A 72,089-nucleotide genomic window follows, 5' to 3' on the forward strand; every position below is an offset into this window, starting at 1 on the left:
GTTCCGAACACGAGGAGGAGCACGTTGTACCTCCGTGGTACAGGAAACGCTTATCCTCAACTATGTTTATAAAAACTTAACTAAGGAATGCGAGCGATTACAAGAAGCGGGCGATAGTTGCACGCACCGCGACTTCGAATTATGAATAGGGGAGTAAAAATTTATCTGATGACCACGAAATCAAACACGATAATTAAATAATCGTTAAATTAAATGACAGGCATTAGATGATTTATTGCTCTCCTTTCCGCGCTCTTCATCCCCGAACGCCCTCGGCGTGTATTCAGGTACTGAAGAATCACAGCTACGAGTTTGGTAGTATATAAAGTTTTATTAATGCAAATTCTTCGACAATAGAGTATATAAACCGCGATTTTCGGGCAAAATTGAGATTTTGCCTCCTTGTCTCGCGCCGAAAGGACGTATTCCTTAGCGTTTCGTGGACTTAGAATATTTTCGACTTTTCTCGCATACGGACTTAGAATATTTTCATACTTTCACATTCGAACTTAGAATATTTTCATTAATTTCTCGTTCGGACTCAGAATATCTTGCGATACTCGAAGAGACTAGAGGTGGCAACTTCTCCCTTGCATTACTAATCGTACATAATTTTATGTATGAGTTTTTAATCGTCAGTGGCAATTGATTCTCGCAGCGCGAGAATTCTCTGCATTTTACGCACGGCAGGATCACGTGACTGGAGCGTGCATTCAGGTACTGGAGAATCACAGCTACGAGTTTGGTAGTATATAAAGTTTTATTAACGCAAATTCTTCGACAATAGTTCCGATGTGAGTAATTGTACTCTCGGTTAGACCACTTCTCTATTCAAACAGTTCGACGTTTAGAGAATTGCAACTGAAGCCTACGGAACTCGCTAGCACGACGGGAGGATCACTCCGCGCGGTTTCAAACTATGAGACGTCTGGGATTACCAGAGAACTTTTACAAAAACTTGGCTCACTCACGTGATTAGCGATTCATCGCGTAAGTTAATAAATAGCGACTTTTAGCTTTCGAGTCGTAACAGTTTCCCATCGAGAAACAGGTGCTCGTTCTCGTGGTCGACAATGTTCTGTTCTTCTTTTGAACCCCCACTCCCGTTCTTACCGCACGCCACGGGTTTCTGTTCTCCCCATCTTAGCAAAGATAGCAGCGTAGTTTATCAAACCGAACCCCGATGTGTATATAATACTTAACGAATCGCTATCTTTTTTTTATAGAACAAAAGTGCGACACTAGCGAGCGTGCGTGCGCGTGTGATTTAGCGACTCGAGCGAATACAATTTGTGAAGGTGCGAGTTCTCTCCATTCATTTTTTTTTTCTTTTATTCTTAAAGTTATTAAAAACCAGTGATACTAAATTCAAGGTTCTCTTTTCTTTTTACTTCTTTTCCCTTTTCTTTTCTTCGCGTTGCGGAAGTGCGTTTGCGAGTTAATCGGTGGTGCTTCGCCCTTTCTCTTGTGTCATTCCTTCAGACAGTGAGAGTGGTGAACCACGGCTCAGAGCTGCAGTTCCTTAGGGAGCGTAGCGGCCCCCGTCACTCGCTGAGGGAGCGCGTTTCAGCGTTTGCTCGCGGCACGCGGGAGCATTGTGCTCCTCGCTTCTCTTTCTCTCTCTGTCGCAATCTCCAATTTTGAGAACGACTAGCCAACGGTGCGGGAAGGTGCGCGTTGAAAAGCGTACATCCTTTCCCGTCAACCGCCCCTACGAAGTCGCAAGACTTTAGCGTAGGCGCGGGGTTACCGGCGCGCTATATGCGTCCCGACATTTCTGACAGCACCGGAGCGGACACCAAAAATGGTGCCGCTACTCAACCAGGCGCGTCCACCCAGATCTATGGTGTGAGGTATACGTCTCTCGATTCCTTTCTATCCACGCCTTCGGGCGATCCAGCGTCCATCGTACAACAACGAAAATCATCACGCGATTAACCAAACGCGCCGCCCGACTATTAAAAATATTAATTTCCCACCTTGCATATTATTAATTATAAATTATCTGTTAAAATTATGAGAACTACAAAAGATATGGCATTCCCCGTCACAGGGCGGGAAGAGCAATTAAATAAAAATATGTGTAATTTAAATTCATATAACCGTGCTGTACCTGCAACTCTCTCTCTGTTTCCGCTCGGCAGAGAGAAGCCTAAATTACTATAAAAATTCTGAAAAATAATAAAACTCGCGATCCTAACCCCGCCGGACGTAACAATACAAATAAAATATACTTATTTATTTTTATAATTATAAAATCATTAACTTTTTAATTACAATTTAAAATATTCGATTTATCGATACTTTTTGTAAATAATCGATTATGTAACATCGATGTATTCAAACATCGATTAATTTACGATCGATTTTTTTCGTACATCGCCCATCCCTACGGTGAGGCGACCAAGGGTGCGGATCAACGGTCACCAGCAACGTCCACGACTATTGTAAGGCCACTACTTCGTCCACGCGATAAGGACGGAGGCGACACGATCACCCCGCGATTCGCGAAATAGCAAAAGAGTTGGTAAGCGCCGTAAGAAAATACCGCGGCGAGTAAATTTAGTCGTACCGAGCATATCCGGGGCCCGTGTCGAACTCCGTCTTATAATTTAAGTGCCTTTTTCTTGTAATTCTCCCCCTCGAGAGCCGCCGAACCGACAGTCGAGTTGTAAGCGTAAATTGCGATTTGCGGGACGACGCGAGATAGTGAGACTTCCGAGATTCGTGTCCCGGGATTATGAATCGAGGGCCCCGAGTGGCGGGCATTGCACCGAAACGAGATCTCAAAGAGTCCGCCTCCCAGACGAGGATACCGAGCACTCGGGGACAATGCCATTGTATCGAGGTGTCGTAACCGCCTCGCGGAGATTTCAGTCAGGCCCGCGACGGGCGGGGCTGCACCTGCGCGTATATGTTTGGACTTTCTGCGTAATGTGTGGAATCGCATGCAGAATTTCGAGGAGAATGCGTATGTGTCCCGAGCGTCGATGAGAATCGCGTTAGTTGTTCGCGTAATACCGGGCTATTCTTTCTTATGGTCGTAACGGTACCATTGTCGTGTAGAGCAAGTATACTTCGGAATTGTTACACATTTTCTATAATATACGGTTTACCATTTTATGTAGAAGTGGGCTAATTAGCCATCGTGATTAACTAATCTTGGAATTTTGTAGGGCGCGAAGTGTCGCGCCTGGCGCCCAGAGATTGAGAGAAATAAAGTAGTGTGAATTGAAATCACGACGAAGTTGCTGACGAACCGTGAAATTATCGTCGCAACGTATAAAATAACTATTATAGACCCTTGCCATTACAGAAAAGAATAATAATGTGCTTTCAAAAATGAGCTAAAAGCTTTATAAAAAAATAATGTACCTGAATATTTTATATGTATGTGTGATTTGTAAGTGTGGATTCGTAAGAGGCCAATAAGTAGAGTAATATGAAAAAAAAATTTTTTGTTCTCGATATAAAATCAAATTCACAGATTGATATTAAATTGTTCTAGTGTACAGGTTGTGCGATTTGGTAATTCAGTATGTGTTGACAACTAGCAAAAGAAAATGAAAATACTATGCTGTTAAACAAAGCGGATTTCGTAAGATAGTAATCCAATCCCGTAACCTTATTAATTAGGACATTATAAGAAAATCTGTATGTAGAACTAAAAAAAAATATATAGTAAAAATAGAGGTTGCGCAATATCGAGTGCGACAATAAGTATTGTGAACTAATTACACAATCGATAGAGGAATCCAAACGCAGGAGCCTTTGCGAATAGCCGGAATTATAGACCGGCAAGAACAGAGATTGGAAAAGCGGAAATAAAAAGGAGAAGATGGGCAGCAGGCTTTATTGATTCGTAACGCTGTAACGAACCGCGTTTCTAAGCGGCTAACAACGACCGCGAGGCCCGGCCGACCATCCGCCGGGCCAGGAAACGGGCCGAGAAACGGGCAAAAGCGCGCCATAAGCACTCCACGCCATCGAGATGACGAGCATCTCGAAGGCGCTTCGCCTCCCTCCTCTCGAATCAGCATCCCGGAGATGTAACCGAGAGGAGGCCGAGGAATTCCGAAAACTCCCGAGTCGCTGCCGGGGACCATATATAAGGCCGCCCGGCAGCGACAAACTCCACTTCTCGTTATCCCGTCCGACACGTTCCGACGAGAAGACAAGCCCTACGAGCCAGCAAAACGGTGGAGTGTTCTCCGTCATCGCCGAGAGTTCTCGGCCTAGCTCGCCTGACTTCCTTCCTTGCTAAGCAGACAACGGGGGTAGAGCGTGCTCTGTCTCCGCCGAGAGCTCTCGGCAGCTAGCAAGGATCCTTCCCGACCGCATCCTCACGGCCCGGTAAACGACACGGAGTGTTCTCCGTCTCCCCCCGAGAGTACTCGGGGCCGACGCCGTCCCAGAAAACCAAGCCGCCGTTCGAAGAATTGCCGTAGCAATTCATAGAAAAACGTCGGGGCGCGAGACACCCGGTTCCACACCGCGCGCCCGCCGGCCACCAAGCCCGAACGTCGGGCTCACTACACGCGCCGCCCGCCTCACCGCGCACCGCCGACATCCCGCCATACCGGACAGCTGATCGGCCCGCTGTCACGCGCTCCATCCCTGATCACCGGGGAACATCGTTGTAAATAGCCCGACCATTGTACATACTTCACTCGCGTTGTAAATATCCGTCATTGTATTAGAATAGAATAATAAAACTGTATCATCTAAACTATCCATTGCATTTCTGCTGTTTCTGAGCCTTTTTCGCCCTGGCCTTTATCCTTCCGACGAGCTAAGATCTCCGCGCGAAAAACGGCCGTTACAACGCTAACTCCAAAAACGTACCTATAGACAACAGGAGTTGAAGAAAACAATATATTTTATATTTAAATAAAGTAATATTATCTTACAAGACTTGTAAACAAATAAAAATATTTTTAGAATAACGGTATGTTACACACAATACAATGAAAGGGACTCAGAGTTATTATGCAATAATTTCTCTGAATTGTATGGTATGATATGCTTATACAAAAGTAATTTCAACATCTTTGAACTTTATAGAAATAAAAATGGATTGATGGCTGTACAACGACTTAATAAAAAATCATTAATAAGAACGAAAATATAATTAGAAATAGTAAAAAATTTGTTTATTTATTCAATTTTGGTTCTAACCATTGAGAGCAAAAGCTATAAACTACATATATTATGTAAAAAAATTTGCTCTTTCCAATGAAAATATACATTTTAAAATAAGCTTTAGGGAAGATATAAAAAAATAGAATTTTTCTAAAAAATCATCATTTTTAATGCTTTCTTTAACTTTGAGGGAATTGGAAATATTTTTATTGGAAAGAGCAGGAAATTTTACATAAAAATGTACACGTTTGAAAAAAAAACAGAAAAGGAGAAATTGGTGAAAATTTACTTCAAAGCGTTGTCGGAACGCGACATGTCAAAGAAATGACAGCAGCGCCCTCACTAATCCCGTGGGTTTAAAAATCTAAAAAAATTCAGGTTGTTTTAACTTATCTTGACAAATATTTTTCTGCAGTTTAAATAAAATCGGTAACTATGATTTCAAATTTCATATGCGGATTCCGTGAAATAATTCATATATATATGTATATGTCATTTTTCTGAAAATATAACTCGCAGATGTGACTTGTTTTGCTAAAAGTATTAAGTTTAACATCTTTTGCAGCACTATCACACCAATTATTGAACATTTTTTCCTTGTAAGCTGTAAAAGTTGTAAAAGGCTTTCCTTTTTGGAAGCATCTTTTTTCCACCTTTTGTAGTATCCAATACATGATTTAACAATACAAATGCACAGGTAAATAAACAGAGACACAGTCGGACTGATCAAGTAAGGTTAATTATTGCAAATGGCAGCCATAGATAAGAATCCATTTTTTTCAGCGGACATACTCCTAATTAGGAGTCTAAAAATGGGACCACTTTTGTTTCACACTTTGACTATATAAGTATGAACTGCCGTGCCCCACTTTTCCCATTCACTTCTGTACTGAAATCCGTAACCAACATAATCTCCGAGATTTAGGCTCCGCTCCATCGACCAAAGAGCGTTGTTCGTTGAATGTAAGACAAGGATAGAATAATACCCAAGAACACTCGGGTGACGTTTCTGAACGCAGCCTTAACGTTATTTTAGTTCTTCAATTTCTCAATTGGTCAATGGTGGCGCGACACATCTTAGTCTGAAGTTAGCTACTGCCAGTCCATACTTATATAGTCAAAGGTTTCACAGAAATCGTCCTCCTCTTCTCTTACTCCGTGGTAAGTAGCTATGGTTTCTGTTCATCTATCAAGGAATTGCCTTTGATTTTGAAAAAAGAAAACAGAATTCCTCTTAGTACATTATAAATTTACAAAAATTAATAATTATTTATATTTAATTAATTTTTGCGAAAACATACCTTTAATAAAGGCATCGCTGTTTGGTCAGCAAGGACATTTAACAAATGTTTGATGGTATCAATTGATCGATTGACGATTTGCAAACCAAAAAGAGTCGTAGCACATTTGAAAAAGCGTGTTAAAGCATTTTTCGGTACATCCTGAATATAACGACGTTGACAAAATGACTGTACAATTTCATTATAATATGATGTTATAATGATATGTGCGCTTTTTTTTAAGTTTGCTTCAATTGACGCAAGAAATCTGCAACATGTAATTTTTCTTTTACTCTTATTTAGTTTTATTATACATAAAAATAAAAAATAATTTATTTTGTGAAATGTACATAAAGTATATTTCTAACTACGTATTCAAATTATTTTAAGAACAATTAAATTAGATTTTTTGTGAACTTTAGTATAGCATGACAAATGTGTTTAAATATCAATTGTTTTGCTTAGAAAAATTACGCACATAAATAAATGTCTTTAAAAAACGTACATTAGATGTATTTATTATTTAGACGTATTTTATATATTTGTCATAAAAATTTGGAATTTTTAGTAGACATCTATTTACTTTCAATGGATATCTACTGAAAATCCATACTGGAACTCCACAATAATGAATTCCACTGGCGATTATACGGTCACCAAATTGTAGCAGTAATGGACTATGTAAAATAAAATAACAAATGTTGGAATATAAAGTAATGTAGGAACGCGAGCGAGGAAAATATTTACGGAGAGAAAGAAAGTTACAGCCTTGTGACAGAAGAATTAGCAAGAGCGAAAATCGAGTTAGTCAGAGTCAAGCTAGGAAACAGAGCGGACGCGAAACATTGACGAATAAAGATATTATCCGAGACTTAACTTCAGTTTTTATTATATATATGTTATGGTCAAACCCCGTTGCGCGGGCATTTCTAGGATTGACTGGTCAATGCGCGGAATAACCAAGCGTTTTGGTCAAAGCCCGAAATAGTTTTGTATTTCGACCTTTGACTGATATGTTTTTAGTCCATCCTAGGAGTGGCTAACATGGCTGGTAAAAGTTAGAAACTGAAAAAATTACTTCGGACTTTGACTAGTCAATCCTAGGTGTGGCTTAATTCAGACTTTAAAAAATAAAGCCAAGATTTTTTAATAACATTTTTATTGTTAACATAAAGTAGATTTTACTTAAAATAGACAAACCTTTGGTAAATATTTAAAACATAAAATATATTCTCTTTTAAGAACATAAAATGTGTGTGTGTGTGTGTGTGTGTGTGTGTGTGCAAAACATTCACTGCACCACATGGGTTTGCGACTTTTGACACTAAACGAGATGCTCATAAAAATACATGTAGACATTTGAAATTCGCGCATTTTTTGCATGGCTTGTGCTAGACAGCAACGCATTCGTGCCGTGAATCGCTTACGAATAACAGACAGATTAGAACACCTGCAATGTGCATAGCGGGCTTAGATGGCGTTATTGTAATCATACCTAAGATTGACTGGTCAATGCGCAAAACAACCAAGCGTTTTGGTCAAAGTCCGAAGTGATTTTTTCAGTTTTTAGCTGTGACCAGCCATGTTAGTCACTCCTAGGATGGACTAAAAACATATTAGTCAAAGGCCGAAATACAAAACTATTTCGGGTTTTGACCAAAACGCTTGGTTATTCCGCGCATTGACTAGTCAATCCTAGGAACGCCCACGCAACGGGGTTTGACCATAACATATACATTTTTTTCGTCCGCCGAGATACCTCATCCTCCGTTCCGCAACACACACGCTATTCACTAGAGCACAATAGTGAACTCCGCATTAGTGAATATTATCCTTTCCATAGTATGAACTCGGCATATGTGAGTTACGTAAGTAGGAAATAGCAATAGCGTGTAGTAATTATATTTGTTTCGTCTAAATATATAATAAGGTGTGTTTGTACATATTTGATTTGAAAATTGTAATTTGGTCTAATTGGTTTATTAAAGGGATTACTTGATTTGGAGGGTCAAAAAATCATTTTTACATTTTGTTAAAGAACAACTATTCGAGAATATTTTTTTCTGAAAGTGTACATGCGATTCTATAAAAATTGTTGAAATTACGGTGGTTGCAGCAATCCAGATTTCGAGATAAGATTTTGTGCGCTCGAACCCAACTACATAACGTACCTAAACTTGATAGTAAATTATAGTTGGGACTATTAGCAGATGTTATTAAAATGTCTTCAGAATTTTAAATTCCTGACCTTTGTCTCAAAATTGTGGAAATAGTAATATTTTTATAACTATAACAGTAACAGAATGTACATGAAATACTCGAGAAAATGATACATGTAACAACTTTAGATATGAAATAAGTATAAGTAGTGACGGAGAGCGACACAGCTTGAATGGAGAAATGAATGGCCATCCAACGAATTGAATTCTTTAACTCCCTCCGGAGGAGGTTTGGTGAGCGAAATCAAGATTCACAGTGGAACAAAAACTCCAAAACGTGGCCAAAGTATGAAAATTACTTCAATTTACACAAAATTGGTGTACTTGTTTTTGAAGTCACTGATTATGAATTTAAAGTTAGATTTGCAAGAAAAAATAGCGGAAAGAAATTACAAAAAATTATATTACAGGAACTACATAAAAATATTACACGAAATTACACAAAATTACAGGCTGAAGTATTGTAATATTTTGTAATATTTTCGCATTGCACGCTCGGACGTGTATTCCGTGTTACAGGGATTTCACGTACTGTAGTAACAACAGCGTATAATAACTACAGATTACTGTGATCCTTTCTGTGATAACTACACAGAGTCTTGTAATAACTACACAATTGTAATATTTATTGGCTGTAGTTTCTTTCCGTAAGGGTCATTAGCATGTACTGTCATTGTCAGTAGTCGCTCACTTGGACACTGTACAATTGGACACAGTGCAGATGGATACGTTGCAAATGGATACAAAATAATGTACACGGTTCAAATGGACAAAATTTATTTAGACAGGAATTTTGTACACCGTAAAGTTTTACACCGTACATTTCCATACCCTTTTGTTTAGGGCACTCCCCCCGCCATGTGTGTGTGTGTGTGTGTGTGCGCGCGCGCGCGCGCGTGCGCGCGTGCGTGCGTGCGTGAGTAGCCCTTACTTGGACACAGTACAATTGGACACAGTACAAATGAACACAAAATAATATACACGTTTCAAATGGACACGGATCATTTCGACCCAGGAATTTTAGATACAGTAATTTTGTACACAGGAAAAATAAATGCTGGACAAATTACAATTTAAACACGATAAAAATGTACACCGTGCAATTGGACGCGTAAAAATTGTACACCGCAAAGTTGTACACCGCCAAGTTATACACCGTAAAGTTGTATACCGTGAAATTGTACACCGTTCATTTAGACACGTAAAAGTTGTACACCGCAAAGTTGTATACTTTATGTCTTAACTGAAAATCAAATTAAATTTGTTTGGAATGAGGAATGTCAAAAGACTTTTGAGAAACTTAAACGAATATTATCATCATTTCCTGTTCTTGCTTTTCCAAAAGAGGAAGGAGAGTTTATTTTGGATACGAATGCTTCAAATATTGGAATTGGCGCAGTCCTCTCACAAAGACAAGGTTCAATACAGAAAGTTATTGCTTATTATATATAGTCGTGTTTTGAGTAAAACGGAAGAGAATTATTGTGTGATGCGTCGCGAACTTTTAAATATTGTTAAAGCTTTGAGAACATTTCGTCATTATTTTTTACGACGGAAATTCTTAATTCGCACGGATTATGTTTCTCTTAAATGGTTAATGTCCTTTCAACATTTGGAAGGACAATTAGCCCGCTGGTTGGAGAGGCTACAACAATTTGATTTTGTGGTCCCTCATCAAAAGGAGCAACTTCATAAAAACGCGGATGCTTTATCCAGACGTGAATGTGCTTCCGTGGACTGTTTTTATCGTGAGAAAATTGAGAATAAATTTTTAGAAGAATCTTTGAATTTAGTAGCCCGGATTGTTCTTGAAGTAGAAACTTTGAAGGATTGGCAAGCCGATCAAAAAGCGGACTCTGTTCTTTCGATGTTTTTCCGCAAAAGAAATTGGAAGACGTCCATCTCGCTCTGAGTTGCTCCTGAAAATAAATCTGCTTGTTTGTATTGAGTCAACAAATAATAAATTCTGAAGATAGAAATTTAAAAACAAACATGGGATCTAAGCAAAGTTTCACGTTTCCTCACAAAAAATGAGCAATAAAGTATCTAAACATAAGCAAAAAATAAATAACCGTTTCCTCCATCTGCAACACATACCGTAGCACGTCTAATCCGATAGAAAAAAATTATTTATCTCTTAAACCCAAAGGGAAGATAACCTACGCGATAGGTCGGATCCCTTCAATAAAATTGAAAGAATGTGGAAGGAAACAGAGAAACTTTCGACAGATTACTCAACGTATGATTGGGCAAAGAGAAAAAACTATTTCTCCAATAAGAAAACTTAGAATTCACCCACCACACAATCTTGAAAAAGAGTCCTACCAGTTAGAATATTTGAACCACCCACATCTGGATCCTCCCTCTGTAAGACTCTGTATATATAATACCAAATCTTGAAAAGTCAGTCAGTAATAATAGTCAGTTGAGAGTAGTTAGTTGTGAGTTCAGTTACGTTTAGAGTTTGTTTAGAGTTTTTAGTCAGTTCAGTTAATAAGAGAGTTAGTTAGTTAGTAATCATGTAGAATCAATGCGCAAGTAAACTTTAGACCATCCAGTCAAAAATCCCTTTGATTCCAACGGATTTATTCGAGAACCAGTAATGAGTAAGTCCTACAATCACAATTTCTTTCTTTGTTTTTACGTTACTCGTCTACTCCCTTCCGTTTTTATTTTTTAAGACACGTTCCTATTATTTTATAAATAATTTCCCACTTAGTGTTCTTTGACCCTCCTCTCCAACTACCACCTTCGAAGAACAAAGTGCTCCTCGACCGTCCTCTCCAGCTATCACCTTTGAAAAACTTAATGTTCCTCGACTCTCCTCTCCAGCTACCACCTCCAAAGAACTTAGTGCTCCTCGACCTTCCTCTCCTCCTACCCCCTTCGAAGAACTTAGTGTTCCTCGACCTTCCTCTTTGCCTCCAATTACTAAAGAACATGAACACGTTCCTTAGATATTCTCAACATATTCTTTTTCTAGTTCATCTCTTCCTTCTTCAAGTTACTCTCTCATAAGTTCCCCTGAATCCGAAGACATTCCACTCCCACTCTCTCCCGCTATGCTTTATCCTCTTATGACTCCAAGCATCTATGTTTTCCCCATCTAACCATTTAATAAACCCTTCGTCTATTTCTTTGCTCCGCGTTTACCGTTAATACTGTAGAATTAAAAAACAAAAATTTCTTTGTTTCCCTTTCTCCGCCCACTATATACTTATTTAATATTTGTACAACTATATTCATACTCACTATGCGTTTTAAATTTAATTATACCGTTATTACAAAATTGTCAAATCACGACTTCAGCGCTTATTTGTATTTCTTTTTATTTTCATTTTTATTTGTTATTAGAATAAATACTTTTGTTAATTTTATGTGAAACTTTATCATTTATTTTAATTAATAACGACCTCGCCTATCTCAAACAAAGACTGCATCTGATCCGATCCCGAGTTAAAGCGATTCAATTCGTTGACTCGAAACTTGGACCGACGGACGTACGACTCGAAACGGGTTATAGCGGGCCTATCGGCACGTTGACCTATATTTTTGAGTCATAAAAAGTGCGTTCGACCCGAGGCACATACCCTTTTTTAAACTGTGTGCCTACGGGAATTCTACACGTTTTGTTACGTTCTTCGCTGCCTTACCTGTTCTCCCTGAAATATCCTTCCTACCGAATAAAGAGTTAAATGGGGGGACAGCACGGACCGGAGCACCCGACTTGCGTGGATCGGAGCATAAAGCTGGCGCGTGCACGATCGGCGCGATCCGAGACTGCTGAGATGCACAACCAACTGCGGCTCGTCCTTATGATATAAGGCTGAATCAGTCAGTCCGAACGCATCACATTCACGCCGTCGTGAACCGAGAGGATCGAGCATCGGGGAAGTCGAATTTCACGAACCAGAACAGTCCCAACCGCCGTAAAGTACGTTCAATAATATTTAAGCATTAAAGTATAACATCTCGACGATAGTGATCCCCGGAGCTTGAACGATCGCTCTTGACAAGTGACGTCTCTACGGTGCTCGATCCTCTCATCAGGAAACTGCACGTCGAGTGCACGCGTGACGTGATAATATTAAAAAACGATCTCGTCGCGATCGGCTACTCATCGCAAGCGCGGAATCATCGCGAGAGACTTTTGGCGACATGCGACGCGATAGCCCGTCACGCACAGGATCCTCGCGCGCCAAATTGTACACGTCTCGCGGATCGCAAACCAGCGTCACAATTCCGCTCGCTCTGTCACTCCGAGCGCGGCAATTTGGACACGAATTCTAAGCGCAAGACTGTAAATTTTAGTGCAAATAAATACATTATTCTGTAACTCAAAATCCAGTGACGTTAAAGTGTCATTTACCCGTCACGCTCTTTAAGGCTCCGATCGGAGCCGAGTTTCACCCTCTCCCTCTTTTTCGATAAGGGGAAACGAGTTACAGCGACACGTATTCATAAGACGGACCCTCGTTGCGCGAACACCTGTTATGATTTAAAAGCCAACTCGAACCTTTTGGTGGGGGAAAAAATTTGATTGTTTAATCCTCGAAGAAAATCTGGAAAAGCTCCTAAGTTGCAAAGCAATTGGGAAAGATCTTATTTGATTTTAAAGAGGTTAAATGAAGTAGTTTACTGTATTCGAAGATCGACGAAACACAAAAAGAAGATTGTTTATGCGGATAACATCTTTTTTAGAGAAACATTCTTTTAATTAGGGAAACGGAGCCCGTAAAGTTTTTTTTTTAAGAATTACTGTTGCCTGGTTTGTTTTGTTTTACAGATTAATGCTATGAACTTGGTGACGCTTGGGCTGGAAGTTCACGTCTGAGGTAGAAGAAAATAAAGGGGTTAAATTTTCTGAAGAGGAAATTCCTTTTTAGAAGATTGTCTCGCTTACGATTTTTGAACGTGGTTTTTCCCGTGAGACTTTGGGCGAATGCCGAGACGGGGACTCGGGAGTCCTTCAGGACTGAAAGGGGTCCATGTAGACGATCCCCCCCCCCCTGTCCAAAGAGCAAGAAAGAAGGGCGGAAGACACTGAAGTGAGTGAAGCGTCGAAGAGGAGAAAAACGGGCGAAGATCTTCGCTACAGCAAGCCGGGATTCCGTACGTCGCTCAGGAAGCTGGCCACTTCCAGGGGTAGGAGGACGAGAGTTGTGGCTGGCGAAGGGAAGAAAAAAAACGTCGCTCGGTAACCCGAGATTGCGATCCAGAAAGAGCGAGGAACGAAGGAAATTAAGCCCGGGAAGTTTTCCTCGAAGAAATCCTCCCTAAATTGTTGGGACGACAATTCTGAAGAAGGGGAGTAGTATTGCGAACGCGAGTTTCGCGAGCGTGAGCTTCGCGCGCGTTGTGAGCGCGAGCTTAACGTGGAAAAATCAATATATCGATTGCCTCAGTCAGCTGAGTCAAACGGCCGCAGCGTCCCTCAGTTATGGATAAACAAATGATATGACAGAACTTCCCGAGACGTTATGTGCGGACATGTCTGAGATCCTTTTCTGTAAACGAGAGTTTTAATAAAGTTTCTGTTCCTGACAAACCTTATTTCGCACGTGGCCGTAAGTGTTGAGCCTGAGTAAAAGCTTCGGAAGTGTGGAAGCTTCGACGAATGCAACACTTTTAAAGCTTCGGAAGTGTGGAAGCTTCGAGGAGTGCAACAATATGTTAATAAAAAAGAAATCTTTGTTAATCCATTTAATAGTCTGCGCTATCGCCACGCAAAACAGTTGATAACAAATGGGGTCGCCGCAGCTGCGGCTGCGTTCCCGAGATCACGTCAGTGTGCAGATCTTTTAAATGAAATCACGAGTGCATTATATTGTAATATAAGCAGCAATTTATTATCGAGTAGTTATTCACGTAAATAGTTTAGTGACAAACTTAATTTTTACATTTACTTTGACATTGTAAAATTGCATTTCAAACAAAAGTTCTGCACTATTTTCAGTATCAACGATGCTAGTTCAGAAGCTTTCGTCAGCAAGACTCCCTGTACGCAGCGGCCGTGGAAAGGATCCCCACTCTTTGAACTGTGTCGAGCGGTGGGAGCATCTGCTGTCTCCTTTGTTCTTAACTCCGTCTCTTTCTCACTCAAATAGCCATCACGGCTATAACTGTTAAGAACGTGTGAGGCCCGATTGCGCACATAAGCGATTGGACACAGTAGTATTTGCCGATTGGACACGAACCCGATTGAACACGGACTCAATTGGACACAGACCCGATTGGACACAGCCCGATTGCACACGGACCCGATTGCACATCGACCCGATTGCACACGGACCCGATTGCGCACCGACCCGTTTGTACACGAAAGCGATTGCGCACCGACTCGATTGCACACGACCCGTTTACACACGGACCCGATTGCACACGGACCCGATTGCGCACCGACCCGTTTGTACACCGACCCGATTGCACACGACCCGTTTGCACACCGTCCCGATTGGACACGGACCCGATTGCACACGGACCCGATTGCACACGGACCCGATTGCACACCGACCCGATTGCACACGGACCCGATTGCGCACCGACCCGTTTGCACACGGACTCGATTGCGCACCGATCCAATTGCATACGACCCGATTGCACACGACCCGTTTGCACACGGACCCGATTGGACACGGACTCGATTGGACACCGACCCGATTGCATACGGACCCGATTGCGCACCGACCCGTTTGCACACGGACCCGATTGCGCACCGACCCAATTGCATACGACCCGTTTGCACACGATACGATTCCGCATCGCAGAATAATGCAAAAACAACCTGTGTGGATAGCACAGAAAATTTAGAACAATTAATAGAAATTATTATTAACAATATATAAAATATATTTTTAAAATGTACTAAAAAATATTTATGGTATATAAACTCGAAATATTTTTATATTTTTGAATTATAATAGCATAAACATTTATTTTTAATATTTTCATAAATATTTATCATAATTATTTTATACTTGGCAAACTCAGACATAAAAATACGTACAAAATATTTATTATAATATTTTTCTTTCTTATACGTATTTTATAGTCGCAAACCTATGTGGTGCAGAAAATGCTTTGTGCACGCACGCACGCACGCACGCACACACACACACACACACACACACACACACACACGGGGGGGGGGGTGCAAGGGGGGCTTCGCGCCCCTCCCGCACCCACCCCGTCCAACTCGCTAACCCATGTACTATCTAAAATGCGGAATCGTATCGTATGCAATTGGGTCCGTGTGCAAACGGGTCCGTGTGCAAACGGGTCCGTGTGCAATCGGGTCCCTGTCCAATCGGGTCGTGTCCAATCGGGTCTGTGTCTAATCGAGTCCGTGTCTAATCGGGACTGTGTCCGATCGGGACGGTGTGCAATCGAGACTGTGTCCAATCAAGTCCGTGTCCAATCGGGTCTGTGTCCAATCGAGTCTGTGCCCAATCGGGTCCGTGTGCAAACGGGTCGTGTGCAATCGGGTTGGTGCGCAATCGGGTCCGTGTGCAAACGGGTCGGTGCGCAATCGAATCCGTGTGCAATCGGGTCCGTGTGTAAACGGATCGGTGCGCAATCGGCTCCATGTGCAATCATGTGCGTGTGCAAACGGGTCGTGTGTAATCAAGTCGGTGCGCAATCGGGACCGTGTGCAAACGGGTCAGTACGCAATCGGGTCCGTGTGCAATCGGGTTCGTGTGCAATCGGGTCTGTGTCCAATTAAGTCCGTGTCCAATTAAGTCCGTGTCCAATCGGGTCCGTGTCCAATCGGATCCGTGTCCAATCGGGTCCGTGTCCAATCGGATCTGTGTCCAATCGGGAAATACTACTGTGTCCAATCGCTTATGTGCGCAATCGGGACAGTCCCATTAAGAACAACTTGAAATAAAAGAAGACGGTTCGAGTGAGAAAGAGACGTATTTGCAACATTGTTCGTTAAGTCTGGCACCTTGCCTTCAATGACCGCCTTTACGTCCTTGCCACACAATCTACTATTGATGATCAGTGAGTGAGTGAGACTTTTAGTTGAATGAAAATACGCTTTTAAAAGCTATATCTCTTTGTTGCGTTGAGCAAAAAACTTGAACTTTTTACAACACTATGAGGCTGTAGACTTTAGTAAGGAGATTGCGGAGAAAAATAACCGTGGGCCGGATCGCCTCAGCGAACCCGGACTTCTGAGTCCACGACATCCGGCACTCAACCACTGAGCCACGCGTGCCATTCTTGATATTATTATTAAATCTTACAATACGATCTTTATTTCAACTTGATAAAGCCGTGATAAGTAGTTCTCACTTTGATCCTCTATATCTCAGAAACCAGACGTATGCTCCACGTGAAACTTTTTTTAAAATACACGTAATGTCTCATTATAAGCTATCATTTGACATAAAAATCAATTCGAGAGCCAAAAAATCCACTTATTTTGCGGACCCTCTTTATTTCTTATAAATTTTCCTGTTATATGCGTATGTGTAAAATTACTGTAAAATAATTTTATTATAATGGAACCAATATTCTATTATGGAAAGATTATACTTTATTAAAAAATTATGTACACCTATTATATTTTTATTTATAATAATGATATGTGGTATAAACTCAAACTGCAATTTTTCAATTTACTACGATTTTTTTTATCCCTCCCTGGGTGGGAGTCCTGCTTAAAACTACTATTGTTAATTTCTCGTACAACCGCGATGCTAGCGCCATCAAAGTTATACTAAAAAAAATTTGGGGGGGGGGGAAGGATCTTCAGTGCAAAAGGCCAACCCGGTCCGTTTGTTCTACTCCAAACGCCAGCCAGATAAAATTCAAATAGGACGTTTTCGACCCATAGGGAGAGATTACGTAAGTAAAAATGACTTTTTCGAAAAAAAATTTTTTTTGTAAATTAAGTATTTTTGGACACTGCATTCATACATGCATTTTAGAATATAATTATGTATATATTTTAAGTTGAACATCTACAATGGAAATTAGAAATCCAGAATACTTTGAGCAGACCAATAAAATTCAGCATTCGGCAAATATTGGGAAGATTGGATATTAACTAATAAATTTAAAAAAAGAAAAAGATGTTTTTATTGTTTATACAAAAATGATAAAAAGACCAATCAATGTTGTGCTCGATGCAACAAACCCGTTTGCGATTATCATCGTTTAAATTGCTGTCGCGACTGTTTTTAAACTGTTCTTTTTCTATTTTTATAACAAAATTTTGTATTTTTACTATGTATTAAATAATAATTGGTTAAAACTTTAAGCAGAAAAAATAATTGTAGATTTATTGATGTTTCCCTATTTTACAACACTATTCATCATCCTTAAAAAATACCAATTTTTATACGCTGAAATTGGATATCTGCTTTTATTCTACGTTGATCAGACATTTTTTTTGTAAAGAGGAACTTCTTTCCTTCCAAAAACTGATAAAAAAAAATTTTTTTTTTAAATTTTTACCATTTCTATATATATTTTTTTAATTAACTTTTTTATTGATTTTTGTCATTGTTTATTAAAAAATACATATCAAATTTGGGAGAGGGGGATAATATAATGGTAGTTTCTTAAAGAGAAATGTTTAAAGAGTGTATACATGATTTTTTTTCAGATTTTTTAAACCATTATTTATATGGTTATAAAGGCGAGGACGAAAACGACCCATAGGGAGGGATAGAAGGTACCGAAAAACACGAGAGGGATTGAGGGTTAATAATAATAATGATAATATGATTTTACGATTCTCCATTATATCGTACAATCACATTCTTTACAGAATGTTTTATACTTTTTTATCACGTTTTTTTATGAAATTGTATTTTATGTATTTTTCTAATCAAATTTCTAATTATTAAACACACATGACTAGACTTATGGCCTGAACACAATGCCAGGCAACAGGCAATAAAAACAAAAATAACGAAAGAGAGAAAGACAGAAAGGATCTTCTTCTCTCTTTCTTTATTTCTTGTGTATATTGCCTGTTACCTGGCATTGTGTAATGGTCTTTACGCTCAGAATATTTCATATATTTAACAAAGTTGCACCTGATGGCACTTGATACGAACGTAGATGTAGTAGAAGGCTTACTGCTCGTAGGAAAAAATTATGCAAAAATTACCGCACAAAAATTGCATATTTTTGTGCATGAAGTTCTGCAGTTTTTACAGATTTTCGTACAAAATTTTCGCCTTTAGAATTCTTCTGCAGAATATTTTGCAGAATTTTATATGTTCTCTGAAGTTTTTTGCTTTCAAAAAAAATTACATAAAATTCTGCAAAATATTCTGCAGAAAAATTTTGAAGACGAAAACTTTGTACAAAAATCTATAAAAATTGCAGAAATTTATGCACAAAAATATTCAATTTTTTGTGCAGTAATTTTTGCATAATTTTTTCCTACGGGTGTACGTAGTAGAATCATGCTAACAATTTTAAACATTTTTTAATAATTTATTGTGAAGTTGTATAACATGTACTTTTTCCCATAAATCAAATATTATTCTAGAAAATATTTAAGAAACATAATAAAACTCTCTTATATAATTTTTGTTTATTTAAATCGTGAAGAATATTTAAAAATGTACATTTAATTGTTAACTTTATATATATAGATAAGGCAACATCAAACATTGATACAAAAAAGACAAGGAAGTTTTATATATCAGGATGATTTATATTATGGTACACTTGTACAAAAAATAAGAAAATATTTAAAATAAATAACGTTATTTTAGTAATTTACATCTAATTATCAGAATTTGTAAATAAACATTTCCATAATTTAATTTCTTCCTCTATGTCCGCTATTTCTTAAACGTCGTCCCACTATGCGACATCCACGCTTGTACTGTACTACATGGGTTTTCGACTTTCTATGCGTAGCGAGGTCCACCGTCTTTATTAACCTCTTAAATATTTTAATTATTTAAGGTAATTTGAGTAAGTATTAAAATTAACTAATAAAATTCGATGTGTGTTAGATGATTTACATAAAGTTTTTAACATTTAACATTTAACGTCGTTTTTCTCAAGAACTATTGTTTTTATGGCAAAAATCAATTAGACATAAAATATGTGTTTAAATGTAATCTACAACTTTTATCTGAAGAATTTTTTGAAATTCCCATTATTTACGGAAATAAATGGAAAAAACTATGGTTTTTATGGGTTTCCGCCATGAAATTCAAATTTGTGCTAATTTTCACTATAATATTTGTAATTAGCGCGCCAAAATACATAAGAATACGTAGTTTCACAAAGTCGGGGGTCCGACCTATACGGTTTATTCTGAACTTTTATTAATAAAAAAATTTTAAGTAAAAAAATTACTCGCAGGATTTGTGACATCAAAAGATTGGCAAATTGCAATTAAAAATATAACAAAGCTGGCTGAGCGTGCTATGCCAAGAAATTAATAGCAGTAATCAAGCAAGGTTTATGATTTCTGTTATATTTTTATTATTAATCTGCTTAGCCTTTGCTGGGAAATTATAAGTAATATATAAATATTCAATTACTTATTTATACATTTAATGATATACGTTACTATATTATACATATGTGTTAATTACACAGGCACACGAAATAAAAAAGTGGTCTGTCCTTGGAATCCCACCAGTTAATCTCTATGTATTTTGAAATGCTAAATACGAATCCAGTGTCGGAATTGCTCCATCACCTACCTTTTTTTTAAATAAAAAAAATGGCCTAAAAAAACCTTGAAAATCATAATAATTTTGCTGCACGCGGAAAATGTATCACGGACCAGACTATGATATCTTTATGTATTTTAAGCCGCTGAACACAAATTCGGTGTCAAAATTGCCCCATCACTCACCATTTTCAGCATGCACAGCAATTATTGCAATTTTTAAGGTCTTTAGGGTACCTTTTTGATTAAAAAAAAAAATAAATAATAGATAATGGGGCAATTCTGACACCGGATTCGTGTTCAGCACGTCAAAATACATAGAGATTGATTAGTGGTCTGTCTAAGGACTTTTCTTTTTTTGCATGCCTGTGTTATATATGTTATATGTGTACTAAGTATTAATATACTTGTCAAAATCCATAAACTCAAGATTGCGATAATGTCCAAAGTCGCAAAATATTTCTGGTAGAAGAAGATGTGCTTTGAATACAATGTTTTTAATAAGTCGATGTGACAAGTAATATTGTTTGGCGATTGCGCAGCGATTTCTTAAAAAGTTTGTAGCCAACACAGTGCGACTAGAATACTCTCTTTCCCTTTCGTACAATGAAATAGTGGACAAGTTCTCATTACATACATCTTCACATTTAAGAGCTATTATTTGATGTATCGACATATCGTGCATTGTCTCATAATATTGATCCTTTGCGTCTTGCATGTGCTTCTTGAGGATATCCGTATATTTATCATGTCCTTTCGATCGATTTGTCAATTTGTAAATGACATCTTCCCATTCCTGCCGCACATTGTACATATTTAAGCTATTAACAGCTAGTTATTCTGTTTTTTGGTATACAAGGAGTTTGAAAATTTTCGACATAGCGCTTGCATGGAGGTAGAACGGACCAAACTGAGTAGAAAAGTCCTCTACCATTTTGCAATTATCGCAATAGTTAACGAGTTATTAATTAAGAAAGAATAGCCATTTTGCTCGGCCTACCGCCGAATATCGGCAAGCACGCGGCAGCGCGAGACAAGATAAGACCACCTAGCGAGGCGCGTCTGCGGTCACTAGGAAGCTTCTCGTTGGGCTGTCTTATCTTGTCTCGCGCTGCCGCGCACTTGGCGGTATTCGGCGGTGGGCCGGGCAAAATGGCTATTCTTTCTTAATTAATAACTCGTTAACTATTGCAAAAATTGCAAAATAGTAGAGGACTTTTCTACTCACTTTGATTCATTCTATCTCCATGCAAGTGCTATGTCAAAAATTTTCAGCCTTTCTATATGAATATTTTGCAAACTATTATATTTTTACTATTATATTTTAATAATAACACTATATTGTATTTTGATAATAATCTTAGTGAACTTATATCTAGACAAGGTCTTAACTTCATGAAATTTTTTTGTAAAAAGAGACAAGTCGCATTTATTATTTGAAAATAACACTTTTTTCTGTTTAACTTTTAAATTTCAAAACAGCTATAAGTACATTATGTAACAAGAATGTAAAGTTAGTTTTTTGTGTACGAGTGCTTCCATTCCCGCACTCGTGCACAAAAGAATGTTACACCCATGTTGAATACTATGCTTTTCGTTATTTGTCGGTGTGTGATCCCTTGAATGTCTTAGATTCTTGCAAATTGACAGGTTAAGGTTGGTTTGGCGAAAGCGATGAAACGTTAATAAATGTGGATAAGTGTTGGGTAGAGTCTGCGAGAATTATATGCAAGAATTATATAACACGCTTGTGCGTGCTGAAATGTGGCTAAAATGATCAAATATGCTGAAAAAGTTGTATTGAAAGTTTCTTGTCACGATTTACGCCATCTATTGGAGGACAAAAACTGTGCAAGAATGTTAAAGTGCTGAAATCCGCGATTTTACTCACAGAAAAGTGACACGAAAGGAACCACTTTTGACCCACATGTAACAAAAAATTTAAGCGATTACACACCCGCCATACTTATTTGATTTGGATCTGGCTGACTTTTTTATTCCTGAAATTTAAACTTAAACTCTAAAGGGAGATCATTTTAAATTAAAGTTTAAAAAACATATGGCTATTATATATGTTGAAGACGGTTTGATGATTAACTTGTAACTTTACACACATTTTCTAGATACTAAAAAAAATAATAAAACTAATATTTGATATAACACTTTCTTTACGATGCTTCGCTTTTTGTCGCAATAAAAAAACAAGCGAAAATTTATTCTGAAAATCGCTATATTGACTTTAATTAAAAGTTATTTTGAAAATGTAATATTTGAAAAAAATGTCAAGATACGTCTGATTTATGTTTCAATTTTGTAAAACTTGTAATTTTACTTTCTGATAAAGGAGCAGCAGAGGTAAACGCCATCGTAAACGCTGTTTTTAATAATATTTTAAAAATTTACAAAAAATTTAAATGCATATGCACTCAAACAATACTTTTTATTTCTTAATAAAATTTAAATATTAAAAAAAGAAAAATGATTTTTATATTATAATAATTATGACTTTTACATTATAATAATTATAATTTCTCTTTCCATTTTTCTTCAAAAAATTCACAAAATTAGTTCTTATTTTAAGATACCTAAGTATGTAGTTTGAATTTTTTTTTAAAGGATTATTATTAATATAAATTACATAAATACTGTGAATAAATTAAAAACACAAATAAATACTATAAAATTAATTTAAAATTTATTTTCTATTTTAATTATGTAGGTACCTAACAATCAGTTATGTTTTTTTTTTGTAAAAAAATTTTCTATGAATAAATTACAGTAATAATAATTCTGTTACAAAAGAGATTACTCTTTATCATCATTAATATTGTTACTGAAATCATTTATTATAAGAAAAATTATTCACAGAAAGAAAGAAATAGATATTCATTATTATATAATTATTTATAAAGTAGGAAATAAATAAAATTTTAAATTTAAATAGCATTTGCCGCGCACAGACACATAAACACGCACGCGCTTTATAATAAATATAAATTAAAAAAAAATGTTTTACACACGCGCGCGCGCCCGCGTGTGTAAAACATTTTTTTTTAATCTATACTTATGATAAAGAAAATCACTCAAATTTTCCTGAACTTTGTACCTTTATGTGTAAAATCTTTCTTAAGAAGAAAAATCGTCACTAAAGTTTGTTTTTTCTTTTATTTAATTTTCAGTTTTTTATGTCAAAAAATAAAAATATGATGACTTATGGTTATAAAGATATTGCTTCTTAATGTTGCTTCTTATGAAATTTATTAAATAATCTGTTTGATTTTCTACGCATACTTTTTAATAGAATGTTATAAATTAAATATAAAGTATCATTTTCAAACGGTTTAATAATCCTGGGCTTCTTGTTCAAGATGTTGAATTAAATTGTAGCCCAAATTGGATTAAATTGTAGTCCAAATTTATGCATGTATTTACTTTTATATTGTCATCAATTACAAATTAGTCTCTACTATAATTAAAATTATGTAAAAAATTTTTTTTAATAAAAACAATATTTAATAATATAAATTAATGAAATTTAAATCTTCAATCACACAAATTAATATATATCTTGCTATAATTGAAATTATCTAAGAAACAATAAAATGATTATTTATTCGCCAGTGATTACAAAAGAAAAAACAATGTGATTATTACGTTCGACCTGACTGGCCTCAAATATATTCAACAAATAGCGCACAACGTTTCGACCGTTGCCCTAAATCTGCTTGAGTCGAGCCTCAGTTCTCGAAGGAAGCACACACATTAAATTTCAATGTATCCAATCATTTATTATTTTTTATTGCACAAACTTGACCATACTTTTGATTTGTAAACGTTATTATTGATTTGTATGTTTAGGGCAATTCTTCTGTAATTTACTTCGTTTATATTGCCTTTTAAATGATATCTAGGCACATATTATAACTTAAAATGTTTACCACATAATTTTTACGTATCTAAGCACTTGATAAGGACCGAAACGGTCGAAACATTGTGCGCTATTTGTTGAATATATTTGAGGCCAGTCAGGTCAAACGTAATAATTACATTGTTTTATCTAAGAAAATTATTTTTATTTTTAATAAAAACAGAATATTTAATTAGTGTGAATTAATTAGGTTTAAATCTTGAATCACAAACTAATATTCTCTGCTATAATTAAAATTATTTAAGAAAATTATTTTTATTTTTAATTAATTAAAGCAGAGCATATTTGCTTATTCTATGCTTAAATAGTTAAATTATCTAGGAGAATATTTACTATTATGAATTAATAAGGTACACCTTCAATCAGAAATTCAATTCTTTGTTATAATTTTTCTATAATTATAATTTTATCATGTTTCTATTTACCAAAAAATTAAAAAACTTTAAAATTAAATAAAAAAGAAGAGTTTGAACGATAATTTTTTATCTCAGGAAAAATTTCACGCATGAAGATACATAAATTTACAGAGAAAAAGATCGGAAAAAAGAATGTTATGCACGTTTACTCAATATTATAATATAGCAATAGTTATTTGTGTAACAAGTGCAGGGAGTCGGATAATTGCCCGTAAGTTCGGGAAATGAATGCACGAGCGAAAGTGCGTCCACTCGCACGTGGGCAATAGCTGATCTGTACGTGTCGCACACAATATTTTTTGTTATCTGTGTATCGAAATGTTGGTCCTTGAGTGTTAATTGACATGTGAGAAAAATACCACTTTCGGTACACAGGTAGCGAAGATTTTTTCGTTTTTGACTTTTTCTGTAATAATTATGTTTTTCTATAAATGGTAAAAATCATAATTGCAAGAATTATAATTCCTAAAAATTGTTTTAAAATTTTAATATTTTTAAGGTACAATTAAAAACTTTATTCAATAATTAATTAATAATGTAATAATAATTATTATTGAATAAAAAAGTTAGGCATTTATTATTGCAATTCACTAAAATGATTAACATATTAATTTATTATCATTAAGAGATAACAATTCTTTTTAGATTAAACTGTCAAGTTAATATAATATTACGTATGTATTATTAATTGATATTAATTTGAAATGTAATCTTACCGAAAGCAAGCCAATAACGAATGCTTTCTTAGCAGCTTCTTTCATTTTGTTAAAACAAAAATTTTGCGATTCTGCTAATTCACATTTTTTCGAGTAAAAGTCGAAATTTTTATAACGGCACATTTCAGCTTTCGTCGATGCTGCTTCCAATGCATTCTGTATTTCCTTTATGAATAAATTAAAGACAGGACATGTTAAGAATGTGTTAAGAATATAAATTATTATAATATATATATCAATATAAAAAACTGTATAACATAAGGTACATGAAATATAAAATATAATGCATAATATAATGTGCAATTTACTTATAAAATAATTAATAATTACTTAAATTATGAATTATATAAAATTATCTTTCTAAAATTCAGATTTTTTATATCTAAATTACGTTGCCATTAAATGCTGGGCCTACAGGATCATTCAGAATGATTTCTGTAACATCGGGCACAGAAGACCATCGATTCATTATATTAATTATGAGAAATATCACTACTCTTATAAAATATTAACTTTCAATTTGAATAAATTGATGTTGACAATTTTTTTGTTTCCCGTCAATCAATTTATTATAGCCGATTTCATGCATATATTAAAATAAATGCGCGCGCACGCACACACACACACACACACACACACACACAGAGTCAAACATATATTTTGGAACACCCTATTTTTTCAAGTATAAATTGTGTTAAATAAACTCCCTAACTTTGGATAATCACGTTTTTTTTATTTATAAGGAAATATTTCGAATGTTACAGCATTTTTTATACTCAACGTTCAAAGAACATTGCATCTATGTGGATAACTTGTGGAAAAACCTGCGTCCACGTAATCCATGTAAATCACGTGGATTCCACGCGGATGTCACGTAACTATTTTATTGAGGATATTTCTTAAACAAAATTACTTAAAAAAAGGGTAAAAAAGGCGCCAAGTGTGTGTATATGCGCCCTTAAAAAAACTATTATATTAGGTTAATTCTCCTATTGCTTTATTGCCTTATTTTCTTCCCTACAAAAATAATGATATGAAGTAAATGTGCCAACTATAAGAATATTTATATAAAATTTATTTATTTAAACTTTTTATTAAAATATTTAATAATAAACGTGTTTGATGATCAAATGATCGATTGAATGATTAAAATTAAATAATGGGATTATAGTGAAGCAAAAACTTGGCGTGGCTGGTTCGCATTTTCTCTATATTTCTAAAACTTTATGTTATTGATATCAATAAATATATATACGAGAATGCAATTAATGTGGCTTGGGTTTTCTTTTACTATCTATCAGTTTTTGCATCACTATTTGTTATTATCAGTAACATTTCTATTTTTTAAATAATATTTTGATAGATTTTACAGGATTTTTCTAAATCTTTTTTTAAATATAACTAATTATATTGCTCTCGTATCATTTTTGAATGCATTTATGTACTTGACATATATTTTATCTTTGTAAAATTTTTGATAGGTTATTATTTTTGCATTATTTTATTTGTACATATAGTTTCCATGTTGTATAACATTGATGAATCATTGCGTTTTAACAACCCGCGCACGCCAAGTTTTTGCTTTACTATAATTTCGTTAGTTAATTTTAATCATTTAATCATTTGATCATCAAGCCTCTTTATTATTAAAAATATTTAAATAAAAGTTATAATAAATTTTTGTTAAGTACTAAATGTCGTTGTCGAACGGGAGAAATAATTGAGTTAACTATTATGTGAGAACTGAGTAAGTTTTATTTTAAAAGCAATTGGTGTGGCACCATTGACTATATAACTATGGACGAGTATGGACTGCCAGCAGCTTATCTTTCCTTGAAACATGGGGCTAACATCTGCAGTGCTACCAGTACCAAAATACGGTAGTCATATGAACTACGTATTAAATAATGCCATAATGTCGATACTAATTGATTTCTGTTACTCACAATCCAGTACAAAGTTATATCTTTTGATTGCGTTCTGTAAAGTGCACCTATGCGATTTTTAAATAATAAATATTATATATATTGTAAACAAATACGCAATATAAAAATTTTAAAACATATAGTTTATCAATATCTTAAATTTTTTAAAGAAATTATCACAAAGACATGCAAAATTATTTTTAAGAGCTTAAAAAACAATAGTAAATAAAATATTAAATGATAAAAATGATAAAAATGGATGATGAGTTAAACACTGAAACATAAAAATACAGTTTATATTTTTCAAACAAGGAAAAGGAAAATGAAGAAAAAACAGAATAATATAAATTAAAATTATAAATTTATTCACTTGTGGTAATAATTATTTATACAATATGTTATGAGTGACACACTCATAACAATAAGGTGTCAGTAACACGATGACGTAAGTCGGTCAGCTGCAGTCAGCATCGAGCGCATCGCGCGAGGTTTCGCGCAATCCGCTCGACAATTAGCGCAATGCTCCTTAGACAGCACTTGCTGTCTAAGCAATAATTTGGAATACTGACCGATTTACGCCCTCACGCAATCCTCCCCTTCTTTCGATCCAACTACCGAATTATCGGATATATAAACTGGCGAAAGAAGGTGAGGATCGGGTCAATTCGAAGTAGACAAACTAAGACTACACACGACACTCTGCTTTGCGGGGTCGTGTATCGCCGAGATAACTTGTTGTAAACACACAACCACGACGCTCTGCCTTGCGGGGTCGCGATCTACCCATTGTAACTGAATACAAGAATAAAAGTGTTCAAGACAAATAACGGTGTATGTGACGAAATACCTTCCTCGCGAGATCTCTGGCAGCGATCCCAAAATCGTACTCACAACGAGGGGTACAACAAATATAAAATATATTTATAGAATATAAAAAACATAAAAGTAACATTTTTTATAATATATTACTGTCCTTTAAAAAGTATTAACTTCGTAAAGTTGTGTCGAATATACTGTGGTTGTTCACTTATTATTTTTGCTTCATAATTCATAAGAATTTTAATATAATATTCTATAATTAATTTTATTAAATAATAATAATAAGGTTTATTGTTTTCCTGAGTGGAGTTACAATGGCGCTTTTGTACTACGGAGCGTACCCGAACCGTTTACAGATTATAACCCTCTCCCTTTCCGACCCGACCTGGCCTTATGCGACCCTTACATACTAGTACCCCCCACCCCTCCCCGCACGCCCCCCTCTTCCCCCAATCTTTATTTCTTTTCCACTGGTCTTTTTCTCTGCTTCTTCCTCCATCATTCTCCTCTTTCCTTTTCCATCGCCTCTTCTCTCTGGTTTCCTCTTTCCCATCCTCTTTCCGTTCACATCTCACAAGGGAACGGACAGAACTGTCCCTCACCGATTTTAATGAGCTTTGAATATGTTGTAGAACATAAAAAAATATTCGACCCATATTTTTTTTTATCTGCGTATCTCGACGTTTAGGGGTTGAAACCACCCCTCGAAAATGACGCATTTTTTCGTTTTTTGCGAATATCTTTGAAAATACAAGGTTTATGAAAAAATGTTCTATACGAAAGTTTTATGGCATTTTATATTCTTTACAATAGTATATTTATATTTTTTTAAATTTTAAATTTTTTTAATTTATTCCACCCCCACCCCCTTTTTTTCAACATTTAAAAAATTTTGTAAGGACAAAAATTAAATAGCATTAAAAGCTGAATCTACCCATATATAATAACATATGGGTTCCATCATTCTCAATTATTAGCAAAACGAGATAGTAATCTCGCGCTATAGATGCCGCGCTAGAAGTAGTGTTGCGTTATTTCTTTAGTCGCGTCACACTCAATAACTGCCTCTTCTGCGTATATTTTTATATTAAAACATAAAAATGGATTAATCTTAATTATATAATACGCAACGTATTACACGATATAAAGCATAAGTGCATATATATAACAAAAGTAGCATATATACGTATGTGCCTACGTACATTTTCATTGTTACAAATGCGAATATAAATTAATATAAAGCAAAATATTTTTTAACATTTAAAACTGCAAATACAATATAACGAAATATATAATATCAAGAGAAAAATATAAAACATAAACTGCAATAACTATTTGCATAATTATATTATTTACACTATATGCACGTAGCACGCTCTGATAATAAAGATAATATAAGTATATAAGTATATAATTTAATTTAATTTGAAGTTTGAAAATACATTTATACGGATGTATATACATTTTGCATACGACACGGACAAATAACTTTAATATCAGTGTTGATAAAGGGACCGGTTGTTTTCGCGCAAGCGTATCACGTGAGGCTTCAGTAAAATATCCATTAGTAATAGGAAGGAGATATTTGATCCCCATACAATTTTTTGCAAATTTATAAAAACGTAAACACATTTCACATATTAAACACGCATGTATATTTTCTCTTGTAAATATTTTGCTTCATATTAATTTATATTCGCATTTGTAACAATGAAAATGTACGTAGGCACATACGTATATACTTATATTATCTTTATTATCAGAGCGTGCTACGTGCATATAGTGTAAATAATATAATTATGCAAATAGTTATTGCAGTTTATGTTTTATATTTTTCTCTTGATATTATATATTTCATTATATTGTATTTGCAGTTTTAAATGTTAAAAAATATTTTGCTTCATATTAATTTATATTCGCATTTGTAACAATGAAAATGTACGTAGGCACATACGTATATATGCTACTTTTGTTATATATATGCACTTATGCTTTATATCGTGTAATACGTTGCGTATTATATAATTAAGATTAATCCATTTTTATGTTTTAATATAAAAATATACGCAGAAGAGGCAGTTATTGAGTGTGACGCGACTAAAGAAATAACGCAACACTACTTCTAGCGCGGCATCTATAGCGCGAGATTACTATCTCGTTTTGCTAATAATTGAGAATGATGGAACCCATATGTTATTATATATGGGTGGATTCAGCTTTTAATGCTCTTTAATTTTTGTCCTTACAAAATTTTTTAAATGTTGAAAAAAAGGGGTGGGGGTGGAATAAATTAAAAAAATTTAAAATTTTAAAAAATATAAATATACTATTGTAAAGAATATAAAATGCCATAAAACTTTCGTATAGAACATTTTTTCATAAACCTTGTATTTTCAAAGATATTCGCAAAAAACGAAAAAATGCGTCATTTTCGAGAGGTGGTTTCAACCCCTAAACGTCGAGATACGCAGATAAAAAAAAATATGGGTGTAATATTTTTTTATGTTCTACAACATATCCAAAGCTCATTAAAATCGGTGAGGGACAGTTCTGTCCGTTCCCTTGTCAGTGGGCCTCTCTTCTTCTTCTGTTTCTCCTTGTTCCCCTTCGCTCTCTGTCTTACCATCTCCTTCTATCCTAGTCTTCTCTCCTTTCCATGTCTCTCCCCCCACAATCCTCTGTCTCTTCCTAAGAACATAAAACACAAAATATAAAATATACCGCTACTTTCTCTTCTCCTCCTCCTCCCCCTCCATCTCCTCTCCCCTTTAATTCCCTTCCCCCTTTTCTTCTCCCTCGCCTATTTCTCACTTTTTCTTCCCTTTATTCCACACCCATTCCACCCCGTCCACCCACATACTTCTATTCCCTACGTACACTTTTTTTCCCTTATTCCTCTCCTCATTTGCCCTTTCCAGCATCCTCCACCTGATTTTTCTCTCCTCTATTGTCAAGTCCTCATCTAACCTCACCTCCCAGCGACTCTTAATCTTGGCCCTCCTCTCTAACAACCAGTCTCTATCCTCTTCCTTCACCACCTCCCTTTCCACCTTTTTCCATGCTTCTACCTCCATCCCCCCTTTACCGCTGCTATCCCCATTCTCCTCCCGTCCTCCTCCTCTGCTCTCCTTGCGCTCTTCTTCTCCTCCCTGCTAGCTCCTCCTGCCTGTCCTCCCTCCTCTCTCCTACCATCCTGGCTGCTTCCTTCCTTCTCACTTCTCGCCCCCTCGCCTCTCCTCCTCTTCTTTTCTTCTCGTTTCCTGCCACCAGCTCTCCTCGTTTCTGTCCCTCCGCCTCTTCCCTTCCTCTCCTCTCTCTTCTCTTCTCCTCCCGTTCTCGCCATCCCCCATCTTCTCTTCCCTCTTCTTTCCATCCGACTGTTCATCTCCCTTCCCCCTTCGTTCTCCTCTATCGTCCTGTTCGTTCCTCTTCTTCCTCATCTCTCTTTTCTTCGTCATCGTCCTGCTGAATTTCCTCCTTTCCATTGCTTCTTCTTCTTGCTTCCCGCATACTTCTCCTCTCCTCCTTCTTTCCTGCTTCCTCTTCTTCCCGTCTCAGTCCTTCTCCTTCCAGCGCCTCTAACCTCTCTTCCAAGCCTCTTAACCTCTCTCTAACTTCCCTCAGCCCCCTTGTCACTTCCCACCTCAATTTTCTTAACTCTCTTCCCAGCTCTTCCATCCTCACTTCCTCCTTTACTTCTCTCTTTTCACCACTATTCCTCTCCTCTGTACCCGGCACTTTCTCTCCCTTCACACTTTCTCTTTATTTTTCTTACTCTGTAACCGCTCTTTTCTCTCGTATGTTGAATTCACATCTAGCGTCACGTACCATCGATGGACGTGTGCGGAACTCCGCGTTCCCAAACACGCTACCATCCTGTCTTGACACTCTTGCCAACTTTACTCTGCTTCCACACTGCCACTCTCCTCTTTCCACCAGATGACGCTCCTCTTCCTGTTCACGTCTTCGTTACTGCATCACTGCGCCCGCACCGCCATCTGCCTTCCGTCACTCCTCTTTTCCTCTCCATCGATACTCTCCTCTGATTGTATCTCTCTAGCGCCCTCTCTCTGACCTCTTCTTCTCGTTCACTGCCTCCATCTTCCCTGTCTTCTTCTCTCGCTACTCCGATAGATTCCCCGACACTTCCGTCCACATATCTTTTTACCTCCGTCTTCTTTTCACTTCCCTCCAATTACCCGTTCGTTTCTTGATCTTCTCTTCCCGCATTTCCACTTCTTTCTTTCCTCTCTCTCACTTTCCACCTGCCCATCATCTTTCACTCAGAAGCTCTCCGTAATACCTCTACTCTTATCCGCGCCATTTTTCTATCCTCTAATTTTATTAAATAATACTTGTGATTCTCTATAATATCTAACTCTTTAATATAATTATTGAAATTAATAAATAAATTATGAATATCAATATTTCGTATAGTATTTATAATTACATACACACTTGGTGTCTTTTTTAAATAAAAAAAAAAATAAAAGATTATATAACAATAGGTCAACGAGCAAATATATTATTTCATATAAAGTTTGTAAGTTTTATTATACATATATAGGACATTCTCTATCAACCGGACCCCCCCCTCCTTCCATTACAAAAAAAATCTTGAAAATTTCTACTAGTGACCAAAATGTAGCTTATAACTTTAACTTTCCAAAGCACTGTGGCGTTTTGAAAAATCTAATATGGCGGCTTAGTACGGCGGCTAAATCCGCCATTTTGAATTTTACAAAACTGAATGGGAGGTAACACGATATGGTCATTTTCTATCTAAATTCGATATAAGTATACAAAGAAACGTCGAGAATGATATATTATACGCTCTGTACGTGTATTACCACATCATTTTTGAAAAAATCCACTCCCTACCTTTAATTCTCACTTTGAGAAAATTAAAGAACGTATGGATTTTCCAAGAACTAGTTGAAATATGTAATAGAAACTTTTTGTTTCACTGATTAATAACAGAAAATTTGAAAAATCATGAAATCACGCTTTCCATCCTTATTTCCAACATTGGAGATCTATAAAATAAAAAATTGATACCAGATTTTGAAAGAGCACCCTTGAATACCTTTGAAAATGCTTTTCCTGTAGGAGTTCATCATAATTCGAACGATACCATAGTGGAAAAATTTTTCAGAATTTTTTAGATTTTTTTCAGAATTTCTGATAATTTTTCCGATTTTTTTTTAGAATTGGAACGTTTCTCAGAAAAACTTAGATAAAAAATAAAAAATTCTGATTAATTCAGAGAATTTTTGAATATTTTTAAGTATTTCTAAAAAAATTCTGAGAATTAATACATTTCATGTATCATAATGATACATTATAACATAATTATAATTAAAAAAAAATATATAAATTTACGTTGTTTCTCAACAAGCATCGTTATCCCCACTATACCATAGTCAAATCTGTCATTGCCTAACTTTTGCGGTCACCCATCCAACTCTGAACCGCCGTCGATGTTGCTTGACTTCGAAGATCGTACGCAACCTCCTATCACTTTGCGATGACTCATGAACACTTGATGCTCATGAATACATATTTGTTATAGATCAGCCTAACAAATGTCAGAAACATGAAACGTATAGTTAAATAATATTTATAAATAAATATAAATCTACAGTTCTTTTACTGATTTTTACATATGCAAAATAACATGTAGAACGCAAATTGACTTATCTTTGCTACCCAGGATATTTCTCAAAAATTTTCATATACACAGATTTTGAAATATTCTGAGATTTCTTGTTCGGTTATTTCTAAAAAATCTTATTATTATTCAGAAATTTTCATTTGTAAAAATACTACAAATTATGAAAATTCTCTAATTATTTTTGAAAAAATCGAAAAAATTTTTTTAATTTTTCAGAAATTTTCATATATACAGAGATTGAAATAATCTAAAAATTCTCATTCGATCATTTTGTTACGTCCGGCAGACTCCACGATTTCCCTTCGTCAGAGGAACAAATAAAACTAAAGAAATTCCGTTTCAACGGTCTCCGATAATTTTTTACGCGTTTAGGATTAGTCTGTTAGGAACGTAATGACAAACATAGATGGACAAAACGACCAAGTAGATAATTCCGACTCCTTTTGAATATAGAGTCAACAAATAATAAATTCTGAAGATAGAAATTCAAAAACAAACATGGAATCTAAGCAAAGTTTCACGTTTCCTCACAAAAAATGAGCAATAAAGTATCTAAACATAAGCAAAAAATAAATAACCGTTTCCTCCATCTGCAACCTATATCGTAGCACGTCAAGCACGATAGAAAAAATTATTTATCTCTTAAATCCAAAGGGAAGATAACCTACGCGATAGGTCGGATCCCTTCGATAAAATTAAAGGAATGTGGGAGGAAACAGAGAAACTTTCGACAGAGTACTCAACGTATGATTGGTCAAAAGAGAAAATTATTTTTCCAATAAGAAAACGTAGAATTCACCCACCACACAATCCTGAAAAAAAATCCTACCAATTAGAATATTTGAACCATCTACATCTGGATCCTCCCCTTGTAAGACTCTGTATATATATATATATATATATATATATATATATATATATATATATATAATACCAAATCTTGAAGAAAATCAGTCAGTAATAGTTGAGCTGTCAGTAATAATAGTAGTAGCAGTCAGTAGTCAGTTAGTTTATAGTAATAGAAATAATCATGTAGAATCAGTGCGCGAATAAAGTTTAGTGTCGTTCCATCCAGTCAAGAAATCCCTTCGATTCCAACGGATCTATTCGAGAACCAGTAATAATGAGTAAGTCCCACAATCACAATTTCTTTTGTTTTTACGTTACACATCTACTCCCTTCTGTTTTAATTCTTTAAGACACCCTCCTATTATTTATAAATAATTCTCTCTTAGAGTTTTTCGTCCCCCTTCTTTACCCGGTTTGCGGATGCGAGCCCTGCAGCTCGAGAGTCCGACCGGTTGTTCCGGTGCGCGGATTCAGAGACGGTCATTCGAGAGTCCGACCGGGCGTTCTGGTGCGCGGATTCAGAGCCTATTGCTCGAGAGTCCGATTGGCCGTTCCGGTGCGCGGATTCAGAGGCTGTTGCTCGAGAGTCCGACCGGCCGTTCCGGTACGCGAATTCCGCTCTTAATGTTCGAATAAACCCTTCGTCTATTTCTTTGCTCCGAGTTTACCGTTAATACTGTAGAATTAAAAAACAAAAATCTCTTTGTTTCCCTTTCTCCGCCCACTATATACTTATTTAATATTTGTACAACTATATTCATACTCACTATGCATTTTAATTTCGATTATACCGTTATTACAAATTGTCAAACCACGACTTCAGCGTTTATTTGTATTTCTTTTTATTTTCATTTTTATTTATTATTAGAATAAATACTTTTGTTAATTTTATGTAAAACTTTATCATTTATTTCAATTAATAACGACCTCGCCTATCCCGAACAAAGACTGCATCTGGTCCGATCCCGAGTTTAAGCAATTCAATTCGTTGACTCGAAACTTGGACCGACGGACGTACGACTCGAAACGGGTTATAGCGGGCCTATCGGCACGTTGACCTATATTTTTGAGTCATAAAAAGTGCGTTCGAAAAGGCACATACCCTCCTTAAACTGTGTGCCTACGGGAATTCTACACGTTTTGTTACGTTCTTCCCTGCCTTACCTGTTCTCCCGGAAATATCCTTCCTACCGAATAAAGAGTTAAATCCTATAAGGCTGGACGTAACAATTTCTAAAAAAATCTAAAAAATTCTTAGTATTATTCAGAAATTTTTTTCCATAGTATACTGCAATATTTTGAAAATTTTCATTCAATAATTTCTTAAAAAATTTGAAAAATTCTTTATATTTCTCAGAAATTGTCATATATAAAAATATTGAAATATTTTAAGAATTCTCATTTAGTCATTTATGAAAAAATTTGAAAAATTTGTTATATTTCTCAAAAATTGTCATATATAAAGATGTTGAAATATTCTAAGAATTCTCATTCAGTCATTTCTGAAAAAATTTAAACAATTTTTAATATTTTTTTAGAATTTTTCAAAATTTTTCAGAATTTTTCAGAAATATGGAAGATGAAAAATTCTGAAAAAATTTTTGAAAAAATATGAGAAATTTTTCCACCAGGGTAAATTCACATATAAGTGAAATTTTCTGGTGTGTATACAGTTTTCAGCCGCTGTACTAGAGCCGCCATATTGGCTTTTTCAAAACGCCAGTGCTTTCGAAAGTTAAAATTATAAGCTACATTTTGGTCACTAGTAGAAAGTTTTAAGATTTTTTTGTAATGGAAGGAGGGGGGGGTCCGATTGACAGAGAATGCCCCATATATATACAGGGTGTTTGGTAAAGATTTATGCAATTTTTATAAGCAGGTTGAGCGCATTAAGCTGAACAGAAAAGTCCTTATCGTTTTTCCATTTTCGCAATAGTTAACAAGTTAGTGACTTGTAAAATTTTCTGTATTAGCCCGGCCTACCGGCAAATGCAAGCACGCCGAGCGCGCGACCGCGGCGGCCGCCCCTCCCTAGCGCTTGAACCTTGTGATTGCTAGGCGCGCGGGGAGTTGTTACAACAAGCGGCAATGGCTACACACAATGTGTACGTGTACATACATGTGTACAAAAAAATATCAGTTCTAATGCTTAAAGAAGCAATTACTAAATTTATTTTTTTTAATAAATAATGATTATTTTTAATAAAAAATTTTTTTTGGTGATAGTTTTAAATGTCGTAAACTGTCATAAATTTTAAAAGAAACTATTATCATGTGCTCAAAAACAAATTTATCCTTCTTTAAACAACATTAGAAAATTTTATCGATTAGAATGGAAATAACAACCAAATAAAATGTTTGTTTCAACTTTATATTCTTAATTAAAAATTAAATAACGAGGATATTTATATTTTTAATAAAATTAATCCTTGTGATAGACTTATAATACACAGAAAAAACTTTATGGTAAAAATTACTATGGTAAGTAGTAAACGCGTGACAAGGAGGAATTATGAAAATTTTTATTATGTTTTTTATCAAATTACGATAATATTTACACTACTTATATGATATAACTCTCTGAAATTTCTTCTTACAGTTCGTGGTTACTATCATAAATAATAAATCATACAAAATTTTACTATAAAATTTTCTCCGTGTAGATTTACAAATATATGAATTTATTAAATATTTGAAAACTTATAAACAATATTTATTTAATTCAAGAAAATTTTAGTATGTAATGTGTGTGTGTGTGTGTGTGTGTGTGTGTGTGTGTGTACATACACGAAAATGTTAAACATTATTTGTTTTGTGTAAAGTGAGATGTTTATTACACAGGCACACAAAAAAAAAAGTGGTTGGTCCGGCGGACTAGACTAGTCAATCCTCATGTATTTCGACCCGCTGAATCCGAATCTAAGGTCAGAATTGCAAAGTTAGCTCGCATTTTCAAAGCACAAAAAAAATTCTTTTTTAATTACACAGGCACGCAAAAAAAAAGTGGTTGGTCCGGCGGACTAGACTAGTCAATCCTTATGTATTTCGATCCGCTGAATCCGAATCTAAGATCAGAATTGCAAAATTAGCTCGCATTTTCTAACCTCAAAAAAATTTTTTTTTTAAATATTGGTCCGGTGGGCCAGACTAGTCAATTCTTATGTATTTTGACCTGCTGAATCCGAATCCAAGGTCAGAATTGCAAAGTTAGCTCGCATTTCCTAACCTAAAAAAATTTTTTTTTGAGATTAGGAAAAAATGAGCTAATTCAGCAATTCTGACCTTGGATTTGGATTCAGCGGGTCAAAATACATAAGGATAGACTAGTCTGGTCCGCCGGACCAACATTAAAAAAAAATTTTTTTTTGAGGTTAGGAAAAAATGAGCCAATTCAGCAATTCTGATCTTGGATTTGGATTTAGCGGGTCAAAATACATAAGAATAAACTAGTCTGGTTTGCCGGACCAACATTAAAAAAAAATTTTTTTTTTTAGGTTAAGAAATGCGAGCTAACTTTGCAATTCTGACCTTGGATTCGGATTTAGCGGGTCAAAATACATAAGGATTGACTAGTCTGGCCCACCAGACCAATATTTAAAAAAAAAATTTTTTGAGGTTAGAAAATGCGAGCTAACTTTGCAATTCTGACCTTAGATTCGGATTCAGCGGGTCAAAATACATAAGGATTGACTAGTCTAGTCCGCCGGACCAACCACTTTTTTTTTTGTGTGCCTGTGTTATCAATAGAATATTCTTTTCAATCGTTAAAAATAAGATAATTATTAAAAAAAAATAAAATTGAAAATGAATAATTGATTTTCTTAAAACTAGAATCATATTTTTCCACGTGTGCGTGTATTGTATAGTAATCAGCATGAATAATAATAGTGATATAAAATCGCGAACTAAGGAATGATTATTCATTTTCCTGTCACAAAGTGATTATCCTTTTCTCGCGTATGTACGTACATACACCATCACACACACACACACACACACACACACACACACACACACACACACACACACACACACACACACACACACACACACACACACCAAAAACACACACACACATTACACACTAAATTTTCTTAAATTAAATAAATATTGTTTTCAAACATTTAATAAATTCACATATTCGTAAATCTACACGGAGAAAATTTTATAGTAAAATTATGTATGATTTATTGTTTATGATAGTAACCACGAATTGTAAGAAGAAATTTCAGAGAGTTATATCATATAAGTAGTGTAAATATTATCTTGTAGTAATTTGATAAAAAACATAATAAAAATTTTCATAATTCTTCCTTGTCACGCGTTTACTACTTACCATAGTAATTTTTACCATAAAGTTTTTTTCGTGTATTATAAGTCTATCACAAGGATTAATTTTATTAAAAATATAAATATCCTTGTTATTTAATTTTTAATTAAGAATATAAAGTTGAAACAAACATTTTATTTGGTTGTTATTTCCATTCTAATCGATAAAATTTTCTAATGTTGTTTAAAGAAGGATAAATTTGTTTTTAAGCACATGATAATAGCTTCTTTTAAAATTTATGACAGTTTACAACATTTAAGACTATCAACAAAAAAAATTTTTTATTAAAAATAATCATTATTTATTAAAAAAAATAAATTTAGTAATTGCTTCTTTAAGCATTAGAACTGATATTTTTTGTACACATATATGTACACATACACATTGTGCGTAGCCATTGCCACTTGTTGTAACAACTCCCTCCGCGCGCCTAGCAATCTCAAGGTTCAAGCGCTAGGGAGGGGCGGCCGCCGCGGTCGGGCGCTCGGCGTGCTTGCATTTGCCAGTAGGCCGGGCTAATACAGAAAATTTTACAAGTCTATAACTCGTTAACTATTGCGAAAATGGAAAAACGATAAGGACTTTTCTGTTCAGCTTAATGCGCTCTACCTGCTTATAAAAATTGCATAAATCTTTACCAAACAGCCTGTATATATGTATATGTATATATATTTATTTATGTGTGTGTAATGTTTTTTGTTTGCAATATAGGTTTTAGATGGTCTTGTGAAGCAATTTTGCTGTTGTTGGAGGAATACAGACAGCGAGAACAAAATATGTCCTCAGGAAAAATTAGCCACAAAAGTGCATGGGAACAAATTGCTCAAACATTGCAAAGTAAGGGATACATGGTTACAGCAAGACAATGCAACACGAGAGTTAATACTATGAAAAGAATGTATAAAACAATAAAAGATCACAATAAAAAATCAGGAAATGATAAGCGATCGTGGCATTATTATGATGTAAGTGTGGTGTATACATGACTGAAATGATAAAATCGTGATTAATTTTTTTATTTAGACACAAGTTCATAATATTTTTTTAATTGTTTAAGTGATGGAGAATTTTCTCGGAGAGAAGCCGTATATGGTACCTTTGTTGACCATTTCTTCCACTAGTGAAGTAACAGAAAAACCAGCAAGTATTGACTCTGCATTTACTAAATCAAGTATTGCCACTGTGCTTGGAAAGTCAACATGTAATTAGTTTATTGTGATTTAAATTAGAACTTTTGATAGTACTTGAATCCAAGTTCTAGCAAAAGATACAAAATTTTTTAAATAAAAAGAGGTGAAAAAAATGTGTGTATATTTACAAGTAAACGTAAGCACGCAGAAAATGAAGAGAGAGAGAGAAAGAAAGAGAAAGAAGACACAGAGAAAAAATAGAGATAAAAAAAAATTATTAGAAAAATTGGACAAAATAATTGAAAAACTGTAAAACAATCTGCAATGCACTCACGCGAAGGTCCAAACTTTTACTTTTTTTAAAAACTATTTTTTGTTTACTCACGAAAACGTAAACTTTTACTTTTTTATAAACTATATTTCTTGTTTACTCGCGAAGGCGTAAACTTACTTTTTATAAAACTACGTTTTTTGTTTACTCATAAAAGCATAAACTGTTTTACATTTTTTGTTTGTTATGTGTTACGTCCGGCCGAGATTTCGAGCCGGCCGTCACGATCCAGGCGAGAATCGCGCCTTGCAACGACGCGTTGCCACGACAACGTACGCCGACGAATTCACGCGCTCACGGTGCCGGGCCCGAGCGATCACGCGCTGCGAACGTGCGGGCCACTCTACCGGCACGCACGCGCTAATTAAAAGCGATAATTCTTAGCGAACCACACTAGATATCGCGAAAACACAAAAAGGGGAGTAATCCTCCCCCTAGCCGGCTTCCCCCTGAGGCGCCTCAAAACCGGGGATTTAATAGCAAGCGCGTAAATCATCCAATTAACAGGACGAATTAATTACTCTTCGAGAAAGAAACGGGCGAACGCTCCCGCTAGCGTCGACGCAGCCACGCTCGCGTGGGACCGTTTGGAGTAGGATATTAGGTGCCCAACGCCCTTAATTAATCGATAACGAGCTAAATGAAATTGAACACGCGGAGAAGCACGCTGCGCCTCCGTGTTCCAGAATTTCACTATTTTAAACTCTATTCATAAAAACCCGAATAAGGAATGCAAGCGATTGCAAGGAGCGTGCGATAGTCGCACGCCCCGCGACCCAAAATTACAAATGGGAAAGCGGAATTTCATCTGGTGACCATAGAATCGGACACGCTAATTCATTAATTGCCGAATTACGTGACAGGCACTGAATGATTTACTGCTCTCCTTTCCACTGCTTCCTTTCTCTTTACCCCCGAACTCCCTCGGTTGGGAGTATAAAAGCCGCGAATTTCGTGCGAAAGGAGAGATTTTGCCTCCTCGTCTCACGCCGAAAGGTCGTTTGACATATTTCGCATTGTCGTGTAAAGACTTAGAATATTTTCGCATCGTCAAGTAAAGACTTAGAATTCTCCCTCACACTACTAATTCATTTTATTATTTTATAGTTAACAATTTCCGATCTCCGTGATCGTGCGTGCGTGCGAGTGCGACTGTAATAGTGCAATCAACGAATTGTAAAGGTGCGAGTTCTCTCTTCTTTTTTTTATTTTATTAAAATCGCTACAGTTATAGCAAGCAAGTTCTTTTCTTTTTTCGTGCGTTCCGTTCTCGAGTCGTGGAGTGTCGTGCGACAACGGTGGTGCTTCGATCATTTGTGAAATACAACTTCCTCTCATAGACAGTGAACTTGGCGCTGAGCTGTAGTTCCGTAAGCAAATCAGTGGCCCCCGTCACTCGCAGAGTGAGCGCGTTCGCGTTCTCTCGTGGCACGCGGGAGGATCGTCTGCCTCGTTCAACTATCTCTCTCTGTCGCCCTCCTATCCATTCGAGGACGAACGTTGCGGGAAAGTGCGCGCTGGAAAGTGTACGCCCTTCCCCGTCAACCGGCCCTGCGAAAGTCGAAAGACTCTAGCGTGGGCGCGGGATAGGCGGCGCGCGTTCGCGTTCCGACAAAACCGACAGCACCGGAGCGGACGCCAAATACGGTGCCGCTACCTAACCAGGCGCCTCCACCCGAACTCATGGTGTGAGGTATATGTCCCTCGATCCTCTTTCTATCCACGCCTCCGGGTGATCCAGCGTCCTCAGGACCTACGAAGATAAAATCAGAATTATAAATTAAAACTCCGCGAAATTAATCGTCAATTATACAATATAAAATAAAATCGTGAGAACTGAGATATGGCAGTCTCCCCTGCAGATGGGAAAATCCCGCAGGTGTGGACGACGGGCGCGATTGAGGCGGCTCGTTGAATTATTGAAGGGGGACACGAAGGGCAGCGGGCAGTCTTCCCGAGAGCCCGCGGCAGGGTCGTCGCTCGAGTCACCCGCGCCCCCGGATGTATCAGGGGCCTGCAAACTGATTCCGCGCGCCGGCAGCCCCGAACAGTCGCAGTCAGAGGAGCCATTCGACTTCTCCAGACCGGTCGTAGTGCGCCTGGAGGCATTAGCCCCTAGGACTCGCCTCCCCAGCAAATTGACCTTAATAGGGCCAAAATAAAATAAAATAAAAGAAACTCAGTCATAAAAACCGCTATAATTTTTTTACGCACACTCCACTTTCATAATCCGCTGCTTCTATTCGCGCTCTCTCTCTCCGTTTCCGCTCGGCGGAGTAGAGCAAATACTAAAAATTAATAAAGGAAATAAACGATGCGATTCTTGGCCCCGCCGTAACATATGTATAAACAATTTTATTTTAAAATGGCAATTATTTTTAAGAACAAGTGTGATATTATGTATAAGATTTTTATTTGTAATACTTGTGATATTACATTTAATATTAACTTGTGATACATAAAATACAAAATATATTGATATAAATATAATTCTTTACATTTTTATAATAAAAGTATTTTCCACATATTTATCACTTTCGACATTTTTTTATGCAACCTCCAGTATATTTTCAACGACTAGCAACAAATAGTTCTATTAATTTAATGATAAATGGATATTTGAAAAAATATTAATACTAAAAAACATTAAAATAGAGATTAAGTTTAAAATAAAATAATTCTAGATTTCAAAAAAATAAAATTACGCTTTAATGTTTTTAGTTGTTCATTAAATGTATAGTTAAATTTCAAATAAAATAGATATTGCAAACATAATTCTAAATATTTTTCTGAATAAATGTTTCATATAAAAATACCCAAATAGCACAGGACGTCCTCAGGATCATCCTGAGTATGTCCCGGGATGTCCTGGGATCTTGTCAGGATATAGTTGTATTATTATAAATATTGTATATAAATATTTTATGTATAAAATTGACTTTTAAAATAAGTTTACAATGTTAAGTTCTGTAATAGTATCAATTATAAGTTAAAATTCTACTCATATCTTGAGGACATTCTTGGGATGTCCTGAGGATGTATTCTAGCTGAAAACGATATTCTTAAAATATTATGTAAAGAGTTTTATTAGCTACAAAATGTCTGAAGATGAACTTAAATATGATGACTATATAGTCATTTTAGATAGCATAGAATGTTCTGAGAATATAATATCTTAAAGTCCTATGGATATCCTAAGACAATCCTCAGGATCGTACGAAAATCCTTAGGACATCCTACGAAAGTCCTCGGGACATCCTACAAAAGTCCCCAAGACATCCTAAGGCCGATATTCATAGTCAAATCTTATTTCAAGATTGTCTCAAGCAATATCTTAAGATGCTAATATGGCTCTGTAATTGATTGATGGCATCTTAAGACAGTACTTAAGATAATCTTAAATATAAGGGCCTTCGCACAGACTTTTGCATAACGCATAATGCAAGACACATAAGAAAATTAATCAATCAGAGTCGTTTATTAATTCTCTTATGCATTATGCATTTCGTGTTATGCAGAAGTCTGTGCGGGGATCCTGAGGGCCGTTGCACAGACTTTTGCATAATGCATAACATAAATGCATAAGAATTTCGATTGGTTGAAATTCTTATGCACTTTGCTTATGGATTAATCAAATTGCTTATGTATGTACATACGTTATACGTTATGCAAAAGTGTGTGCGGGGTCCTTAAGACTTGACTAATCGCAAGCAACCAGTTCAGTCGGCAGAAGGATCCAATTGGTTAATGGAAAAAAGATGGTAGAAGGTTAACTAATCGGATCACTGCATCTCTTTTCCGTCAGCCAATCGTCGCAGTGTAGATTCCGCATAGGAACTTAGCGCGGAAATAGCAGATCTTTTCCGGTTCGGCTGCTAACGCCAATCTGTGTTTATCGAGAAAAATGCAGGTATGTTTTATCCAAGGTATTTCTTATCTTATTTAAACAATCAGCTCATATATTTAAGTGACATATTTATGCATAAAATAAAATAAAATATTTCTTATATATTTTGCTTATATTCTTGTGATATCTGTTACGTGTGAGATGCACGTAATGTGAGAGATAGATCGCACTGGTATTTTAAAGTATTTTATTCTAACGTTTTACAGACTTTCGTCTAACTTCTAGTGGTTTAGTACAGAGACTGACTCTAATCATCGAGAGGGATCCTTATATTAAAGTCGGAATAAGTTAGCATCGTCCAATCATAGGAAGTGCTCGTAAGGCGGAAATAGCTATTGGTTGATTTCTTAAAAAGGAGAGAATTTGATAATTGATATCTATGTCATAAAGAATAGTTTAGGTGGGATGCAGGATGTTTACAGGACGAGGAAACAGACAAATATTAAGTTTAAAAAGACCGTAGATAGAAAAGGTTATCAATAAGTAAGGATCTGGTATGACACATCGGGATAGTTTTAAGACATAGTTTGTACAGAGTGATTAGATAGAAATATTTTAAAGAAGAGAATTTTTATCGTGTCTAGGCACGTAACACCTTCCCCCTTAAATTAAAGATCCTTCTTGATTTGACAAATTCTTATAATCTAGCGAATTACGATTACGGTGACATGATAACTTAATCTATTAATGTTCATACATAATACAGTTACACCATTTCAGATTGATACATAAATGAAATTAAAATTGAAACCTTAAGACTAATATATGGTCTTACATACTAAAATCGCACGCAATAAAATTACATTAAATTTGTAAGTCGGCTATTACGGAACGAGATCGACGCCTTCCACTATTCTTTTCACATTTTTCAGTTTCGTCGTTCTGAAAAAGTTCATCTGCCGTAGGTACTGCGGTGAAAGTCACTACGTGTCGCGGGTCATTATGACGAGTTGTAACATTATTGTTGAAACATTTATAAAAATACTGAACGCATCCTTCTTTTGGTACGCAACATAGTTTAAAAATGTCGATACATTTTGTTATTAATGAACATTTTGCAATTATATATAAAATTACTAGGCCTGCAATGGTATATATTACATAGTAAAACCATCCTATAACTTTATGGTACAGAGTTTGAGTACGATGATGTTTGCCTAACTCTTCTGCTTCTTTATAAATTTCATCTAGAGCGGAGCTTGCGGTTTTTAACACTTGCATGTCTAAATTAGGAGTTTTACCAATATTTAATAAGTGAATATCTGAAATATTTATGTTATGTTTCTTGAGATCTTCGCATAATTTACTAGTATTTAATTTAACATCGGGAATATAATCCTTTTCGATAGTATTTATAGCGCCTATGGTTTGACTGCGTAACAATGCATTATCAGAAATAGCATCACAATCTGCGGAAAGCTTAATAAGTCCGGTTGAAAATAATTGTGTTTGTCGCGGCTTATTGTCTTTACATAAGATGTGAAGAGTTTCGTTACGAGGAGCTGTGTATATCCAAGAATTCGTAGTTTTTAATTGATACCACACTGTGTTGTGAATTTTCATAACTCGAACATCACATTCTTTTAATATGCTCTCTAATCTGGCTGACTTCAATAATTCTGATTCACAATTATGAATCGCTGAGACTTGGTATAGCAAATCCGTTTGTTTACAAATCATTACGTTATTAATCTTTTTACATTTATCAATATCGCGTTCTGTTAAATGAGTATATAATTGTTTATCAGATCTAAGACCTAAATAAGTATAAATAGGGTTTATGAATGCATAAATGCCCCTCTCGCCCTGCTTGATTGGTAACGAAATCACATGATATAAAATAAAGTTGTTTTGTTCGATTAGAGGTATTTCGATAACATAAATTAATCGGTGATTCTTATAAAATATGTTTATATCGCTAACGTCTATTAGATTAGTAAATTGATCAGGTTCCAAAGGTACGGGTAACTGTTTATCATTTACTGCGTAACGGGTCTCTTTTAAATTATTAAACAATTCTTTGGGCGTAAGAATTTTTGGATGAATTAACCCTCGACGTGCTAATAAAATAGCATCAGTTAATATTTCTAATTCTAATCCATATTCAAGTAACATTTCAGAACATTCTATTAGATATGAATTAACCATAGTATTTAATTGTGCTTCATTTATTTTTTCTTCTCCTTTTAATATAAGTTTGTGAAGTTCTCCTATATTAAAATCTACTTCTTTAAATTTTTGGTTATTTTCCGCAAAGGCATTTGAAAAATTACCTATGGTTGCTTGAATAATACTTATTTGTTTTTTATACAAGTTCGTTACTTGTTTTGAATTATTATACGCAAGGTCTATCTGTTCGTTATAATATTCGGCATCGGATGAGTCTAATGTACCAAAAAGAATTTTCGCTATTTGACCAACAAAATCAAAAACGCCCCGTTTCCATCTATGTTCGTCTTTTATGTTATTAGATCGACCTATTAAATCGTTAATGGTTTCCCTATCAGCCTTTAGGCTTGCCAATCCCCGCTGTAAGCGTTCTAATTCTTGCAATCCTGAGCATGTTATATCGTATCCGTACTTACTATAACATAAGAGATCAATTTTATTTAAATAAAATTTTAATACTTTTTCTTTTTCTTCTAACGGTGTAAGATTAACATAATTTATAAATTTCCAATGGTCCCTAAAAATGTGTAGGTCCGCCAAATTTTCAAAATATATCCCAGCCAATCGTTCAAGTGGTTGGTTAACGAAAGTTTCTACCAGTTCTGTATTAGTCATCCGAATCATCCTGTAACGGAAAATATGCGCGTTTTAACTTGTTAATGTGTAAAATTTGATTACGCCTGCCTCTTTTAATCTCATAATTGACATCGTTTATCCGACGTATTACTTCGAATGGACCTTCATATTGATCCGTTAATTTTTTGCTACCTGTTCTAATTGTTTCATGCAATACATAAACATATTCTCCCGGATCTAATATCAAAGGTTTTACACGTTTATCGTAATATTGTTTAGAAGATTCCTTAGCTTTCTGAAGATTTTCCTTCGCATTTTTCTTTAAATAAGATAATCTATTAATTAAATCTTCGAGAAATTCTCTATGTGTAACTCCCTGCCGAGGTTCGACAAATGCTGAAGGTAATCGCGGTTTTCGACCGAATATTAACTCGTAAGGAGATATTTTTGTTCCCTCATGATATGAAGTATTATATGAGAACATTGCGGCGTCCAGAGATGAATCCCAATTATTCTGTTGTTGATTAATAAAAGGCTTTAAATATTCAGCTAGTACATGATGTGAGCGTTCCAAAGATCCGTTTGATTGTGGATGATAAACGCTAGTTTTAATTTGTTTTATTTGAAAAATTCTAGCAACTTCTTTCATTAATTCTCCAGATATGTTACTACCTTGATCAGAGAGCAGTTCTGCGGGTGAACCAAAAGTGTAAATAAATTTATTGATAATTATATCGGCTATTGTTACGCTACTTGTATCTGATAATGGATATGCTGTGCAAAACTTCGTTAATTGATCTTGCGTAGTTAATATATATTTATTTCCGTTTTCCGTTTCTGGTAGAGGTCCTACAATGTCTATTGCAACTTTTTGAAAAGCTTCGCTCGGCGTATCGGTAATTAACATAGGAGCTTTCGTTTTTTCACGAACTAATTTTCGTTTTTGGCAATCGTGACAGGTTCTTACATAATTCTTAACATCTTGTTTCATGCCGTCCCATGAATAATATTGTTGTATTCGCTTTAAAGTTTTTGTGATACCTTTATGACCGCCGATTTTTGAACTATGTAATTCCTTGAGAATGTCCTGTTTCATTTTTGGATCAATAATTTCCTTAGGTGTGGATTCGAGTAAAAATACTTGTATTGGCGTTTCCTTGAATAAATATTTAATCATTTGAGTTATTTTTGATTTATTAGTGATATTTCCTATAGGTGCTATTGATATTATTCTTTGATTGTGCGAAATAACATATTCTTTTAATTTAATTAAACAGTTAAATATTGTTTCTAAATTTATGGGTATTTGATTATTTTCTCGCGTAATAAGATTTATTTCAGTTGAGCGTTTCTTTTTTATTACGTTAATATTTCCTGGCGTAAGTGTTATATTTTCTACTTTATTTCCGTCTATTTCTGATAATTTAATTTTAATTTTTGGAGAAGAATTTGTTTCTGTTACTAATAGTCCTTGTACTTTGCCTGAAATTTGTGGAATTATATTGTCTGTTTTCCATAATTCATCATTTAAAGCATGCTGCAAAAATAAACTGTAACTAGGATTTTTACTACTGCTAGTTGAAGCTGTGGCTTGTAAAATTGATATTTGTGGTATTCTAGAAAGAGCATCTGCATTAGTGTTTTGCTTTCCCTCTTTATATAAAACTTCGTAATTGTATTCCTCTAATTTTAATCGCCATCGCATTAAACGAGATGATGGGTCTTTAACATTAAAGAGCCAAATTAATGGTTTGTGATCAGTAACTATTTTAAATTTTTTTCCATATAGGTATGGTCGAAAATGTTTTGTTGCCCATATTATAGCTAAGAGTTCTTTTTCCGTGGTGTCATAATTACGTTCCGCTTTATTTAGTGTTCGAGAAGCGTACGCGATTGGAAGATCATTTCCTATTTTTCCTTGTGATAAAACCGCACCGATTCCTTCGTCGCTCGCGTCCGTAGTTAGTATAAATTCTTTATTAAAATCTGGATATTGTAGAATAGGTTCGCTTAATAGTAATTGCTTGATTTTTTCAAAATTTATTTGTTGTCGCATTTCCCATTTAAATGGAATGTTTTTCCTCAGAAGTGACGTAAATGGTTGAGTGATTGAACTAAAATCCTTAATAAAACGTCGATAATACCCTACAAGTCCGAGAAATTGCTTAAGTTCTTTATGGTTCTTTGGGACAGGATATTCTTTTACTGCTCTCACCTTTTCTGGGTTAGGTTTTACTCCTTTGTCCGAAATTACATGGCCTAGGTAAATCAATTCTTTTTTGAAAAATTCACACTTATCCGGTTGAAGACTAAGGCCTGCTTCTCTTAAGCGTTGAAAAAGTTGATTGAGTTTTAATTTATGTTCTTCTAAAGACTGTGCATATATGACAATATCGTCTAGATAAACAAAACAAACATTTCCTTGTAAGCCCGTTAAAACATTATCCATCAAACGTTGAAACGTCGCGGGGGCATTTTTTAGTCCAAAAGGCATTTTTTTATATTCATAATGACCGTTAGGTGTACTAAAAGCCGTTTTTATTGCATCCCGTGGATTCATCGGAATTTGGTGAAAACCTGAAGCTAAATCGAAGCATGAAAAATATCTAGCTTTTCCTAATTGATCCAAAATGTCTGTTATGTTAGGCAATGGGTATGCATCTCCCACTGTTTTATCATTTAATTTCCTAAAGTCTATTACTAATCTCCATCGTTTATTACCGTCTGCATCAGGCTTTTTTGGTACTACCCATAATGGCGAATTAAACGGTGAAATAGAAGGTTGAATTATATCTTGTTCGAGTAGTTTGTTAATTTGTTGTTTAATTTCCTCCTTGTGAACAGGGGGGTATCTGTATTGTTTAACAATTATAGGAACATTGTCTGTAGTAGGGATAGAATGCGTAATTCTATTTGTTCCTTTTAATTTATCTCCCGGCAAATGGAATACATCATTATAATTTTCAATAATAGGTAATATAGAAGATTCTTCTTCCTTATTCAAATGATTTAATCGTAGGTTTTCTTTTAATATTTTTAATCTATCCGTTAAATTACTTGAGATCACCGAATTTATTATGTATGTAGAGCTGTCCCTCGGGCTCGTGTCGATTAACACTGGCTCCACATCAATTAAAGGTGTCTCGATATTTATTTCGTTTTCTGTCGTATTGACTAAATATGTATGTACGTTACCGTTGTTTACTTTCACAACGCTATCTAAAAGAAAGACGCCCTGTGTTATTTCCTGTCGATTTATCAGTCCGTTATCGATATTACTTTGCTTAGTTTTAATTACACACGGATACATGCTTCTAGCTGGCACAGTTATTAAATTACTATATTCCAACGAGTATACTTTATTATTCCGGATTGTAACTTTTTGTTTTTCGAAATCTATTTTCGCGTTTTCGAGGCGTAAGAAGGTTGAGCCTATTATGCCTTGTTCCTTTAGTGGAAAATTACTTGATACTACATGAAATTCGTGAGTGCCATTTTCTGAATTTAAATACGCGGTTCCAAGCGTTTGTTGTTTTTCTTCCGTAATGCCCTGTATTTCTACCTTTCTGTCTTGATATACTAAAGTATCACGGAGTAAAGCGTTTGCTTTTATGATATTTATATCAGCTCCCGTGTCTAACAAGAATCTGTCTGTTGGATTTCTAAGTTCGTTGAAGGGGATGGAAATGACATTTCGAGAACTTGTTCGGATTGTGTATGTTCGGACGCTGGTTCTATCAGGTGAATCGGATTTGCGCGACTGGATGATTGGCCTTGGCGTTGCGCGCTCTTCGCTTGGCCTTGATAGTTTAAATTAGGTTGGCTATTGTTTTGACGATAGTTGTTTGATGAATTATTTGAATTATAACGATAATTATAATTTTGTCCGTTATTTGCTTGATATCTATTAGCTTGAGTATTATCATTAAATTTATTTTTCGAACTATCGAAATTTTGCACAGAATCACGTCCATTATGATGATTATTGTATTGAAAATTTTGACCTGTGTTTTTATTTTGTGTATAAAAAGTCTTTTTTCTACATTCACTTTCGGAATGGCCTATTTTTTTGCAATAATTACAAGTTACATAGCCTGGTTTATTAAAATTATTCACTCTAAATCTCTCTGCATGATATTGTGATTTTTTAATAAATCTTATAGTCCCTTCTATTGCGTCTTCTAAAGTGTTAAATTTTTGTGCTAGAAGATGTTGTCCGACGCTTCTATGTAACCCGCCTAAAAAGTGGTCTATTAATTTATTGGTTGCGAAAACTCTTAATCCCGCTCTTGCTGCCTGGTCAGGGTAATTAGATATTGCGATAATCATATCTGAATTTAATTTCCTAACTTTAGTGACGTATTTTTCAATAGATTCATCTCTGTTTTGTCTAAGATTATTTATTTCTAATTCCCAATGTTCAAACGTTAAGTAATTTCCAAATTCTTTTATTAATGCCTCACATAATTCTTCAAGATTTGTTATAGTATATACGGATCTAACTAACGCGGCATCGCCCGTTAATTTTGTTTGAAGGATCGCCCTAAAAAAAAATAATCTTTCTTCTGGCTCTACTAATTCTAGAACTCCTCTACAATCGGATGTAAATTGGTGAACCGGAATATTTTTACCATTAAAGATTGGCAAGAGATTTAAACTATGGCGAACAGAAAAATAACTATTACCTGTCGAAATCGAGGATCTTCGACTTTGTTGGTCCCTATCTAAGTGACTTTCGCCATGAAGATTTATTGGTGCCGACGCTTCGTTATTCATGGTTAATGTTAAAGATGTGTGATCGGATTCGAAATTGTCTACTAAACTACTTTCGCTCGAACTATCTGAATTATAGTGTACGCTAGGACTTCGGTAATTCATAAAGACTTACAGTAGTAGTACAATAAACATTGTTCGCATGGTGTTTTGATGTTGGTCCAGGATGTTGTCCGATGATTTGATGAGCCTTTTTACGTGCTAGCTGTCCACGGAGTCTCGTCGCCGTCGTCTCAAGAAGAAGATGCTGGATACCTCGTGCTTTTCCTCCCACTTTTCGGCTTTTGTGCTGCTCCGACGTTTTAGCTCCTCTGCCTTTTTCCTCGGATGCTGGGCCGTAGTCCGCCAGGAGGTTTTATCGGTGAGACCAAATTGTCGAATTATGCAGATTATAGCCAATTGTTAAGGATCGTCTTCTACCACAGTATTTGTGAGGTTTTCTCGACTTAATCCTTTGTGTTTTCGTGTGTCCTTACTTTGCGCCTTCCTCGAACTTTTATGCTTGCATAAGCAATAAAACAAAATGCTGATGGAGGCCTTTCTTCAGGACAACTGGTTAACCGCTGCCACCAATTGTTACGTGTGAGATGCACGTAATGTGAGAGATAGATCGCACTGGTATTTTAAAGTATTTTATTCTAACGTTTTACAGACTTTCGTCTAACTTCTAGTGGTTTAGTACAGAGACTGACTCTAATCATCGAGAGGGATCCTTATATTAAAGTCGGAATAAGTTAGCATCGTCCAATCATAGGAAGTGCTCGTAAGGCGGAAATAGCTATTGGTTGATTTCTTAAAAAGGAGAGAATTTGATAATTGATATCTATGTCATAAAGAATAGTTTAGGTGGGATGCAGGATGTTTACAGGACGAGGAAACAGACAAATATTAAGTTTAAAAAGACCGTAGATAGAAAAGGTTATCAATAAGTAAAGATCTGGTATGACACATCGGGATAGTTTTAAGACATAGTTTGTACAGAGTGATTAGATAGAAATATTTTAAAGAAGAGAATTTTTATCGTGTCTAGGCACGTAACATATCGCACAATTATTCATTGAAAAATATAGATTATATACGTTCGAAAGAAACATCAATTACATATATACATAATAATAAATTCTACGTTCAATTCAACATTTTATTACATTTTGAAATGAATGAGCGTTGTATATTGCCAACTATTTTTTAGGCAATATAACCTAATCTATATAATGAGTAAAATGTTTAATCTAGCTTTGTATGTGAATATCACGCCGGTCATTGATGACCGGCGAACAGGCAAAATAATAACGTATGTAGATGTACATACACTATTAATTTACGTATAAAGATATGAATTGCAATCGATTTAATACTATAAATGCTTTAAATCATTGCTCTATTTCTCTTTTTCAATGAAGAACAAACAAGTAGAAAATATTTCAAAGCACTTGTATCATCAAGTGGAAATAGTATCGTTAATATATATATAATTTTAATGTCTTATGTTACAGCATTTTTGAGATTGTTCTGAAGTTTAGAATATAAATGTTTAATGCTCGCAAAGTTGAGCGAAAGCCACTTAAAGGATAATATCTACAAGTATATTACAGAAAGACGTGAGTAAATAATACAGATGTATGAAATATTAAAAATAAATAGTAGTATAAAATATATAAAAGCAAAAAATTAAGTTTTACATTAATTAAAATTAATAATTCTTTGTAATAAAAAAGTATAAGTTTCTTAACAAGTAATAGAAATGTTTGAAAGCAATGATTAGTAGTCAAATCTGTATTGCAGTTATATTAAGCAGCGTCTACACCAAAACAAGTTTTCTCAGCGGGTTAGCTCGCTGCTATACAAATTTGACTGATCGTTGCTTTAAAGTATTTGTATTACTTTTCAATGAAGGAAAAGAGCAAAAAATATTTCAAATTACTTGTATTAAGTGGAAATAGTATCGTTATCTATATAATTTTAATGTCTTATGTTACAGCATTTTTGAGATTGTTCTGAAGTTAAGAATATAAACGTTTAATGCTCGCAAAATTGAGATAAGCTGCTTCAAGAATAACATCTATAAGTATATTTCAGAAATACGTGAGTAAATTATAGATATATATATATATATATATATAATATAAAAAATAAATAGTATATAAGATAAAAATAAAAAGTTTAGTTTTACATTAGTGAAAATTAATAATTTTTGTAACAAAGAAGTATAAGTTTCTTCAAAAATAATAGAAATATTTGAAAGCAATGATCAGTCAAATCTGTATTACTGTTATATTAAGCAGCGTCTGCACCAAAGCGAGTTTTCTGGGCTGGTTAGCCCACCGAGAACCAAACCTTGGTTTGGTGTAGACCCTGCTTTACACAAGAATAAGAAATATGTCTCGCTATTTTTTTTATAATTATTAATTTATGATCATCAATTATACTGATATGTATTAATTATCACTTTTATAGTCCAAATTTTACTAAAAAACAAAATAAATATTTTTAGTCGCCAGGAAATATGAAATTTATATTATCCTTTACTAAGACAATTAATAATCGTTAAAAACTTAACAATTCTTTTATACGTATCAACTATTTCTACCAATCTCAATGTGCTTTTTGTTTTTATGCATTTTCGGTTGTAAAATAGGTGCATTAAATCGTAATGTGTCACAAAATCTGCTGAAAATATAAAGTAATAGAACTTCTTTGATTAAACTGGCAGTATTTTATTAATAAGCACTACGTTTCAACCAGGTATCTGGTTCTTTTTAAGTGTATATTGTTGACAAATTCTTTTTTACAACATTACATGCATGTATATATATTTTTGTGCGTCAATTTTTAGAAGATGTTAAATGACAGAAAACCGTCTTTATCAAGTCATGATGTACAACACAATGACGATGTAAAATATAAAGTTTCAAAGCGGCTTATCAAAAAATATGATTTGATCTCTGTTTTCTGTTAATTAAGTGAAGTTTAGAAATGTTATGTACCACTAAAAATAGTAATTTTCAAATAACAAGCAAACGTTACATCAAGCTCTCCAAATCATGCATATTATTGACTTTAGCTGCATTTTGGCAGAGAAAGCAATTTTGCAACTATTGTAAAATTTATGAGTCTGATTGGTGTATATTTGAGTTTTAGCCAAAACTAAATGTATATGCTAAAACTAAATGTCTAATCAGATTGACAAATTTTACAACATTTGTAAAGCAGTTTTCTCTGTTAAACGTAATTATTGCTTAGGATATATTTATAAAACAACACAACAGCACTTCTAGCATTTGAATCAAAAGCATATGATAAAGAACATCAGACATCTCTACTTATTTCCTTTTAAATTGTATAGGTGCAATTAATTGAACGATAATAAACAAACATTTGTTAAGAAATTAATTACTATTAATTTTTATACTATTTTATAAAATTAATTATATTTAATTATAAAAACGATAAAAATTTACATATAAATACGTATTATTATTGTTACATTTTAACAGTAATTATTAAATTAACTTTTACTTCCAGTTGATAATTTGTAACTTTTAATACAATTGCTAATAAATTATTTTCAGGAAAACAAATTAAACATGTCGCATAAACATTCATGTAAACGAGTACTTAGTTCTTCACAACGAAGAAAAATGGTAAAAATAGAAACAGATATGATAACGAAATCTCATGAAACAACAGAGAAAACATTTGCTTCAACATCATTTTCTGAAAACACATTACATAATCCAATACATGATGATAATATAGTCCAAAATGAATTTGAAAATGTTCTACATAATGAAGGTATACTATCAAGTGAATCTGAGCTTTGTGACGAAAATATCCAAAATGAATTTGAAAATGTTTTACATGATGAAGATCAATCAAATGAATCTGAGGTTTCTGATGAAAATAACGTAGCACTACAAGATCATATTAGCAATATTACAGAAAATAGTAATGTAGATAGTGGTTTAAATAAGAATATAGATTTTAAGACTTTTTTATGCCAATGGGCTATCAAAGAGCATATTTCACAATCATCATTGCGCTCTTTGTTACAAGGAATAAAACAATATACATGTAAAAATTGTAGCTTGAATATACCGTTAGATCCAAGAACATTTTTGCATACTCCTAGGAGTAGTATTGTAGAAAATTGTGCTGGTGGTCAATATTATCATTTTGGACTGAGACGAGGAATACTAAGTATTATGTCGTCATTTTCACAAAATATTACAGAAATCAAAATATTAATAAATGTTGATGGATTGCCATAACAAAATCGTCGCAACGACAATTTTGGCCGATTCTGGGATCTGTAGCTGAGTCTAAAGAAGTTTTTATTATTGGTGTTTACTATGGAACACAAAAACCATCAGATAATAATGAACTTCTTTCAAAATTCATAGATGAAGCAAATCTATTACATGAAGAAGAAATCATTTTAAATAACACAAGTGTGTCATGTACAATACGCTCTATCATATGCAATTCACCAGCAAAAGCATTTATGTTGCAAGTAAAAGGACATAACGGTTATTCAAGTTGCACAAAGTGCATAACTGAAGGCAGCTATGTTAATGGTAAAATATGTTTTCCTAAAACAAATGCACAGCTACGAACAGACGCAGATTTTCGTGAAAGAAAGGATGAAAATTATTACATTGGCCATTCAGCTCTTTTAGAGCTACTAGATTTTGATCTCGTGAATAATGTACCTTTGGATTATATGCATCTTATATGTTTGGGAGTTATGCGCAAATTGTTATATATATGGTTATTTGGAGACCTTGAAGTTCGTTTGCAACATAGGAAAGTAGAGGCAATATCATCGCGACTGGAAAATGTCTTCAAATAATATATACCATGCGAATTTGTACGCAAATCAAGATCACTTACCTTTGTCAAACTATGGAAGGCAACAGAATTTCGAAGTGTACTGTTATATACAGGTTGTGTAGCTTTCAAAGGAATTCTTCAAAAGGATATATATAATCATTTTTTAGTATTGCATGTGGCAATTAGGATATTATGTTGTTCACAATTTGAAACACTTATTGACTATGCTCAAGAGCTTCTGCAATATTTTGTATCATCTTTTAAGTTGTTGTATGGTATTCACAACATTTCACATAACGTGCATAATCTTATACATTTAACGCAAGATGTAAAAAAGTTTGGCACACTAGATAACTTTAGTTCTTTCAAATATGAAAATTACTTGCAAACATTGAAGAGGATACTAAAAAAGCATCATCAACCATTGCAACAGGTCGTTCGAAGATATATTGAACATGAACGAAATAAAATTGAGAAACCTCGCGAATTGCATATAACATTTTCTGATTATTTAATTGACAGAATGTCAACACATGTAAAAGGTCCTTTAATTGAAGGCTGCTGCAACCCACAGTATTACATAATAAAATGCTTAAATGTAACTATACGTACTGATACATTAGCAGATAATTGCTGTGGTTTAATAAATGGAAGCATTGTTGAAATAAAAAATATTGCTCATCATAAAGAACTTGATACGGATGTCATTATAGGTCATGAATTTTTATATAGAGAAGATTTCTATAATAAACCATGCCCTTCTTCTCTTCTGGGAATATTTGTTGTAAATAATTTATCAGAGCTAAAAATATGGCCATTGAAGGATATAAAAACAAAATATGTTAAGTTACCATTAGATAACAAATTTGTTGTCTTTCCATTGCTACATTTGTAAAAACATATATATATATATATATATATGTATATATATATATGGAACAATTGGGACACTATTGCATATATATATATATATATATATATTATACAATTAAAACGTATAATGTATATATGTTATTGTAGCACATATATACTGAATACAATGGAAGATTTATGGAAGATTATTGTTGAGTTTAAAGATGGCGTGGAAATGATTCCTACTTCCTGGATAATGGAAGATGAAAGTGCTGCTCGGTGGCCACCTTTTACTTCACATTTAAAGTTTAATAGAGCTGTACAAAAGTGCATATCATATGAAAGTAATTGGCCCTTGCATGAGATAAAGAAGATATTAGCCACTTCGAGTAAGTTACTTACAAAGTCAACAAAGTAAAAATATTACTTAAAAAAGTTTATATTAAACATTGATAAATTGCATTTTTTGTTTAGATTCGTATGAAAAAGGATTGTTAAAATTAAAGAAAGCGGAAGTGGCGTCGGACATTAATTCTGAAAATGATGAATTTGAAAATTCTAAGAAATCTCGAAAAGACAGAGCAAAAAAGATTTTGTCAAGCACTGATGATAGTTCTGATACAGAAAATACACAGTTACCATGTTATCCTAAAGTTCCGCAAATAAAAGGCAATGATGCACTTAATACTAAATTATCAAAGAAATATGATAAATCAAAGACACAGTTTATAAGTAAATATCAAACAGTATATAGTTTTATGTATATGCTTTTTTATACTATATATTTTTATAATATATATTTCTTAATAATGTATATAAAAAATTAAATTTATTGAATGTGTTATGCAGGAGAAGTTGTAACTACTTGCAACAGAAATGAAAATAACTCTGATGTACGTGAAATTGAGAAAGAAAATGACATTAATTTTGGTAAATATTACAAATTGTTATTAAAGACTTTTTATTAAACACCAACTAGCCATTACCAACTAGCAATTACATTACTTTTTTCTTGAATGAGAAAATGCATTGAATTGCATACCCTCCGCCCCCTTGGGGGAGAATATACAATACAATATATGTTATTTTACAATACACAAATTTTCAACAATTGGAAAAACTATTGCAACGGCATTTCTGAGATTAAGTAAATTAAGTAAAAAAGTACCACTTTTCCTTCCGGTAAATATTATCGAGATATTGTAAGTTAAATATTATAGTAATAAAGTTGCAAAGTTATTTTCGAATATTAGGCTCAAAAAATATCAAGCAAATAAAAAAATGCTTCAGATAAAAGTTGTTGCAATTAATTAATCGAAAAAGATTATATAATACATGTGTTATGTTATATTGTTGGAAAATAATAAAATTAAAACGTTTTTGAGTATTTACTGGAAATGCTTTCTAAAAAGTATTTATTGATATATTTTTTAGCTATACGCAATGAAGATACTTTATATCATAACAAGTCTAGACGTTACGTTAGTAATACTGGTTCAACAAATTCAAGTAAGTATGAAACTGTCATTTTTTAATATATTTATTTTTAAATGTACAAATTTTTACTTAATGTTTTATTTCATTTTATAATTCTAGCACGTTCTGATTTTGAACGTTATGTGGTGAGAAAACTGTCAGATATTGGATTTCAACTATCTTCATTACAAGAACAAGGAAAAATTACGAATAGCAGATTAGATACTATTGCAGAAAAGTGTCAAGGATTATTTGTTTCTCATGGGACAGAAGACGAAACTACTGAGCAAGATATTATGAAAAATTTTCCCCTTGACATTATGGAAGATTTAGATGCTTTTGAAAAATTGTTAATTGAAGGTCAACTAAATCATAAAAAATTGGTGAGTACTGTGAAAATTGAAATCAATTGTGTATGCGTATGTGTGGTGTGTACGCACCACATGCAAATATATCATATATTATACTTGTTATTCATATTTATTATTGTTACATCCAGCCTTATGGGATTTTACTCTTTATTCGGTAGGAAGGATATCTCAGGGAGAACAGGTAAGGCAGGGAAGAACGTAACAAAACGTGTAGAATTCCCGTAGGCACACAGTTTAAGGAGGATATGTGCCTCGGGTCGAACGCACTTTTTATGACTCAAAAATATAGGTCAACGTGCCGATAGGCCCGCTATAACACGTTTCGAGTCGTACGTCCGTCGGTCCAAGTTTCGAGTCAACGAATTGAATCGCTTTAACTCGGGATCGGACCAGGTGCAGTCTTTGTTCGGGATAGACGAGGTCGTTGTTAATTAAAATAAATGATAAAGTTTCACATAAAATTAACAAAAGTATTTATTCTAATAACAAATAAAAATGAAAATAAAAAGAAATACAAATAAGCGCTGAAGTCGTGATTTGACAATTTTGTAATAACGATATAATTAAATTTAAGACGCATAGTGAGTATGAATATAGTTGTACAAATATTAAATAAGTATATAGTGGGGGGAGAAAGGAAAACAAGAGATTTTTGTTTTTTTAATTCTACAGTATTAACGGTAAACGCAGAGCAAAGAAATAGACAAAGGGTTTATTAAATGGTTAGATGGGGAAAACATAGATGCTTGGAGCCATAAGAGGATAAAGCATAGCGGGGAAGAGTGGGGGTGGAATGTCTTCGGATTCAGTGGAACTTATGGGAGAGTAACTTGAAGAAGGAGGAGGACTAGAAAAAGAATATGTTGGGAATATCTGAGGAACGTGTTCATGTTCTTCAGTAATTGGAGGCAAAGAGAAAGGTCAAGGAACACTAAGTTCTTCGAAGGTGGTAGCTGGAGGGAAGAGTCGAGGAACACTAAGTTCTTCGAAGGTGGTAGCTGGAGAGAAGAGTCGAGGAACACTAAGTTCTTCGAAGGTGGTAGCTGGAAAGGAGGGTCGAGGAACACTAAGTGGGAAATTATTTATAAAATAATAGGAACGTGTCTTAAAAAATTAAAACGGAAGGGAATAGATGAGTAACGTAAAAACAAAGAAAGAAATTGTGATTGTAGGACTTACTCATTACTGGTTCTCGAATAAATCCGTTGGAATCGAAGGGATTTCTTGACCGGATGGAACGGCACTAAAGTTTACTTGCGCACTGATTCTACATGATTACTAACTAACTCTCTTATTAACTGACTAAAAACATAAATGAACTCACAACTAACTACTCTCAACTAACTGATTATTACAGACTATTATTACTACTACTATTATTACTGACTATTACTGACATTATTACTGACTGCTACTAACTGACCGCTCAACTATTACTACTACTCTCATTACTCACGACATTATATATGCTGACTCTCTTCAAGATTTTGTATTATATATACAGAGTCTTACAAGGGGAGGATCCAGAGGTAGGTGGTTCAAATATTCTAATTGGTAGGATTCTTTTTCAGGATTGTGTGGTGGGTGAATTCTACGTTTTCTTATTGGAAAAATAGTTTTTCCTTTTTGACCAATCATACGTTGAGTACTCTGTCGAAAGTTTCTCTGTTTCCTCCCACATTCTTTCAATTTTATCGAAGGGATCCGACCTATCGCGTAGGTTATCTTCCTTTGGGTTTAAGAGATAAATAATTTTTTCTATCGTGCTAGACGTGCTACGGTATGGTTTGCAGATGGAGGAAACGGTTATTTATTTTTTGCTTATGTTTAGATACTTTATTGCTCATTTTTTGTGAGGAAACGTGAAACTTTGCTTAGATCCCATGTTTGTTTTTGAATTTCTATCTTCAGAATTTATTATTTGTTGACTCAATATTCAAAAAGAGTCGGAATTATTTACTTGGTCGTTTCGTCCATCTATGTTTGTCATTACGTTCCTAACAGACTAATCCTAAACGCGTAAAAAATTATCGGAGACCGTTGAAACGGAATTTCTTTTGTAAAATTATTTGTTCCTCTGACGAAGGGAAATCGTGGAGTCTGCCGGACGTAACATTATATATTTACATTTTTTATACAGATTAAAGAATTATCCCGTATTGGCGGGAGTGATATGAAAAAAATAGTATTTAATCTTCTACGAACATTAATTACTGATAATTTGGCGCGAGATTTTAATTATATTGGAGGAAAGAAGAAACGTGTATTTTATGATTTGGAATTACGGAAAATTATATTAAGTATGTATATTAATAATACTTTTAATTATAATATTAACTTTTAAACAAAATTGAGATTTTTTATTTTTTTTATAGGTGTTGTACGAATTAATTTTAATGACACGACAGAGCAAATGATCAGTGAACCCATTAGATCATGGTTGCGGCATGCAAGTGAACGTTACAAGAACAAAACAAAGTAAATTTTTAAAAATTGCAGATTTATATATATATATATCAATTAAAGTTATCAGCATATTTTTATATTTTTTGTTGCAGAGACAATACAAATAAACATGCAACAACAGAAAATAACAATTAAAAAATACAATAATAATGGAATAAATAATTCTGGGAAAATTCACATTTTTAGTATAACAAATTCACAGACTTTACTATAGACGCTGATGAATTTACATCTAAGTTTGTTAGATCTGTTGTTAAATACAAGATATAAGTAGTTTAGTGATCTGAATATTATTTGCACTATTGATGTTATTAAAAATTTTATTTATTTTTATTTACGTTATAATTTTGACTAAAGTATAAATTGTACCAAAGAAAGTACAAATTTATTTGTAAGCAAATATTTACTTTTTATGTTGTGTATTAACTAAGCTATGAAAGTTTTTGTAACAATATGATTAAAGGAAATACTTTTTAAGATAAATTATCTTCTCGTGTTCTTAACCATAAATATTATGTTTTTAAGGTTAAATATACAATTTACTGTGAAATAATTTATTTTTTTTTTTTAATTTAGATACTTAAATTAAATTCTAAAAGTAAAACAGAAATATTTTTACTAAAACGTAAATAATACAAAGAATAATACTTTTAACATCTATTTAACATATTTGCCAAATAATTTGTTTAATGTTTTTAGTTTATATAAGAATTAGATCGACTCGATCCATTGCGAATATAGTTAATAAACTTCGAAATCTTCCCTTTAACAAGCCAAACGCCCTTTCAATGACAATCCTTGCAGAGGCATGACAAAAATTGTAATTTTTTTGTCGGTGTGTTAAGTGACCATTATTTCGGTACGATATTATCATATTTTGTTGCAGTTTATAAGCCGAGTCACCAATTAAATGGTTATCTTGAGGAAATCCCCCCCCCCCTCTCTCTCTCTCTCTCTCTCTACTGCTGGGTCTGGAATGGAGTAGACGTGTCAAACATCGCTCCGCCTTTATAGTGTGTTTTGAAAAGAAAAGAGAGCAGTAGGAAAGTATAAAATTAGTGTGGTGATAGTTCTATAGACCGGTGACAACAGGAATCGTTATCTAGCCGGGAAAGGCAGATCTGTGAATAGCTGAATTATATTTCTATAATCATGTGTATCAACGACGTTGTGACAAGCAAGCACTGACGTGGATGGAATCTGCTGACGTGTAGCGAATCGACAGCGGCGGAACACAAATGTCAACGATAGAAGAGGACACCGAATATCGATGTTCGGCATGCAAGAAGGCTATTAAAACTGAAGTAGTACAATGCAAATGCGTTAAACTGTTTTACCATCCAGGCTGTGTTAGTAAACACAAAATTTATGATAGAAATAATGAACTAGTACCGTGCCAGGGCCCCTTTGCAAAATTTGGGATAGAGAATGAAATTGGAGAAGTAAAGAAAACGGCAAGTAGCAACAGAGATAGGCTCGGATCGGCAGGAGCATCTGGAAGACCAAGCACAAGCACGAGTGGATCGGCAAATATGGACCTAAAAATTGATTGGCTCATAAGAACAATAAAAGAAATAAAAGACGAGACTATATGTAAGAAGGAAATTAAAGTGATAATAAAGGAAATTATCCAGCATGAGTTAAAGAATATCAAAGAAGAGCTAGAAGAAGTAAAAAGGATGCTGTCCACTGGACCTAGTAATTCATCAAGAGGAGCACAAAAGAGTTATAGTGAGATAGTTAAAGAAAAGAAGAAAGAAAATGTTATAATTGTTAAACCTAAGGTTCAGCAAGAAAATGTTGATACGGCTATGTTAATAAAAAAGAAAGTAGATATAAAGAATATGGAAATGGGAATAACGAAAATAAGGAGAGGAAACAATGGTAGAGTCATCTTGGGATGTGAGAATGGAGAAGAAATGGCAAAATTGAAAACTACAGTGCAAAGCAAGCTGAGTGATGAATTTAAAGTTACTGAGTCACTACAGATAAAGCCGAAAGTAAAAATTGTTTATATTGACGAAGAAGAATGGAACTTGAGTGATAAAGAATTAATTGATTCAATTAAAAAGCAAAATAAACTTGGAACACAAGAAGAAAATAATATAAGAATAGTGAAAAGATTAAAAACTCAATCTAACAGAAGAGGTAAAACAGAAGGCGCCATAATAATTGAACTAGATGAAAAAACACATGAATTAATGTTGAGCCAAGGAAAAGTAAATATAGGATGGAAAAGATGTCCTGTATTTAATCATATTAGTGTTAAGAGATCTCCAATTAATCATTTAATATTTATATTAATCTAACCTTCTACTTCTTCTATAATTTTATTTAAATGCTGGAGCTATCACCATTTTGCGAAATACTGTACGCGAAATGAAGCATGCCATAAATGTGCAGGTAATCACAAATCAAATGAGTGTACAACAAATGAAAAGAAATGTGTAAATTATATGTATAAAAACCAAACGTATAACTTGAAGATAAAAGATGACCATGATGCATTGAGTCCGGAATGTCCGACGTTCAAAAGAGTTCTACAAGAGGAAAAGAGAAGGGCCGGCTGGGAGGATGCAAAATAGCAATCACAGAAGGAAGAGAAACATATACTGTATACAAATGCGCAAAGTTTAATGGCACATAAGGACGAGATACAGCATCAGATTATGAAGAAATCAAATCCGGCAGTTATTGCATTGTCGGAGTCAAGACTAACTGCGGAAATTGAAGACAGTGAAATAAGTATACCGGGATACAGTGTGGTTAGATGCGACGCGGAAAATAGAAATACAGGGGGGGTTGCTCTGTATGTAAGAGATGATATCAAGTATGAAATAGTAGTATTGAAAAAATTAGAAAGGATTGTGTGGTGCGTTGCAATAGAAGTGAAAGAGAAATTATTTAAAGGAGTGTTAATGGTAATATATCATTCACCGAGTGCATCACATGGAGAGTTTATAGGATTCTTAGAGGAGATAGTAGAAGAATTAACGATAAAAGAAGAGTGTATAATATTAGGAAACTTTAATATAGATTGTATGACAGACTCTTATTATACAAATAAACTACTAACGACTATGTAAAGTCTAGGTATGAAGCAATATGTGGATAAACCAACGAGAGTTACCGAAAATAGTAAAACAATTATAGATCTAGTTTTTGCGAATAAAGATATAAATGTAGAAGTCAAGTACGAACCTAAGATAACGGATCATGCGTGGATAAAAGTCGTGATAAATACGAACAAGACTGTAAATAAATATAAAGAATTCAGTGGCAGGGATTATAGTAGATATAATGCGCTTTATTAAGCTAGTGGAGAGTAATTTAGAAAAAGGATATGATTTAGATATTAATGAGTTAGATATTAATGTAAGGGCAAAGAATTTAATTAATAGTATTGTAGATGCGCTACAAGACATCTTAGCACCTAAGAAAATTTTTAGAATACCGAAAATATGGGAAGGGAAAAAATTGTATTCAAAGGAAATAGAAGAGCTAGCGACTAGAAGAGATGAGGCTTATAGAAAAGCACTGTACGATAGCACGGAACAAAACTGGCAACAATTTAAAATAGAAAGAAATGCAGTAGTTAATTTAATTAGAATAAAGAAAAAAGAATATTATGAAAACATGATTGATCATAATAGTAACAATCCCACAACTATGTGGAAATTATTAAAAGAAATTATTACAGGAGGACCAATAGGTGCAAAAGTTGTAGGAAAAATAGATTTTGAAATATTAGACAATAATATAGAGTGTGATATAGCTGATAAATTTAACTTATATTATATACAAAGTATTAACGACATAATAAAATCTATAGATAAGAATTATACAACGAGCACAAATAAGAGAACTATTTATTGTATTGAAAAGAAGGGAGAGCTAGAAAAATTTGAGTCAATTACGACAGAACAAGTAAAAATAATTATTAGGGAATTAATAAAAAAGAAAGGCACAGAAGAAGGAATAACTAGCGATATATTAAAAACGGTGTCTTGTGTCATTGGAGAGGAATTTTGTGATATAACAAATAAGTCATTGAGTGAGGGTTGTTTTTTGAAAGAGTGGAAAACATTCATGATAATTCCAATACCAAAAGTAGAAAAACCTAAGAGGGCAAGTGATTATAGGCCTATTAATATATTACCAATATATGAAAAAGTATTAAAGATAATAGTTAAAAAGCAAATTGAGAAGCAAATCTACCTAGAAAGTAATAATATCATAACGGAACATCAGTCGGGCTTCAGAAAAAATTATTCGTGTGAAACAGCAATTCAAACAGTTATAGATGAATGGAAATTGATTATTAGTGAAAGACAAATAGTAGGAGTTATTTTTGTAGATCTTAAACGAGCTTTCGAGACAATTGATAGAGAAAGATTATTAGAGAAATTATAGCAGTATGGTATTACAGGAACAGTTCTAGAATGGTTTAGGTCGTACTTAAAAGATAGAATGCAACAAGTTCAATTTAATGATAGATGGTCTAAGATAATGACTACGGAATACGGAGTGCCACAGGATTCGGTATTGAGCCCATTGTTATCTATAATATATATGAATGATATTGTTAACGTTTGCTCGGATATGTGTAATATAAAAATGTTTGCGGACGATACCTTAATATATGTAACAGGTGAGAGTAGTGCGGAAGTAGAGAAGAAATTGAATATTGCATTTAACGTAGTGGAGGAATGGATGAATATTAATAAACTGAAGATGAATTCGGGGAAAACAAAATATATGTTAGTTAGAGGGATAAGAAAAGAATTGAGAGGCAATACTACTGTGAGATGTTTGGATGGAAATGAGATTGAGCGTGTAGAAATAATAAAGTACTTGGGTATAATTATTGATGATAGACTTAGATTTAGCGGTCACTGTGATTACATGCTAAAGAAAATATGGAAGAAAATAAGTTTTTTAAATAGAATAGGAAACTTGATCTCGGCTTACACTAGATGTACGATATACAAAACAATTGTAGCACCTCACTTTGAGTATTGTGCGACGCTACCATTAGATATGGGAGATACACAGTTAAGTAGGCTCCAAAAAGCGCAAAATAGAGCTATGAGAGTCATATTGTAATGTGACAGACGTACCAAAGTTAAATGTGTGCACCAAGCGTTGCAATTTATGACCATAAGACAAAGGCTGCATTACAACACGTCCATATTTATTTTTAAAATTTTAAATATGATGCCGGAGCAATTTAGTAATAGACTTAGAATAGTAGAGGGAGAACGCGAAACTAGGCAGACAGGGGATATTGTTATTGAATTTCGAAAAACAAGAAGCGCGCATAAAAGTTTATTTTATGAGGGTGTGTTAATGTATAACGCATTACCACCCGAAGTTAAACATTGTAATTGTTTAGAAATGTTTAAACAAATCCTAAAAGAGTTTGTTTTTAATGATGTAGCATAAAATTGTATATATATGTATTGAAAATTGCTGAAAAAGCTAATAAAAGATCAATCAATCAATCAATCAATCTCTCTTTCTCTCTCTCTCTCTCTCTCTCTCTCTCTCTCTCTCTTTCTCGTTCACTTATACATCCACGCATATACACATACAGTCATCATGATTAATATTTACTCTATTTTGAAATTTATCTAGAATATTTTTAAAATAATATGCATTTCTATGACAAAGAAATAAAGCCAGGACTTAAATTTCAAACTTGTAATAAGAAATTCATATAAAAAATTGTAGCTTGTAAATGTAACATTATACGTTTGTTGACTAAAATATAATTTTTTACACCTCAAATTATGTACCACTCAGTGAACACAGCATCACTTTTATATGCAAAATTGTTTTCAATGCAAATTTGAGAATCAGGTCCCAAAAATGTAAAAAAATTTTTTTTATCAAAAAGAAAAATTATTAATTTAATTTTCTTTCTATAAAAAAAGAGATCATTAATAAATCATACCTGAAGTGGGCTTTAAATTCTTCTTTTGTTAACGCAGGTATAACTCTTTCCACATAGTTTTCAATTCTTAGAACACGTCTTCTTGGATTTACCTTCCTTTTTATCATTTCTAATTCTTCGTCACTTTCAGATGATGAAGACTCTAATTCTCGCACTATAAGTGCCACTGCCAACAATAATTTTTTATCTTGTTCCATTTTTCTACATATTAAAATGGAATTAATTAATAAATTTGTATTTATTTTACATAATACCATGTTTGAGACTTTGTGCCTAATATTATTTTTCAATGTAAACTTGTGTACTTTACCCAATGCACTATTATGTCATATACACTGTCGCTCTTAATTAAAATGTATTATTTCAACATAAATTTTAAAATAATTTGATTACATTGATAATCAATTTAATTGATAATGATACTTAAGTTGTTTACATATTCTATAAATCTATATAGTCTGTACAGAAAAAACTTGCATTTCAAGACAAACAGTACAATGCACAGTCTAATGAATTAGAATAGTATATTATATTATTATGTACATATATATAAATAAAAAAAATATTAGACACAAAGATTCAGTCTTGACCATCTTGATATAAATATATTAGTAAAATATTTCACTGAAAAGATTTCTTATTAGATCGTTTTTCATTATTAATTGAGATTCATTAAAATGCATTAAAATTCATTAAGGTTTATTAAAAATCAAGAGGCACGGTAATGCCTCGCGCCAAGTGTACGCGCAGCGAGGCACCACCGCTGCTTTTTTTACGCGAGACGCCGTTTGCGATTTTCTGTAATTATCGGATTTTCAATAAGGGCTGAATTGATTGATTTCTAAATAGGTTTAATGGATAGCTTGGATCCGATTTATATAATGAAAGTATTTGTATTTTTCCGCTACGTGACTTACGAGCGAAAATATTGCGATTAAAGTTTTTCGCTCAAGAGTAAATCTGTTTAAGAAACGTCGTAGTCATTATCGTCGTCGCCCGGCCGCCAGGACAAATAGCGGAGGTTTGTATTTTGTACTATTGCTTTCCGCGCGATAGATGGCTTACGAATTGACACGGAACACGAGTAATTATAGGTTTGTCCCTTTTAGCTATATTGCTACACTAGTGTTTTAACTTACTGCATCAGTGCAGCAGTGCAGTAAAAAAGAACCATCTGTATCGCGATTGGCGATCGGCACGCCGCGCGCCGTCCGTATGTTCGTGTATTGAGATAATAATGGTTAAGGTTAATCATGTGACAGTTCGAGGTTAGTGTCTTGTTGACATGCGTGAGGTTAATGACGAGTTAATTTTTATTATTATTATGCATAATTTAGGGTGCGGTCCAGTTGGCGCTTCAAATGCTTCGAAGTGTTTGAAGTGCAGTTTTGAACGGTTCACTTGGCACTTCGAAGCTTTCCAACAGAATTGATGATGTCATCAATACGTCATAGATTTCCGTTTTTAGCTCGCTCCCAATGCTACAGCCAGAGAGGTAGTATGACTGAAGCGTTTTTCAAATAATAAAAAGCGCGGGAATAAGCACGTGCTTAGACGCTTATATGTTCTGTGTGTTTAGATTAAGTAGCAGTAGTAACAAGTTTACATTATTTAAAAATACGGAGAAACAAATTCTTCCATTCAAGAATACAATAAATCTTTTCTCTTTACAATTTTAAACGAAATCAATGTCAAAGATGACAAAAATTACGTTGCTTGATGGTGATACAGGGCATATATATACTTTGGACGTTTCTGAAGAAGTTGCTGCAGATGTTAATAAAGGTAAGAGTAATATACTATTTTAAAATAATACGTACTATTTTGTAAAATTGAAAAAAGAAAGAATATTTCTATAGATATTATATATTCTTTTCAGATATAAATTTTGCAACGAAACTTTTACAAAATTATAAAGCAACAGTTGCTCAGAGTCATTATGAGTCAGTTATGGAAACAGGTAAATGTATTATAGATTATTTTCTAAATATATAATATGTATTTACACAGGCCCATAAAACAAAAAAATATGTTGTGCCGAGGTTGAGCCATTCTTATGTATTTTGATCTGCCAAATGAATCTGAAGTAAAAAATGTTTACGTGATAGTATGATTTATATGATCAGTGACCTCCATTTTTTATAAAAAAGTGGCGGTTGCTGATCATACGAATGTAAACATTTTTTACTTCAAATTTGTGTTTAGTAGATCAAAATACATAAGAATAGCATGGCTCGATCTCAGCACAACATAATTTTTTGGTTTATGGGCCCTTGTTATTAAATAATACCTATGATCAAAGTGCATTACTTATTCTTTTATATATTGTAACCGTGCTCGCGACGGCCAACTTCGCTTCCGTCCCTGGACGCGGCTCTGAGCTGCCCGGGTGTCGGGGCGACTGCCTTCGTGAGATTTCCCGATGCAATACTTAGTTGGACGCCAGGTACATTAAGCGTACCACTCTGTTTGCACCAAATCGCTAATTATCGCACGGTAGTAAAATCGCGGGAAAGACGGGCGCTCGTTAGGCGACCGAAGCGTTAGCGACTCCGATATCCAGCTGCTCAGTCCTAAAATGGCAGAGGGGGAGGTTCGGCGCGGGCGGATGGAATCGGGAAGGCGAGAGAATTATTTACACAACATAAATGTAATGAAGAAAGTAACAATTATATTTGATCGTAGGTATTACAAGGTTAGACGACTCTGTAGAGCGGCGAGGACTCGCGCGCGTTACCAGCTGACGACCGCTGGGTATCGAATACCGCGAAAACGGGATGCTTCACGAGCGGGTTATTGTGCGTACGCGGGAATTCTCCGGCTTGTTTACGCTTGACCCGGCGTCGTTGGAGGACGTCAAACTCCCGATAGGATGACGACTTCGCCAAGGGCGAACGGGACGAACAGTAACTCCGAGCCCGCGCGGCACGCGACGGACTCGTGTTCTTCCGCGCGCTAAAGAATCTCGCTAGTAATAAGTGCGATAATTATTAGTCACTCGCCAACCAGGCGGTTCAAGACGATTACATCAATTATTACCAGAGCGCAATTACCGAAAGGCCTCGCGACATAAAAGCGATCGACCAAATTAAACAATACTAACGATAACTTACAAAGGCGCGACAATTTACAACACGGGAATAACTCGTGATACGACTACCGGACGAAATTACGATTGACTCGGCTGCGGATCGGGACGCACACGCAACGCAGTGATAACACGAAATGCACAGCACGGAGCGAAATCACGCGGGCGGGCGCGATCGGGCGAGACAACGATGCTCCGATAATTCCGCCAGTTCGTGGCCTCACTTAATACGTCGGAAAATACAACGGTAACTACGCGACTCTTCCGCGGCTCGCCCAACCCGCGAAATCGGTGGCTTTACAGTATTTTGACGCTCGTCTCATCACGTCACCTCTCTCTCGCTTGCCTCCTCCGGGTCGGGATGATCTCGGCTCCTGCGTCCTCTCTTACAAATCTGGGCTCGGGACTTCGGAACACACGCACAGTATATAATACGTCCGCAGCACGAGTGAGGAATCTTGGATCTCGCGGGAGCCGCTCGGCAACGCGCCCCACCTTGCCCCCCCCCCCAAGGGCACTCCGGGCCCTTATTGGCTGATTTCCCGAAAATCGATTTTCACGCAGAGCGCGGTGTACACGCTGTCGCCGGCTGTCGATCCAAGCACGGCGGTCGATAATTAAGGGCCCCGTGCACGAGAATCCTGGCGTCTCCTTCCGCGGCAGTCTCTTCTCTCTTTGCCGGGCGCATCCTCCGCCACCAGGGTGTTATTTCCTCCTCGACGGGGCGTTGGCTGATCATAAGCTGTCGCGATCCTTCCGCCGGACTTCATGCGGTATCGGGTCTGCAGTCACCCCGTCGGGATGCCGGCTTCGCATGCCGTCGCTGGATCCTGAAAGCGTGATTCGGCGGCAGTATCGAAATTCTCAAACGGCATAAATGGTAGGCAAGATAAGGGCGGCATTACCTGCGGACCCCCGCTTAGAAAGGATCTTCTTTTATTCCCTCGATGTCCACTCACTCTGCGACCTCCGGGAAGATTCTCCGTCGAGACGAGACGTCCGAAAATTACAAAGAGATCTCCAGAGCCACCGATCTCCGCCGCACCCGCGATACAGCGCTCGCAAAAATCTTAATAATTAACGAACGGACAGCACATGGGACGTCACATACACAGAAACACGAGATAACACGCTTTTGCGTCCACTCCCGAGCGGGAGGACGCAGGGCCCGCGTGATGTTAATGCGTAAGGGCCCTCAGGACCT

General features: G+C 34.8%; 1 protein-coding gene across 4 annotated transcripts; it reads right to left on the minus strand.

Moving 5' to 3' along the window:
• Positions 1–5,631: 5,631 nt before the first annotated feature.
• On the minus strand, positions 5,632–25,850 carry LOC118645719. 4 transcript variants are annotated; one of them, XM_036287404.1, is made up of 5 exons: positions 25,752–25,850; positions 25,361–25,525; positions 20,708–21,096; positions 6,444–6,690; positions 5,632–6,343 (listed from the first exon to the last, which is right to left on the minus strand). In XM_036287404.1, the coding sequence occupies exons 1-5, from the start codon at positions 25,827–25,829 to the stop codon at positions 6,332–6,334; spliced, it is 891 nt and encodes a 296-aa protein (XP_036143297.1). In that variant the 5' UTR covers positions 25,830–25,850; the 3' UTR covers positions 5,632–6,331. The 4 variants fall into 4 exon arrangements, with proteins under 4 accessions (XP_036143297.1, XP_036143298.1, XP_036143299.1 ...); XM_036287405.1 differs by lacking the exon at positions 25,752–25,850 and adding an exon at positions 25,691–25,708; XM_036287406.1 differs by lacking the exons at positions 5,632–6,343; positions 6,444–6,690 and adding an exon at positions 10,054–10,560.
• Between the last annotated feature and the right edge of the window lie 46,239 nt (positions 25,851–72,089).

Source organism: Monomorium pharaonis, chromosome 5, assembly GCF_013373865.1.
Source record: "Monomorium pharaonis isolate MP-MQ-018 chromosome 5, ASM1337386v2, whole genome shotgun sequence".
Lineage (NCBI taxonomy): Eukaryota > Metazoa > Arthropoda > Insecta > Hymenoptera > Formicidae > Monomorium > Monomorium pharaonis.

Excerpts from the sequence above, each read along its gene's own strand:
- LOC118645719 (XM_036287404.1), bottom strand. The coding sequence starts at position 25,829 with ATGAATCGATGGTCTTCTGTGCCCGATGTTACAGAAATCATTCTGAAT. Across the intron at positions 25,526-25,751 it reads GCCCAGCATTTAATGGCAAC|GAAATACAGAATGCATTGGA; the intron begins GTAATTTAGATA and ends TTATTCATAAAG. Across the intron at positions 21,097-25,360 it reads TCGTTATTGGCTTGCTTTCG|GAATGGGAAGATGTCATTTA; the intron begins GTAAGATTACAT and ends AATGTGCGGCAG.